The 72,089-nt window shown below is 40.3% G+C and overlaps 1 pseudogene; it reads left to right on the top strand.

Moving 5' to 3' along the window:
* The first annotated feature begins 38,237 nt into the window (after nt 1–38,237).
* Nucleotides 38,238–65,334, top strand: LOC148014079 (DNA (cytosine-5)-methyltransferase DRM1-like; annotated as a pseudogene).
* Nucleotides 65,335–72,089: the final 6,755 nt, after the last annotated feature.

Raw genomic sequence — 72,089 nt, 5'->3', positions numbered from 1 at the left:
AGTAATCCGAGATCCCCGACGTAGAGTTACGATGAAGTTAGCTGCTTATCTTGGGGTAGGATTCACTAACAATATGGTGGAGTATAAAGCCTTGATTATGGGACTGCATATTGCCAAACAAGGTGGTATTCAGGGGTTGTTAGTAAAAGGGGATTCCCAGTTGATCCTGAATTAGCTAGATGGGACATACACAGTGTGGAACCCCATCCTTTGTATGTATCATTGAACTACCATGACCCTACTTGAGGAGTTTGAGAGAGTGTCTTTTCAACTGATTCCACGTTACTCGAATCAGTTTGCGGATTCATTGGCAAATCTTGCTTATGAAGAAGACCTTTTCTTCAACTTTGGTCCTAGCTTGGATATTGCTATCAATCACGAGATAGGACCCGGTCGCTTGTGGGGAATGTTATCAGACCATGCAATATATGGTAGGAGATGGTTGATATGGGTGATGCAAAGAGTAGCTGAGACTAATCCACCATTGTTATCCTGGACCCATAGGCTGATTAGACAACATGTTATGCATACATCTCTTGCTATATGTGTAGGAGGGATGGGTCATAACCTTATGCATTTAGTTTAGGGCTGCGAGCCCTATTTATCCTACTTGGAAAGGAGCATATTATTGTATATCTGTACTATTTCAGGGAGGGATGTAGGTGCTATTCTGTTTTATCTCGTTAGGCCAAGAGGGCCCGTTTTGCGAGGTTTTAAATGTTTTATTTCATTAGGCCAAGAGGGCCGATCAGTTTTTGTAGTGAAGTGATTTATTTCATTAGGCCAAGCGAGCCTGTCGTCTGTTTAGTAGTACAGGTGCGGTTAATGGTTTCTTGTTTTAGTTCTGTGCTAGATAGGTTCAAAGAAGAGCTTGGAAGGAGCCTTTGTTGCGCGGAAGCTTATTGTGGCCCTATCCAGGTGATATCTCTCCTTTACGAGTACCATTATTTTTATGCTATATGTGTCTGTGTACTTGTAGGGGATTTTCTAGTCTTGTTGGGGATATGCGTCCAAGGCATGAAGTCCCAGGTTTAGGTTAGGTATGTCTAAGAGAGGTCTGAGTAGTTGTTGCCTCCTGTAAAGACATTGCCAAACATCAAAAGACCTGTTTTAGAAGGCGTTCTAGTGACCTTATTCTGCTAGCCTGCTAGGCAGCCGTTCTAGGAGTTCTTGCTTAGTTGTGAGGCAGTTAGAGAAGCCTGCCCGAATGAAGAAAAATGATGATGATAAAGAGGAAAGAAACTTTGAATATCTAAAAGAAAATAAATATATACAAAGGTGTGTAAAAAGGGGTTCTAACCCCTATAAAAATAGACAAGAAAAGATAGGAAAATTTATAAGCAGTTGATCATCGCCTTGTGGAGGCCTGGTAGGTTCCTGGGGACGAGTCAGACCCGGGGACGATGCCTTGTCTTCCTAGGGGTGGTGTCTCACTGGAAAAGAAGGAAGTAAGGAAGGTTGGAGCGAAAATAAAAGTGAGCGTTAGAAAAGGATTAAGTGTCTCCTTGCGAGGGCTTGGTAGGTTCTTGGGTACTGAGATAGGACCTGAGGCCGATGCCCTGTTCTCCTTGGGTCACTACGCTTAGCTCCCTCCTTTTTACATGCCCGAGTATGAAGCATAAAAACCTATAAAAAAAAGAAGAAATGTGCTGAAAGAAAATACTTCTTGATCAGGCTATAGGAGTCCTCGCCTAGTAGGAGCTCTTGGTTGTGTTGTCCTTAGTTAAGTAGGTAGTTCAGACCACCACTTAGAGCAACCTCTTTGATAGTTCTTTTCAATTTGGCCGTGTTGGAGCAGTTGTGACCAGACCTTCTATCAAATTATGCTAGGCCTACTCCTTGTGGATTTCATGCCTTGGTTTTGTCAGGGGGTAGGGTGAGATTTGTACTGTATTTTAAGTATGTATCTATTTTGTATTAGCTTAATGCTTCATTTAGTTGTTTTGTGCAGATCTATGGTGGGATTCGATAGGCTGAGTCACCCTATCCCATAGTCGCCAATGAGAGCAGAGTTTTGAGCCCGAGATGTGCCTAAAATTTGCCAAAAAATCCGGAATTTAGGAAAAAAATATTCAACATCGAAGGCGACGGCTCCAGCTAGGATGATTTTAAGCACCAAGTGAAAGACGACTCTTAAAAGGCGCCCGAGCGACACTTGTGGATTTTTTATGTTAAGCGGGATGTAAAGCGGGATGTGCAAAAATTTACAGCATTTGACGAATCGGAGCCCGGACGGGGAAGGAGCCAAGAATCAGTCAAGATATGAAAGGGTGGACACTTGGGAGGCCAAAAGTGGGCATGACCTTTGGGGATTGGGGGCATTTTATGCCATAGGAAATCGTGGTGGATGTAGGAGATGAAAAAACATGGAGAAGATGGCGCCTATTGATGCCCAAAAATTGCGCCCATTGTTGGGGGAGATGGAGATTGCAGCCTGCAAATAACCCACACAACCGATCATAACCCCGAACTACTCCTTCCGTGCTAATCACATCGCCATCCTTCGACCGTACAATGGTAGCCTGAATGAAGAATTCTGATTCTAGTCTTTCTCTCTCCTCCCTCTCTCTCCCTGAAGGGGTTGTTCTTGTGTGCAAGAGGAAAATGAAGAATGGTGAAGGAAAGCTTGTCCGGTTGAGACCAGATTACTTTCGGATCAATGTAGACATAAAGATTGCTGATTTTGAAGATACTGGACATTGAATGTGGGCTCACCCATAGTCTTGCACCAAAACCGAGATCCCAAGACACAAAGCCTAAGCGGTAATTCAATTTTTATGAAGAAAAAATGAGTTTTTATGCTATTTGTTTGATGAAACATTGTTCCCATGGGTTGATTATGCATTATAATGTTGTTTTCTATGAGTTTCAATAGTTTATGATCAGAAAATAAAAAAATCGTAAGTGATATGGCTGAAATTAATGGTATAAAACCCGTAAAACACGCATTTAAGGGGTAAAATGGGGTTTTTTGCAAAATAAATGGGAAATATGAGACATAATGCCAACAAAACCTGAAATTTTTATGTCAAGGAACCTAAGGGCCACAGCCCACAATCAATCTGAATTTCTAGTCATTTTTTATTGAAGAAAATAGAGGAAAAATACCAAAAAATGGTGAAAAATGGGTTTTAAATGGGAGAAAATTAGGAAACGGTAAAAGGAAAATTCCAAAAAATTACATGTATATTTGTGCAATGTATAATGAAGGTAGAGCATGAGGTTGGCCCTGATTTACCCTCGTTTCTATGTTTTCGTCCGTGTTTATTGCTTTCTTTATAAAGAAATACACATAAAATGACTCTTTCACCTATCAATGAATGCAAAACATTGAACGATAGGGTGAGAGGGGAGTTCAAACATCAAAATATAAACTAAAATCTGATTTATGTGTTGCATCATGCCTAAAGGTTGTTGTTTTAAAAAAAAGGGAAAGGTAGCATGAGCGTAAGGCTCGGTGTCTTTTCTCTTTGCAGTACATAAACGTTAGCATGGAAATCATGAAAAGATTGGTTTCGCACGATGCACAATGCTGATTTTCTTTTGTGTGTGTACTAAACCATTCACATTATGCACTATGCATAGTTCATGGTATCAAAGGAAAAGCTCCTGGACTGCATAGCAATTGTTTTCTTAGGAATTTGACCCACGATTGAGAGTATAAGGTTATCCCTTGCCGTAGGATAGAGGGTCGGTTTCCTAAGGGACTGTTAAGTAAGGACACATGGTATATCTCCTAGAAATATGAGAAATATAAAAGAGAGGAGTTTATGTTCGTTTGTATTATATGTTGAGTAGCGCATCAAGGGGCCAATCCCTATGATGTAGAAGAGCTGCAGTGGGGCCGCGGTGTTTTTCTACCGAGAGGTTGCCTCCATGTATGTGTTCATGGCATTGCCAATGTGTATGGGTTCTCCCTCTGAGGAGTCTAGAAAAAGGGAAACGTTGGACTACAAAATGATGAAACTATAAACGGATGAATTAGGCTTTAGGGTAGTTTGTCCTTCGATGCTCCTGGTCCGCGAGGCTGTGAGGGTGTGTTTGTCTGTCATGAGCATGAGGTCTGGCTAGTACCATAGCCAGTGCCGGCCCATTTCAGGTCCCATCACTTTGTAGCACCCAAGAATGAGCAAACTAAGGATCATATATCCTTTCTTTGTAGAAAGCCATGGCAGGATGTTGTAGTTAACAAGGACAACATGCCACACACTATAAGAAGTTGAGCAGAGACCAAATGGATTCACACGCCATCCTTAGCAAGATTGAGCTGAAGATTCATTAGCTCTAATGCAAAGCCTCGAAAGGTGGAGTCAATGTGGCTCGATGCCCATGAATCTACTAATATTCATTGGACTCCATCTATGGATCTATATTACTACATGCCACATTGTCAAGCTTGCTACACCTAGCATATGAAACATGTGATGTATACATGGTATAGGTAGAAAGTGTCTAAGAATCTTTTGAGGGATGGTTTTCCCTTACAAGTTGTGTTGATATCTGTGAGCACCACATTGTGAACATGTCTCGATAGTCTCATAGTCTCATCAAAACAGAACACACCCCTTGACACATGCATGAATGTTGTTGTAGTTCATACCAAGCTTTTGTAACACCAATCATGCATCATCATAGGACTCAATCATCGTTTTTTTAGGTGGTAATATATGATATTTTTGCAACTTCAAAAAAATTAGAAGACGCCTTGGAGCAAAAAAAATATAAAATATAATAGAGTTTAAAAAATCAACGGAGTGTAGAATATACCTAAGAAACTTGGTCACACTTGCATCGCTCCACTTGTACTTTTCTTGCAGACTTCGGAGTGCAAAAAGTGTCTTCAGGCAAGATACTCAACATCCATCATATAAATGTATACACACTTCAAGCGAGATACTCGGCATCCATATGCATTAATGCATCAATAATTTCCTTCATCTCAGGCTCCAAGGTTAGAGAAGGGTCTTGTTAATGGTCAGACGAACAAGGTGGAAAATCTGGAAAAGCTAAAGCAAAAGAAAAAGGCCAAGGAAAAGTGAAACGGGAGACAAAGGTGCACAAGGAAAATCTAGAAATAGAACAAGCGCAGAAAAGTCCCAAATAAGGGAGAAAGACGCACAAGGAAAAGCGCAAGTCAATACTTTTGTAAAAGAGCGCAAGTGCATCATGATTTAATTTAAGGAGCGTCGGGCTCTCACCCGTGCAATTTGTAAAGGTAGATGGGCGGTAGGAAGGAAGCTAGGAAGATAGGAGGACAATAGGAAAAAGGGCCTAGGCCACGGCCGGCCATGTAAAAAAGGAGATAAGGGGATGAACGCCCAAAAGGGATTTAGGGTTTTTATTTAAAGTTGAAAAGTGAATGAGAAGGTCATTCTTGTATGTGGCCAAAGCTTCTTCTTCTTCTTCTTCTCTTGTTTCTTGTCTTCTTGCTTATGCTTGAGTGAGGGATTGAGGGAGTGAGTGTGTAAGAGTGAGGGATCGTGGAGAAGAAGCTCCCCATATTCTCTCTTCATCTTCTTTTCTTCTCTTCTCTTCTCTTTTCTCGCACGACTATGGAGGATGGAGCTTGACGGAGGGGGCTTGAGGCTGCTTGAGCTTGCCGCAAGGATCGTGGAGCTATCGGAGTGCAAGAGAGAGGAGGGAACTCGATCGAGCATCAAGGTAAGCTCACTACACCCGTAAGGTAGGCATTGTGTGTCGACTATGTGAGAGGTAGCCATGGCCGCTCGGCTTGAAACGCTTGATCAATAAGTGGTCCCTAGGTCTCGGGGTAGAGCTTCGTAGCTCCCCTTCATTTTGGTTCCATTGTCCGGACCGACGGAACCAAGCCTTGAGCCTACTTGATGCGCCGCGCGTATCAAGTAGACATTGCACGTCGACTATGTGAGAGGTAGCCATGGCCGCTCGGCTTGAAACGCTTGATCAATAAGCGATCTGTAGGTCTCGGGGTAGAGCTCCGTAGCTCCCCTTCATTTTGGTTCTGTTGCCGGGACTGACGGAATTGAGCCTCGAGCGCCACGCGCATTGAATTGAGCATGGAAGTAGGGTTTGCAGCCCGAACCGATGCTCGAGATAGTTAGGAGATTTATGAGGTTTTAACCCTTGGAGAAAGTAAGTATTTTGATTTGTTGTTGAATATTAGAGTAGGACCATCTATCTCCATCTCTGTTTTTTATTTTTGTTGCATTAGGTTAATTTTAGGATAGGAAAAATAAGGAAAACAGAAAGGGTTCTACTGCTGCTAGAAACACGGAAATAGAGGTACAAATTCTGCAGTGCCGTTCGATTCGAGCACCACAGTGATTCCAGGCATGTCTGGCATTTGTAGTGTTTTGCACCTATCTGGAAGGCACTGGATGATTCCATGGAGTAGGCGCTGAGCTTGAGTCATCGTTCGCAACCCCCAGGCTGTCGTTTGCGCAGTCGAACCAAGTTGTCTGGGTCCGATTCCTAGAATTGGGCCACCCGATTTCTAGAGTCGGACCATCCGACTGCGAGAACCGGACCACTTGTAAGGATCGGACTACTCTTTCTAGTGTGAAAATTGGACCATTGGTTCTAGCGCCACAATCGTACCACTCGTCCTATCAAAGGAGTTGGACCCCCCTATTCGACTAGGGAAATCGGACCAAAGTAAAAATCAGACTGTCCGATTTTCACAATCAGACCATCCGATTTTCACAATCAGACCGGCCTGTCCGAGTCTCAAAATGGGACCAGTCTGTTCGATTCCCAAAATCAGACCACCCTGTCCAAGTCTCAAAATCGAACCAGCCTGTCCGAGTCCTAGAATCAGACCACTCAGTCCGAGTCCCAGAATCGGACCACTTCACCAGAACTTGAAATAGAGGGTTTTTGAACATGCCTGACAGCCCTAGACTACCCTGTTCACATCTCTGACCCCCTCCCGGACCCTCGCCGCCGCAGAGGGGGCTCCTCCGCACCTCCCCCAAGTAGGTTGGAGAGAAAACACGCATGGTGACAGGCCCTCCAAATTGGACCCTAGTGTAGTAATGGCTCTACACAAGCATGGATTCTCACTTGCAAAAGAGCAACCAAAAGCCCATACCCAAACAGAGAGAAATAGAGACCCTAGAACATCAATGGGCCAATCTAGCCAACAAGGGCAAAAAGATCACATTGCAAAAACACATACGTGTTGCATTCGGACTGCATCTAGTCAAAGCGGAAAGCAACAACATCAAGCTACAATAGCGAGAATGACTAGATATGACAGTCATGACGATAGATGCTCCTTGAATAGCACTGCACTGATGATCCAAGACATTAGTGGAGAATCCACATCTGGTCGTGCAGTTGGGGACTCAAGGGCATTTATCAAAAGACTTAAATTTATAAGGCAAGACCCAAAAGACGAATACATAGTACCACCTACTTATCTTAGGGTCAAGCTCACCGCGAAAAGAGAGCATACTATCGATGCTCTGATTGATGAAGGAGTAGATTTTAATAACTTGACCTATGAATCATGGACCCTACTAGGCCAATCAGAGCTCACACTGACTAATGCAACTCTTAGCCCTTACGGGGGATACCCCCACAAAGCACTCATAGGGAAGTGCAAAATCCTTGTGACAATTGAAACTGAAAGCTTGCCTATCCTATTTCATGTTCCTCCAAATAGTGCTAATTATGGGAAGGAAACCCTCCTAGGAAGATCCTTCAAAAGGGCAACCAAGTGTGAGGCCGACTATGTAGCAAAGAGGATACACTTGACACTACCGGGTGTGAGAATAATCACAACCTTTAGCAAGGGTGACCTCATTGAACCTCAAGGGAAAGGCAAGGAGGGTGCTGACATAATAGTCAAGCTTGCTAACGAGAGTAAGGACTTGTTGTAAGAGTTGATACAAACACACGTCGAACAATGAGAATGAGTGAGTGAGGCCATGCCTGAAATAGGAAGGTCAAGAGACAATGCCAAGGATGGGCTTTGGACTTACAAATATCGTAGAAGACCCCAAAAGAAGCCCAAGTCTTATAGACGAAGGCATCAATGGAGGGTCAACACAATGCCACGATGGGTATCCAAAGCATTGCTATGTGCTCAAGGGTATTACGTAGGTAATCGATGGATTTGGGTGCCAAAACCCCTTGCTAAACCTCCCTTATCAAGTGAAGGCTAGATCATATCAAGAGCAAAGAAGCGTAGGAGGAGATCTAAACAAAAAACCAAGTCTTGAGTCAACAATAGTGGAGTGACCGAGCCCCTCATGGTTGAAATCAAGAAACCAAACGACACCAATCAAAGGGTAGATCCTTTGCCTAGCGTGCTTGACAAGCAGACATCAGATGTAATCGTTGAGGATAAGCAAAAGCCACTAGTGCCCAAGGAGCCTTTGATTCCCCAAGAGGATAGCATGCATGATAGGCACAACATTGCTGATGGCAAGGTTAAATGCTCAACAAAGCAAATAGCAAAATCATCTAATAGCCACGAGCAAATCTCCTAGCCAGTGTCAAAGCCACTTAGAGGTCCCAAGTCTCCTACACCCTCTTCCCCTAAATGGACACAGCAACACAACAGCTGTCAAGTGCTGCTACTCAATCCCAATCTCTACCTACATCAGAGCTTCCAAATGTCCAAGAGGCAGGACATGACACCACCCTTAGCTCTCAACCTAAGGATATACCTGTGCAATCCACCGTGGCTAGCTCAACTGATACTCGATCTACGCAAGTGAATGCTCTAAGGGAAAAAAAAGATGCGACCACTTCCAATCGACCTAAGGGCTTGACACCGTAATCCACTAATAGTAGCAAGTCTACTGAACTAGGTGCTACTGCTTCCAATCAGGGATCATAGCAGTCACATCCCTTGGCCATGATAATGCCCCTTGCGGAACATGTCCTTAGTAGTTTACCTGTGGAGGAGGTATCGCAACCAACTTCATTGACAACTCCAGCACTTCCAAAGTGCCTAAAGTCTAGGCTAGAGGAGTTAAACAGAAGGGAAGAGCTAGACTCTCCAAAAAGGGAGGTAGTTCTACCCTCACAACCTAGCGAGGCTATTTAGCAGGCCATGGCTATGTCCCATAAGGACACACTAGAGAAAGAGAATGCTGAGGCCCAACCAAGCACATCAATGGTTGACCTAGTCCAAGGTCATGAGTTGTTGAGAGATGCACCTTCATTGACTAAGAAAAAGAGGAGAAAACAACAAAAACAACAGTAGTTATAGGTGGTTGTGGACCCCAAGAACATTGACACCAAGAGTGCTGGAGAGCTGAGGAATAAAGCATCGAGTCCATCCACCAATGACCCCATTGATGCCTCTCCTAATAGCGGTGAAACCTCAGACACATCCGTGTGCTCCGAAAAATCAAAGCAGTCGTTACCATCAACGATTGCTTGCAACACTCAATCCACTGACAACAAAACTCGCATTGACCAATCAAGAGTGGATACAACACTATCACAATAGGGTGACAAATTTATACCAGTCACATTCAACGAGAACCATAACACAATAACAAAGCCTCAAGAGAAACATGGAAACCCCAAGAGCATAAGAAATCTTAGCATTGACCAATCTTGCTCATCTAGGCCTGAGCCCCCAGCTATGCTAAAGCCTAGGCAAACTCCTAGAACGTTGCATGAGATAGCAACTGAGCAAGCCCTTGTTGAACATAGAAGTGTTGTAGAAGGCTTAACCGAGCTGGATGCTAAGCTCAAAGTGTTCGCACGTTTCTATGTCCTGGCAGACATGGGCGCATTCCCTAAAGAGCAGCTTGAAGAATACTTTCCATTTTCCTTATCCTGGGAAGAGCAAGAACATCTTGACAAGCACTATAACAGGCTCTTGCATGAACGCATGCAACTCACCTCTGATGAGGAAGTTGACGAACTACGCCTAGCTGTAACATTCAATGATGTGCTCTTCCAACCAAATCTCTTAGAGATAGAGAAACTAAAGCGATAATCAGAGGATTGAAGTCAATTTGAACAATGTTGGTTTGAAAACCGTGTTGCAATGGCCGAACTAGGAGCCCAGATCATGACAGTCTCAGAGAAGCGGTTGGCAATCTCAAAGAGACCCAACTTATGTGGCACCAACTTCCTTTCGAGTTCTGACTGCCATTCGAGGTACAGACTTAGCTGAAACTAGCCAAGAGAACTCTTTTTCTGATAAGGTTCTCATTGAGGAGGAGTTACATGTTGCCAATAGACTCATACAAGGTTCCGTGCTACTTGATGTTGTAAAATATCTATCGGTATTGAGTAAGCTACCACGAGTACTAGCTGCGTGTGCCACACTTTAGTACCATCCGGAGTTCTACAATTGACTTTTATCCTCATGAAGTGACATGGATTGGTAAGTATGTACATAAATAAACAATGAAATTTGTGCCCCTTTATAGATAATATAAATACACACAAGCAACGATAGTCAAGCGCATGGAGAAGAGTTGGGTTCAATAGGCTAAGCTCCTCAGGTCCTCCTCTCAAAACACATTTAGAAGTTGTGTGACCATTCGCGCGTCGAGATGGAGGGCATGCAACCCTCATTACCACCATAGGAAGCCCTGACCAACATCTCTGATGGTGTAGACAGGGTACCGTCCCTTTCTATACACCTTTCCCCCTTTCTGGTCTATCCTTCCGAGGATGAGACCTACCCCACTCCATGACAACCAGTCCACGCAACTTAGCATAAGCCAAGATCTGCTAATGGCTGGAGGCAGAACAAACATCATCATGGGGGCTATCCCTCTACAACAAACACTACATGCCTTACCTCTCCCCTCCTCATCATATGCACTTGATAGCCCATTGTATAATCCCATCCATGCGAATAGTTTTATCCTTCCTCAAGGCCTAATCCTTGGTTCCTACGGTATCCGACATGGAACACCCAATGCAGCTAGCTTGCAAGGACGCTATCCGCCGTCGAAGGGAGCATGTAGCATAAGCTCCTCTGTCGAAATGCTACATACCTACCCTTGAAAGGTATGCTAAGAAACGAGGCCCCAAGCAACACCGCCCTGGACGTAGGCCAAAAAATCCCAAGACCAGGGAAATAGAAGCTCAAGGAAGCACGTGGGGCATAACAACACCGGTCATGCAGGCTCCCACCAAACGCTTGGGCACCAGGTGCTCAAAAGAGGAGAGGGCAGCTCGAGACAATAAGGAATTTGACGCATTGTTTAAAAGCATTCTAGAGACAATTGCAGCCAGGGACTACACCATCCAGGTCCCAGCCAACATTTTTCCCACCCAGCGTCAAAGGAGCCCCTCACCAGCACAACCTCAATCGCTCGACCACCCAGACTCACCCCGCCTTGTACAAATAGAGTAGCCTCATCTTGTATAAAAGGTTTATCAAATGCTACCTGGCCATGACTTTTTGTCTTTAAATGGTTAAGTGCTAACATGTTCCCCAATTGTACCAACTTTTCATATCTGCATTTAATATATTTCACGTCTTTAGCAACCAAAAAAGCTAATCAAGCACAGGTGATAAGTATCTAAGTCAACACCATGGAATTCAGATAAGTGATGTCTCCTTGCGTTGCACTGGTTTATTATAGTTGCGGCATATGCCGTGCATGTACTCTCATGAAGTTACAAGTGGATGCAGGGTGACGTAGGTCTTTGTGCGAAAGTGTTCAATGCCCAAGTCACCGCAAGTCCACCGACCCCACAAAGAGCTACAACAAAGCCACACTGTCGAAAGTAAAGATCACCTGTGTGAGTGTCCACATCGCATGGCCCAAAGCGTGATCTTAACCACTTCCTCTTTGTGGGTTACACTCTACGTCGAGCACTCATGCCAGCTGTTACCCCAATTGTACCAACATCGCACGTTCCAAAGAGGGTTGCAATATCTCAAGTGTATCTCCCCATGTCAACAATTGCTTCTCTAACAACGAGGCTAGGACACAATCATCACTGTAATATCCATTTCTTGATCCTTCGAAGCTTGACATTTCCCAACCCTTTGAAAGGCTGATAGCCTCAACATATTGCAACGGTTGCACTCAGGCAGGTCCCAAAAAAAAGAAAAAAAAAAGAAAAGCACAAGAAAAGGAAACGAAAGAGAAAACGACAAAAAAAAAGAGAAGAAGAAAAAAAAAACTAAAAGATACAAAGCACCCATGATCACAACACAGCACCTAGGGGTCCTCAAATTAGGTACATCCAGTGACCTTCGAGGGCTGGCTCCATCCCTAGTTCCCTAGCCCCTTAGCATCACCCACAATTGTTCCGAGCACATCAAGGGCAGGACATACCTAGGGAGCTTGCCTCGCCTATGGTTAGACCTGTCACCCTGGCCCATTCACACGATTCCCTCTTGCACTAGGCCTTAATACCATTGCAATCAATTGTGGCAAGCACTGCATAAATGGCCATGAAAAGTACACCTTCCTCATCAAGCAATTCCAATAGCTCCTAGCTACCGAAAGTGCAGTGTCCGTGTGTTCAATTATGGAACGTCGTGCAGTCACAATGCAAAGGATTTCTTATACACCTTCACGTGTACTTCTTCTCAACATGGACAACTTTGCTTCATCCACACATTGTTACGAGAAACTAGCCCGTGCTCTTCTAACTACGTAATATCTAAGTATACACGAGCACTCACATAATATCTGCATCAAAATATATACACAGTTTGGGTCCTTAAGTGCAGGACAATACTCTCAGCTTGCTTCGAGTTCGACCTGTCTCCCAAACTAAGTGAACTATGACTTGTGTACGATAGAGAAGACTAGCACTACCCTTAGGGCGAGACCAACTATGATATGTTTTCAATTGTAGGTATTGAAGACTCCAACAAAAGTGTCATTCGCTCTTCATCGAAACCCAGTTCTGAATTCTTATCCTTTATCATCCTGCATGCTCACTAAGAATCGTCACGTGCAGAATCCCCAACAAACCAACACTTGTGCTGGCCATCAGTGCAATCCCCAACAAAGACATCCCTACCACCAACTCCAACCAGCATACCGCCAGCCACCTAGGCCACCAACATGCCCCCAACGACCTTCCTCCACACCACCACCAACCCTCTTTCCATGGCAACCATCGATGTCCCTTCCATCCACGTCTTCAGTGCAAGTCAAAGCTTGCTACCTACGACCGTGAGTGCCATGGGACTGGCACTCGTCTAGAAGGGGGTAATGTTAACCGTTAGACGAACAAGGTGGAAAATCTGGAAAAGCTAAAGCAAAAGAAAAAGGCTAAGGAAAAGTGAAACGGAAGACAAAGGCGCACAAGGAAAATCTAGAAACACAAGAAGCACATAAAAGTCCCAAATAAGGGAGAAAGACGCACAAGGAATAGCGCAAGTCAATACTTTTGTAAAAGAGCGCAAGCGCATCGTGATTTAATTTAAGGAGCGCCGGGATCTCACCCGTGCAATTTGTAAAGGTAGATGGGCGATAGGAAGGAAGCTAGGAAGATAGGAGGACAATGGGAAAAAGGGTCGACCATGTGAAAAAGGGGATAAGGGGATGACCACCCAAAAGGGATTTAGGGTTTTGTATATAAAGTTGAAAAGTGAATGAGAAGCTCATTCTTGTATGTGGCTAAAGTTTCTTCTTCTTCTTCTCTTGTTTCTTAACTTCTTGCTTGTGCTTGAGTTAGGGATTGAGGGAGTGTGAGGGAGTGAGTGTGTGAGCATGAGGGATCGTGGAGAAGAAGCTCCCCATCTTCTCTTTTCATCTTCTCTTCTTCTCTTCTCTTTTCTCGCGCGGCTATGGAGGATGGAGCTTGACGGAGAGGGCTTGAGGTTGCTTAAGCTTGCCCCAAGGATCATGGAGTTACCAGAGTGCAAGAGAGAGGAGGGAACTCGATCGAGCATCAAGGTAAGCTCACTACACTCGTCAGGTAGGCATTGCGCGTCGGCTATGTGAGAGATAGCCATGGGCACTCGGCTTGAAATGCTTGATCAATAAGCAGTCTGTAGGTCTCGGGGTAGAGCTCCATAGCCCCCTTCAGGTCTCAAAGGTCCATTGTCTCATTTGGTATCAAGGTTGTAATCTATGATGTGCCCTCTAATTATTGTATCGGCTCAGGCACTCCATCCATCACACATCCACCAATACTTCTAACGGGTCGCAATAGGTATATTCCTCCTTGGGATAAAGCATCTCCTCTCTATACAAATTTCACAAGCACATTAATAATTTTTTATATGATATTGAATTACTTTGCGAATGTAAAGCACGATTGATATACACTTTTCTTACCGTTCACTCAAAGTCTGAGATCACAAGGTTAATGATCTCTGATTGAAATTGGCCAAAGCGTCGTACATGTTTTATGGACAAGCAATGTTTTCATCTAATTGCTAGCTTGCATTGAGTGCAAGGATAGGAAACATGATGATTAAGATACACCTCATGATCAATGACATCATGGCCATCATCGTTTTCCATTTGATCTATGTTAGGGCAAACAATAGACTTCTATTTCCCTCATTAGTGATCTTCCTCCATTTTAATCTCTATTCCTCTTTCTCTCTCTTTCCCTTTATTTGTTTGCCTCCCTCCATCTTTCTTTGTCCATTCCTTTTCTCTCCATGTCTCTTTGTCTTTATCTATCCCCCTCTCTATTTCTCTCCCCACCCCTCTTTCTCTCTCTCTTTCCCTTTTTCTTTTTTGCCTCCCTTCATCTTTCTTTGTTTCTCTCCCCCCTCCCCCCTCTCTCTCTCAATGTTTCTTTCTCTCCCCCATCTTTTCTCCCCACTCTTACTTATTCTCTTTTTTTCTTTCGCTCCCTTCTTCTCTCTATTTCTCTCTCTTTTCATCTCCATTGTCACTCAAGGCATCTCATTACAATCAAAATCAAAGATAGAAAATTTAAAACTTATAAAACAAGGCCATTGAAATACCATGTCTCCTCACCTCTCATTGTGTCTCTATTTCCCCTCTCCCTTTATTTTTCTATCATTCCATTCTCTCTAATTCTCTCATTGCTTTCATTTTTCTCTTTCACTCTCTATTTTTTGTTCTCTCTATCTCTCTTTTTTTCCCTCTTTCCATCCCTTTTTCTACCCCCCTCTCTCTCTTTTCTTTTCACTCTCATTTCTCTCTTTACCTCACTCTTTTTTTCCACCTTGTCCTTCACTCTCCATTTCTCTTTCTCTACCCCTCTTTTTCTCTCTTTCTACTTCTTTGTTGCATATCTTTGTTCATCTCTCCCCTCGTTGTTTCTCTCACTCGTTCTCCTCTCTCCCTCCATTCATATCTCATTTGTCTCTTCCTCTCTCCCTTTGTTAGCTTCCCCCCTTTCTCTCTCTCTTTCTCTCCCTTCCTTCATATCTTGATTCTCTCTTCCTCTCTTTCTATGTTACCTTTCCTCTTTTTCTCTCTCATTCTCTCTTCCTCTTCCTTCTTTCTTCTCCCTCTCTCCCTTCCTCTCTTTCTCTCTCTCTTTCAATGCATCTCATGAAAAACAAAAGAAAGAAAACAAGAAAACACAAAAGTAAAGCAAAAAGAGGAAATGTACCTACCACAATGGCTCCAGGACGAATTATTTTCTACCTCCTCTTCATGACGTCCCTTCTTTCTCCCTTGCACACTTCTCCCTCTTCCTTGTGTATGACGGTGGCAGTGGAAGCACTGAAGAGCCCTCCTTCTCTCTCTTTTCCTCTTTCTCTCCCTCTCTCTCTCAAGGTGATGATCTCTCTCACTCTCTCTAAAAAATGTTTGCAGAAAATGTTGTGCTCAAGTTCTGGACCTTTTTTTTCTCAAACCGGCATCGCTATTTGCATTGCAATTAGTGTCGCTAAGAATCCCTATTTGTGTTGCTAAAATAGCAATGTTATTTGCAATGCAAATACCGATGCTCATAGCATCGTCACTATTGTGCGTTGCAAAGCACTATCGCTACCTCCCCATTTCCTTGTAGTGATTGGATCCAAAATATCCATATAATCCTCATAATAGTATTACATCTCTCTTTAATATCATTGAGTTGAAGCTCGTACAATCTTCAAAATTTCCTATATGTCTAATCACTTATGCCAGAACCTACAGGATGAACAAAGAAAATACTTTGTATATAAAATGGGAGACTTTTCCAATGATTGATTATATCATCCAATATCATCCAATTTCAAAAAAATAATTCCAAAAAAATACACTCTGTGAGTTGATGAGAAATACAAGGAAATCACAATCTTCTTCTTACCAACAAAGCCTCCTTTGGCAATTTGACTTTTTCCTCCTTAATCACTTGTACTTTTCCTTTCATATGAACAATACCATGATCTTTAATGCAATCATGATATAAAGATAACAACATTGGCTATCAATTTTCCACCCCCAATCACCATATACAATGGCTTTCAAACATGAAATCAATTTGCTATCATCTCCCTTGAATAAAAACAATGACAATCCCCCCTAAAAAATTTGCCAACCAACCTATTATAAGAATTCCCACTATTGCACTCTTGGGCAACCACCTTGCACAAACTATTCTCATTCCTTCTTCTAAATGAGCTAGTAATACCTCAACTCTCATTTTATAAGAGTCCTGAATGATAAATTTTTATGCTTTGACATGTTGGCTTCCTAGACATGATTTGTGCTACAACTTCACAAGCCAAAAAAAACATGCATATCCCCAACTTGTCATGGTCACCCCAAATTTACATAAACAAAAACCTTTAGGTTAGCAAGTTGAATCGAACTACAACTTGCAATAGTGACCACCACCTCAAACATTGAAGATCAACAAGTGTACTCTTAGCCACATACAGACTATACATTGGATCCACATGGCAAGCACCCCATACATGCTGATGAGAAATTCATGGATAAAGCCTGCATTAATACAACCCCCCTTAAAATCATGGTGCTCCATGCCCACATAATATGACAAATCGATGACCAACTGCTTGGAATGCCATTATAGATTATGAGGATAGATTATTGTTGATAGCAATTCCTCATAATGACTGGCTTGTCCATGATCTCACATAGTTGGTTTTCTCCAATCCCCCCCTTTGACGAAGCATATTGAGCCATGTATATATGTTCACCCTCCTATATTCTTCTAAAGCTTTCAAAGCTTTTTTATCAGGCTTACAAGCATTAGCATTAGATGCTTTGCTTTTTCACTTTTTACATCCCCTATACTACACCTCAACAAAGGCTCAATATCAATTCTCAAAGCTTACAACAACTTTTAGTTACAATATATTTTTTAAAACTTTCAAAAAAAAAAAACCCGAGCATGGGTATACACTCATGCCCAACCATCTCAAAGATGTTAGATTAATATATCCTCGAGGAAGTTACTATATGTATGCCCTCTACATCACATGCATTCAAGGCCTATTTATAAATATCCTTATTTGTGAATTTTTCTTGAATAAAAGATAGCCCTTTTCTATTCAATCTATAAATAACCCCTTTATATTGCACCCTTGCATATGTAAAAAACTGTATAAAAATGGTATTTTAAAAAAACCTTATTTTGAACGCACGTGATGCACACACATATTCATGAGTAACTTACCCGAGAATATATCTATGTTAGAATCATCCCCATAGAATTCATTTATTGTCCAACATTCAATGCCTTCTAAATTGTGACCACCATCTTTCAAAATCATTCTAGTGCTTACTAAAGCTCTCTAGCAATGCCATTGTAACCTTGAACCGTTCACTATGGGATTTTAAGTTGAATTGAGTTTTACAAAAACACTTGACAATGCATTATGCATGCTTAGGCTCCCCACACACATGCACCTACCATATGCTACACACGCATTCCACCTACACACATAACACATTCAAGGTTCTTATGGTTGCTTGGCTTTTGACTCACCCCTAGTGCAACCCTGTTTTTACATGAGAGAATTCAAGGGGAGGGAGGAGGGAGTAAAGTGGCATGCGAACCATACATTTATCACCTCAGAGACAAAATAAGCCCAACATAGATGCACATCATGTGTATGATTGTATTCCACTCATAACTAACTTTCAACCTATTGGGAAGGCTGATTGTAGCAAGCTGAAAAGGGAGGAAGAAACCCTATGTTTTGCATTGTGCACACCAGTATGTGCAACTGACTACACATAATGCATCCATAACATACATAAGTGCACATAGTGCATCCACTTCTAGTGTATAGGGCTTTCGTGTGCATGTGACTATGCACATGTTATCCACCTACCTTGAGGTACATCCATCAACACTCACACACCCACTATTCCGTCCATATATCCACGTGTGTATTCGTTCATTTGTAGTTTGCATCACATGTCAGTGCATTCATGTGTACATCGGACTGCATATGTGTGTATTCATGTGCATTCAATTGCACACACTACATCATCCAAGTGCATCTAGTGACACAGTGCATTTGTACACCATGCATCCATGTGTACATCCATACATCCATAGCGTGCATCATATGTGCATATCTACTCATCCTAGTGCATATGTACATGTATGTGACTACACACATATTCTTCCACGTGTGTCTAACCATACACAATGCATCCATGTGCACACAAGTGTGCATCCATAGATGCACATATGCACACATACCTCTGTATGCACCCATTCACATGTGCGGCACATATACTCAGGTACCCACACTACACATGAAGAAAATGTTCCACAAGGAACTTTTAATCATTCCCTACATAGGAAAAAAAAGGGAATTCCCTAGTTAAAAATACACATAAGTATGGAAAGTAAATGATAGGGGAAATGGAACATTTCCTAGTTAGAGAAACTAGTGAATCACGTAGGAAATTTCCTACATAGGAAAATTTTCCTATGTAGAGATTTCTCTAGAGAATTACATAAGAAATTTCCTACATAGGGAAATTTCCCTACGTAGGAATTTTCCTACATATGGAATTTTCTCTATGCATGAATTTTCTCTAACTGGGAAATGTTCCATTTTCCCTCTCTTTTACTTTCCCTACCTATGTGTATTCTTAACTAGGGAATTGATAGGGAATTTCTTTTTTTTTTCTTATGTAGGAAATGATTAAAACTTCCTTATTGTGTTCATGCACATATGCCCACTACACCCTACACAAATTTGCACATCCTAGTCTCACATACCCTTATCATATCTACATCTAAACACCTAGTCTCGCCCACACTACTTTTAGCACACCTTCTCACACTAAGAACCCATTCACACACATGTAGTGTGCTTGCATACCAACCACACCTAGTGTATTGTTACACTAGACCCCTATATATAAACACCTCATGCTTAAGAACCTTATTCCCCCACCACACACACACTTAAAGGTATCACACATGAGTATATATAGGATAGACACCAACTTTTCTGCATCAACAATTCGGGGCACTTTTAGTACTCACAATGCACTTTTGGACTCTCCACACACATATGCTGAGAGCATGCACCATCATCTACCCACCACACATTTCAAGATCATGCTCTTTCTTTTGGTAAAGATCAAGATGATCTTGACACTAGGTAGGGTCAAGTGTATTCGTAGTGTGTGATACCCTATAGTGCACTTAGTTGCATGTTTGAAAGGTCTGTCAAGTGGGATTTCCTTCTCGATATCGTTTTGATCAAGAAGAATGTAAACCATAGCTAGCAAGCTTTTTGTTTCTAAGGAAATTAAGATTTTGCATTTGTCTAGAAGAAAGTACAACAATCCTTCATAAAGGAGTGATTTTAGGCATATTTTGGACACTAGTTGAAGTTGTCTTACACAACTCCAAGAGTTATAGGTGAGTATATTGTAATCATCTCTTTTTCCAATGAGAGCTTTAGCAATGTGCTCTCATTTTGCAATTAATTTAACCCTAAGATTGGTAGGTGGAATTAGCTTATAATCTTCATAGTCAATGATGATAGCCTTTATCATGCAAATACAAATTTTAGGGCTAAAAAGTAAAGGGAAAGTTGCTATTGGATATTGCGTGTTTTGGATATTCATTATGCATGAAGGTAAACCCAATGTGTTGAGAGTCCTTAGCATTAGTTTGTGGCTTTGGGCAGTAGCACGTTGTCGTACTGTTGTGCATCCGAGGTATGAAATCCACCAAAATGTTGTGTGTGTGAAATTTGATACTTTGTACATATTTAGTCGTTGTGTTTGCATTTGTTTTGCGTGGGCAGTATAGTGAAGAGGGTTTGGAGCAAGAGGAACTTATCTGTAATGCTCTAGTGGGCATGTATTGCCAAGTGGTTAGTCAACCTAGACGAGGAGGTTTTGATCAACAGCTCACAGGAGCTTTGGGAGATGTGGCTGAGACTAGCACAGAGACTCTGAGATTGGTTATGTATATGGTGCTTTGATATTCGTAGGTGTGGTTGGTGGAGTTCTTTGTGAAGCTCAATATTTTCAGAATGTCATGCATGTTAGCTTCCGCATTAGATCTTCTATGACTGCTGCTGTATTCCGTAAAACATTGCGGTTGAATCATGAAGGAAAGAATTTTAGGCTTCAATTTGTGAAAGGTGTTGAATGCATCTTGGTACATGCCAAATGAGAAAAGGGATCTTTTCAAGAATACAAGGTTTCTGATATTCCAGGTGCTCTCTTCTTTGATGTTGATGGAGTTGTAGATCCCACCTTCAATTTGCCCACATGTTACCATCACAGTCAGCTTTTTCTGCTGCTATATCTTCTCTAGGCATCTACAATAGTGGTGCCTTGGTTGTATATGATGAGGAAGGAATAGAGGAGCCGAAAGAAAAAGCAAGAAGGGAATGACTATTTTCAAATGGGGGCTTTTTGGAGGGAGCAAAGGAATGATGACGCCCTGTGAGCATGGGAAATTCGGAGACGTGCACTGCACAGCGATCATGCCAAAAGGAAAGGGGGAAGCATTAGTCACGACGAAGCGACAATGAGGAGAGGAGAAAGCTGTGAAAGTCGAATTCTATGTGTGGATGCTGTTGTAGAGGGGATCGAACAGAAGACCTGCTGTCGAAGAAGAGGAATGTGGCTTCTGCAGAAGATGAGGTCCTAAAAGGTGAACGTGGAAGATGACGATATCGGTATGATGGATGATATTGCTGAAGACAACGAAGTCGGAATGTTGCATACGACGTAGCTAACAAAGGGGAAGGAGCACAATCGAGAAAAAGCATCAGCGTTCACTATAACAGAGGAGAATCGAGGGACTTCGGCAAGCTCAGAAAAGACGAAGGAGGAGTGTTGCGTGGTCCTGAAGCTGAATTGACGTTAGTCAATCGGCGGACTGAAAGGATGAATGTGGGGGGGACCTCGTAATGTCTGCACATCCAAGATAGCCTCATGGATAGCCATGCCCTTTTCTCGCTCACCAGAAAACATCTGTACTGGCAGTTGCTCTCCAGGATCGTCCTCAATGATGGCCGTCTGGCTTATTGGGTCGATCGAAATGCATGTGAAGGATGCTTTTGGCTACCCGCCAGAGCATTGTCCATAGTTTGGATTGAGGATCTGCGTTATTGGAAGTGGGAACCTATTGCAAATTCATGGTTTTAAGAGGGTGCTTACCTGAAAACTGTATGCTGGTTTGAAGTGCGGGGACAATTAGAGATGCTTTTCCAGCCTGGACTTTATACAGTGTCATTCAGCGCCACCTACACAGCAAGATGATCCCGCAAATGTGCATGTTGCAGCCTAGGAAATGCAGGGAGCTTTAACCTCGGGAAGTCTGGATGAAACAGAATGCATTCGTGCTGTACTGGATCAATTTCAGAAAGCTGTGGAGGACCTCCGGATGTTTACATTGAAAAAGCCTTAAGTTGGTGTTACAACAATTCGATGACTATTCAAGCAGTGCTGAAAGATGAAACATTGAAGACTATTCTTTACACAAGCTCTGAGGGTGAAGAATTCTGTCAGACTGGATGCTTCAAAAGAGATTCACCACATCCAAGAAGTATCACCTTTGATAACAGATTGGAAGAGTTGTAGACTGATGGATCTAGTGCTATTCTAGAAGCCAATAAAGCAGATCATCTTGCAAGTGAAATCCCTATTCTATATGCTAAAGTTGGAGATTTACATATTGAAGACAGTGAATCACTTCTCAATGATTATAAAGAATTAGATTTTGAAGTATTATGCTCTTTGTAGAATAGTGAAGAGTTTAACACAAGTGAAGCATGCCAGTGACAGCCCTTGCTGGAAATCTTATATGTATCTTTTGGTGTTAGAAAGCTTGTTAGAGTCAAACCTAACCTTCTACAGAATTATAGAATCCAGCAATAAAGCATTGCCATAGAGTATGTTAAACTCGCGTAGGGTTTAATAATTGCTGATCAGAAACTGGTCTTTGATTACTGGAACCGGTGGTGTCTGGATTCAATAGCTCTTCAGGCTGTGAACAGCAAGTTTATTGAACATATGCATGTTAAATCAGCAATCTTTGCATTCACTATGAAGAGTCTGGAGTTTACTATGGCATAGCCTGATCTCACTTGTTTAATCTTCTATCTTGGAATTTCTTAAGAACCTCTGTGGTTGCGACTTTACTTTCGAAACCCTTTGACAACGTCCCATGGCCTAATTGATGGCAATTCAAACAAGCTTTAGGCTTGTGAGGTTGGGTGGTAATTGAAGTATGGGGTGGGTCATCAGATGACTCCATGGTAGTTAGATTTTATCTCATTATGGCACATATAATTTACATTTTATCTTGAAGTTGGTTGGTTGTGTTGTGGAGCTAAAGAAGAAGTTTGGCTTTTGTATATAGCAACCAATCCTATTGCTTCCAAGTGGTAGCTAGCTAATTTTTCCCTTGGGCATTCAACTCAATAGCTATTGGAATCTCATTGAAATGCATGGACTCTGTAGTGTGTTGTAAAGGATCCATGATCGTTGTCTTATCCAAGACTTCCAACCCGCACTAGGGTTTTGGATGTGTGATGAAGGTCAAGAGTTGGATAGAAGAAGAAAGTTACAAGGTATATACTCATTTTTTATATGTAAGTGCTCTTGGATTCTCTTTCAATGTTCCGAGCCCTTATGTTTGTATTGATTCTAATTCCCTCAATCATGTGTTGACTACCATGAATGCAAAATTGCAAATTTACTTGATTTTAATTTTTTGCAAGTTTGTGGTGCACAAGTAGACTTTCTTTTCTTTTCAAACACACGTGGAACTTGCAGCACCTGAAATGTGAATCATAGTTCAGTAATGATTGTAGGGATTGTGGTACTTATTGCTTGTGTTGGCTCTTGAACTTTCGGCTTTTGTTGGCTTTGCACGTGATGTAATTGTTGTATTATTTAGCTCATCATAACTCAAGTCTAGCTTGCTCAACTCCTTGTGGGTTTTCTTTGAGTCTAATAGCTATGCCTCAAGATTTACCGAACAACAAAGTTTTATACGTGCAGTGATGTGTGGGTTAGTAAGTGTGTATGTGAATGTACTCTTATATATGCGTACCCTAGAAGTTTGTGAACTATGTGTGACTATGTGTAAATTTACCTAATTTATGATGCACATGCATTTGTGTATATCTTATTTTCACTAATGCAGGGATGTATGGTAGGGAAACATGGTGCTTAAGCATGAAGTGTTCCTATGCGGGGGTGTAGTAAGACAATGCACTTGGCATGAATTGGTTCTTCATGCAAGGTGTGCTAGGGTATTGAATGCACTCAAATGTACTAGCTTGTGTATGCATGTGCCTAGAAGTAGTGTGGTGTGTGAGACTTGGTGTTTAGATGTGTCTAAAATAAGCAAGTGTGCACAAGGTGTGGTAGGCATACATGCATGTACAATGCACTATGGAGTGCAATGAGGGTGAACAGATCCTTAAGGTGTACTATGTGCACCTAGGGTGTTAGGAGTATCTCCACAGATGTGAATGGGTGCATATGAGGGTGTGAATGCATATGCAAATCTCTGGATGCATGTGGTAGACAGATGCACACTTTATGTGGGTGAATGCATTGTATGCAAATAGATACCCACAGATGCACATGGGTACATGATGATGCACACATGAATGCACTATGGTGAACAAATATACATGGATACCTATAATACAAGTGTGATATATGTTATGGACATACACATGCATATGTGAATACATGGCGCATGAATGTGTTATGTGTAGTCAAAAGCACTGCGTGTGGTTCAATGCACATAGATGTACTTATATACAATGGTACGCACTATGTGTGTAGGTGGGTGTACTATGATGAATACCCTAGTTGTGTGAAAGCACACAAATGCACATGTGTGTGATCGAAGGCACATGTGGGTGCACCAAGAATGTGATCCAAATTACAGATACACATGAATGCATGAATGCACAAATGCATGATGTGAGGGTATAGACGCACAAGTGACTATGTGAGTATGAATGAGTGTAATACAACATAGGCAAATGCACATCCATGTAGTTAGATGCTCATGGATGCACACGTGTGTAGTCACATACACATAAATGTACATGTGTAGGGTTGAATGCATCGATAGATGCATGGCTACACACGTATGCATGTGGATGCACTATGGTATATGGGTCTATCCTAAGGTGATGGATGCAAGGTGCATGGTGCTTTGCATGTAGCATTTACTCCTTCCACCCTCCCCTTGACTCCCCTCATGTGAACATGGTAGCTCTAGGGCTGAGATTGATGCCCAACGGCCATACGCACCGAGAAATGGTATGCGTAAGTTGCAATGTGTCTACCTAGTGCCACTAGTGTGTGTGATGTGTGTATGCATGTGTGTTAAGGGTGTGTGTGTGTGTGCAGGTAGGGGTGTAAATTGGAGGGTGCATGTGTATCTAGTGTGTATGGAGGTATGTGAGTCTAGGTGTTTGTCACTATGTGCATATATGAGTGTGAATATCTAGTGTATCTTGTGCATTTTTATGTGGATGTAGGGTGATATAATGTGTATAGGGGGTGTGTGTGGCATGTGTGCATGTTTAGTGCTCCTTTTGGGTGAGGTGTGTGCTATGGGTCATTTGGAATGGATATTGTGGGTGATGTGTGTATTTGTGGATATGTGTGCCAATGGAGAGGTGTGTATAGGTGCATGTTACGAGCATGTGTGTGTGTGTCTATTGTGTGGCATGTGTGTAGTACATGTGTGTGTGTGTGTGAAATCAATGTGTTATGCACATGGAATGCATGTGTAGATGTTTTGTGTGTGTGTGTGTGCGTGGTAAGATTCATGTGGTATGGCTTGCATTCACTTTCTTTGTGGCCATAAATTATAATAGGAAAAAAATCCATAAATTTAGTAAAATAGAAGGAGTCATATTATGGCCTTATAGCATATAAAGAAAGGATATTTCCTGTGCCCTTTCAACACATGTTATATGGATGATTTCTTATGCGTCACCCTCCAAGGGTGGGAGCACAAGTCACGCACTAGGTGAGAGAGTAGTGGAAGAAAAACAACTAGGTGACTATGAATTATTTGAGAGTGGCTATAAGGTAGGTAGCAACTACTTCGGGCTTGGGGATGTGTAAATCGACTAAGAGGTAGGAGATGTAATTATCAAGAGCCTTGACAAGCTAGGTGGCACAGTGGCAGTGGGCATGGCGACAAAGGGCCTAGCATCATGGAGCCAAGGGAGGGAGGTGGCGTGAGAAAGAGAGAAGGAGGTGGAGATGAAGAACGGGTTGGGCGCAACAAACAATAGCAGGCCTATAACCAAAAAATGTAAAATCCTAATCCCTTTTTTCTTTTTGTGGAATTGGGCAGGTGAACAATGGACACCCCCCCCACCTTTTTTCCTATCTTCCACATTTTCTTTTTCTTCTCTTTCTCATCCTTCCTTCCTTTTTTTTTCATTTTTCACTTCTTTTCTTTATATTCTTCTTTCCTTCTTCCTCTTTTTGGTTCTTCTTCTCCTTTTCTTAGTTCTCCTTCTCTTTCATCTATTTCATCTTCTTGTACTCCTTTTTTTAATTATTTTCCTCTCTTTCATATTTTGTCTTTTCTTATACCTCTTTCTAGTTCTTTCTTCTCTCCCCTTTCTTTTGTTAAAGAAAACAAAAAAAAAATCTCCTTCTTTTCTTTATCTTTTTTTTTCTAGCCTAACTACATGCACCAACCATGATTCCATGACTAATGATTATTGTCGATTTTTAAGAAACATAAAACCATGCAAGCACAATCATCAAGGGAAGAATGGATTTCTCTTATTTCAAATAATAGAGGAGTGGTTAGAACGACAATTTCAACAAAAGAATGAGGAAATTGAATGGATGATAGATGTTGCATCGTTTTATGAAAGCAACTGCTGCACATGAATGTTTGCAAACTAGGGGGAGGGCTAAATATATCAAGTGTTTTTCTGAAAACTGAAAACCCCTAGTCAAATTGTTGTTAGGTTTGATTTTTGCTAGCTTAGTTGTTTGTGTGACAGTTTGTTTTGTTGTTTCGTAGTTGGATTTCTTGTGTTTGTTTAAGCCTGGGATTTTCTTCTGTCATTTTGTTTGAATTGTTGAGTGTAGAACTTGATAGCCTTGGTCGAGCTTGGTATTTTTTTGAACAAGATGAAGCTTGTGTTTGTCAATAGCTACCGAACATTTTGAACAAGGTATGTTTTCTTGTCAAGACTTTTGCACATCACAGGGGATAATGGGTTCACGAGCACTTCACGTTGCACTTGTTGATGCACTGCACTCGGGGGTCGTTTCCTGTTCTTATCAAATACTTCAATGCCATGGGTTGGGATTATGCACATTTTGCACCATCAATGAGCACTAGCACGGCATGAGGTCCGTTGCAACTATATGCAGCAAATTTTAGATGCACGCACACATGAGAGAGCACCTGTCATTGAGCACGCACATTTCTTGCACGCACCATTTGGGATGTTCATCACAAAGTTAGGAACCTCTGGTTGAGAGTGTAAGGTAGTTGGGTGAGTTAGAGGGTCATGAAGGATGCCATCAATTGTGAGAAGGGTTGTTCATATTTGGTCAACATCTTGAGGACCATCATTTTCTAGAGTGATTGTGGGATTTTGGATGGGTGGAGCGGAGTATATCATATCTTTTTTATGAGAGTTGAGAGGTGAGGATAAGGAATTTAAAATTAACAAGGAATTTTGTTTGCATCTTGCATGACTCACAATCACCTCTAGATAGGCTAGGCACAAATATCTTCAGTGCATCTATATTTTTTTTGTGAGCATTGTTTGAATGGTAGCATGTCATGGATTCGATTAATTGCATGCTTTATCAAATCATGTATGGTTGTGCACGAAGTCCCTTTTCAAATCATATTCCTACTAGGGCACATTGCATGAAAATACAAAATTCCAAGAACGATTTCGCTCCTAGCATTCTGAAGGATACCAAGTTCATGGTCAGCACTGAGAGAAAAAGCCAGCAACTAATGAAATTTGGATAATGTCCTCTAAACAAGGTTTCAGAGCTTATAACAAGAGAAGAATGTGTTGATTTTTTCACCAAATAGTCGCTCATCTGCATCAGGCAGTAGTCTAGCTGGCCCAAAAGAATTTTTGAAGAGACTAGCCGACGCTGAGACTTTTAGCACAAAGCTGCTCCGTTGGCTTGAAACCAACTTGTCAGCTCAAGATGATGGACACTCCTTGATTGAGAAACCTTTTCAGCTAGATGAACTACAGCAGTTTGACTTTGCACTGGAGGTTGTGCAGTTCCAGCAGTTGCTTAGAATGCCCTCTATCCAGTCATCTGCATCTGTGGAAGCTGAAATGTGTCTTGCAGTTGAGCATTCTTTACATGCAAGTGTTCAAGGCTTGTGGGAAACTTTCTGGAGTGTGGATGAACCCTCCCCATTTTTTTTTACTGGTTCTCATGGCTTTGGCTCAAAGAATGCATATAGAGAAAAACATTCCTCAAGAAAGGTGAAGGGGCCTCATTGTGCCGCTCTTGTAAGAAAGAGTAACAGTGGTGCTTTTGCTTTGTGGGAGCACATATTAGAGTTTGTCTTGCTGAAAACTGAGCTTAAAAGCTCATCCCAGCTAAATGGGCTTGTTCTTATACCTTCCCTGGTGGGACCTAATGTAAGGGAGGATGTAAAAAACTATAAAAGGAGAGGAGAGTGGAGAGTTAGGGGCCCCCTTCCCTTGTATCTTCTTGTCATCTGGTGAGAGATGTGAGAGGAGGGTCACATGTGAGAGAATGTTTTTGGATGTGCTATTGTCGAAGAGGAAGAAGTTAGACTTTGTGGTGTCAAGCTTCGGATCAAGGCTATTAAGATATGAGAATATAGTTTACTTTGTTGTTGTCAAAATTTTTGATACTTTCATTGTGAGTTGTCTTGTGTGGTTTGTGGGTTTCGTCGAATATTTTAATTTTCCAAGTTGTGTTGTGCATTCGACAAAGTCAATTACCCTAACCGGCACTCCTTTATATCTCGTTATTAGGTTGTGAGTGAGGCTTGTTCTCGATTACCACTCGCGTAACAATGCATGCCAAGGAGGCACTACGGAGACAAGAGCAGGGGCGCCCTGGATATGGCCAACCACCCAATTGCCACTGCAGGGAGTGGAAAGAGGCCAAGAAGAGAGCAGCAGAAATGGGATCGTCGCATTATGGATCGGGTGGCAGGGAGTCATGAGAGGCTGAGTTTGTAAGTATTATTTGATTTATTTTTTAAAATTAAATTTTGTAATTTGTTTCAATTCATTATGTAGTGTGTTCTAATACGTTGTATGTTAAAATTGTTTTGTAGTATCATATCGTTGGTAGGATGCCTACTCCTAGAGAGGTAGGCTACCATCAAGGTCATAATCGAGTGTCCACTTGGCAGCATTTCTACGAGGAGGGACTGATCACAGAGGAGCAATATAATCATGCCATGAGGATTCCACAACCAGAAGAGGTATGTTTTATTTTTTACATGAAAAGTATAGGTAACTCTAATTTATTGTTTATAATGGTATTTATATACCTTAATCCTTTTTGTAGGTGAACCGTGATGCAGTTGAGGATAGCGAAGGGGGGACTAGTAGTAGCGGTGGTGGCAGCAGCACCGGCACTGGCAGTGGTGGTGGTAGCAACGATGATGCCTCTTCTGAGGAGATGTAGAGGAGCCCCATGCATGTATGCCTCCCCTTGGCTTGTAGTTTTCATTTTTGATATGTATTACTTTTAGCTAGTGCTTGCGACCATGACCATGCTTAAGGTCACAAGCACTAGAACTCGTCATGTAAAAACGTTTCATCTATATATATGAAATTTCGTGTTCTACATTCATTATTTTTTTTCAGTACAAAAATCTTTGAAATATGTACAAATGCTTCAACACAGTACGCTCATAATGTGTTATTATCAATATATGGACTTTGGCTCTCCACATTCTTTTGCTTTCAGTATAATAATCTTTCTGTATTTTCCCTAAGCATACAATTTGATGTTGATGGGGGAAAAAAAACCAGAGAGCATGTGGCTTGCAAAGGCCTCTTGCAAAGCCACATGCTCTTTGGTTTTTTGTCTCATACCTCTGTTTTGCGCATCTATCCATGCATCTAAATTGAAGGAAAAATACACGTCTATCATCGTCAAACAATTACAGAGTGCACACTTTTTTAGACGCGTAGTTACACGCATGTATAGATGTAGAATATGAATATATCTACTTTTTTATAAATATGATTATATATTTACGGAGCACGTCAATAGGCGCGTCTATATGCGCGTGTAATTTTCACTATAAGCGTGCTTGTTGACGCGAAATTTTAGATGCGCTAGTAAACGCGGTAATAAACGCACTTGAGATTTTTAAACATAGTTCAAATATTGCGTCTACAAGCGCGTCTATGGAGCCTTTTTGTTGTAGTGAGAGATACTACCTCCATAGGTATGCTAGATGTACAGAGGTTTCCTAGCTATGCACAAGAGCATGGTCACAGGTTGGAAAGGCCACACCTTAGACATACTCCCATAGGATACAGATACCTCATAGATGACAAGACGGGCTATGACCATGATTGATGAGGGGAGGAGGGTGATGTCTCACATGAGAGAGGTGTGCCAACAAGTATTTAGGTAAAATGTTATAGACCATTGGAAGAATATAATAGAGGGGAGCAAGGACTATGTAGTGGCATCTTTGTATGAGGAGTTTTCCGTACCTACGATGATAGAGAATTTTTCCACTGGGTGGATGATGGAGTGTATGTGTGGATATATATTATATAGATGATCAAACACATACAAGGCAATCAAGAGTGACATCTCAAAGTTCAACTGACTAGATGTAGAGGATTAGTAGAGACATAGGGAGGAGGCCACAAATTTTCTAGGATGATGGTGGTAGCAAGCAGAGTGGGAAGCCCTGACAGCACGATTGGAGGCATGGATCGTACATCATTTGGAAATCAGTGATGACCACATGGCTTATTTGGAGGACTTTGTAATTTTCATTTTGGTAAATTTTGCTTTCTTATTTGGAATATCACTTGTACTAATAGCTTTGTTTCTAACAATCCTATTCTGTTTTGTTTGCAGCATTCCATCACAAATTGCAATCTTCAGGGAGTCCACCTTAGAGAACATGTAAAATACCACGTGAGTTCAAAAGAAAATGTATTATATTTAGTAAAAGTTATACGATTATATTTACAAAAGGGGTTTCTTAATTACAATTTGAAAAAAAAAAGTAAGTTTAGTAAAGTAAAAGGGGTCATTTTAAGGCCCTATAGGATGTAAAGAAAGGGTATTTTTTAGTGTCCTTTGAACGCATGTTATATAGATGATTTCTCATAGATGGACTCCTTCGGCTATGAACCCATAGGTCTAGAGACTTAATATGCAGAGAGACACAGTCTCACTGCACTTATCAATAGATTGTATGTGCATCATGGCCCAGTAAGTCAATCCTCTTTCTTTGCATGTAGTCTTTTTTTATTTTTTGTCATTTATTATTTTCTTTTTTGGTCCATACATGCCTCTTCTATTGGTTTTTGGCCAATTGTAGTAGCTACAGTGGATCATTCAGGCTCAAAATTTATAACGAGATATCTTAGACCCAAGGCTTGAAATGCTCTCTAGTAGCAAGTTGGCCGTGTCACGCATAGGGAGATAAGCTATACAATTATTGATAGGCATAGAATGAGAAGTGAGGTCGATTTCTTGCAATGCTGGGCTATAAGAAAGGTAATGTTGAGCCTCTGAACTGGTACAAAGAAGCTTTGGGAGTTCAAACACTTTTCTAGAGGACACACTAAAATATTTTTCCGATGGAGAAAGATATGATAGCTCAAAGTGTTGTAGGACCAATCAAGCTATGGCAAACATAAAGGTTATAAAGTGGAGATGGAGGTGAGAAATGAGCTCATTAGCTAGACTTGAGCTGAGCACAATGATAAAGAGGAGCTGAGCTAAGCCATGCTCACCATGGTTCTCATAGAATGTTGAGATGCATGGATCTAGAGCATGGCTATGGTGGATGAAATATTGTAGACAAGACTCATGAAGACATAGAGATTACAAATGACTAGTTACACAAGTGAATTAGGTTCCAAGATTGAAGCTTGAACTCATAAATACAATCTTGTCTATGTAGACAATGAGGAAGACACTTAAGTGAAAGGACAAAAGTACTATGGCATCACATTCAAATGAAAGGCAAGTATAATACTTTATAGCTTCACGAAAAGGTAAAAGCTTTGGGACTTATGGTTGATAGAGCTATAGTTGTTGTGGATAGCACCTTAATTGATGACTCAAGTGAGTAGAAGACCGGACTCTCTACTGTCGATGTAGATTGTTGCATAGATAGCATGAGTGAAGTTTTCATCGACGACAAAGAATTCATGTTTCTCCATGATATGGAGAAATTTTGTGGAGTGCGAGAGGATGAAGCATTGTCAATGCTAGCAATCAACAATGAATTTCCCCTAATGTCTAATGATCTACTTGTGGACTACAACAACCCAAAGCTAGAGGACATAGTCAATGCACATATATCTCTTGGAAATACAAATACCATGGATTTAGCAGAGAATTCCACAGTTGGCACACCTAATTCTCAACAATCTTTTTCACTCGCATCCTCCTCATTACTATTTATTCTCCATTGGCTTTCTTATAGCCATGTTAAAATTTTTCTAAGCAAGCCACATCAATCATAGATCCTTATGACTCCTTTCTCCTATTCTTGTGTAGCTCTAATTTTTCTAAGCGCCATGGTCTTCCTAATATTTAAAAAAATGCTCATAGCTCAAATGGCATTAGAAAATAGTTTCTTTTCATTGGCACATAATAAGACTTGACATCTAGATCATGTATTATGTATAAACATTTCATCCAAGCATAGTTAGCCAATTCTAAGAAAAATCTAAATCTTTCCATCATTTGAATACAGAACTCCTCCATACAATATTTGTTATCACACATACTTATTCTCCCTTGTCTATATAGGTCTCTCTGATATTCGTGTCCTTAGATTGTGCATTTACAATTGGACATAGTTAATAAAGTTCTTCCATAATCAAAATCCTCATTATCCCTCTGTTATTTTCATTACCCTTGGATTTTACCAACATATTTCACTCTTTTCTCATATTCAAACAAAGCTCCATAAGCTAGGCAAAATAAAGTTATATATACTATGAAAATGAAACATAAAAAGAGATCTGATCTCTTAGTTTATTAAGAGATTGAGGTTTATTGGATTATCAAAACATGAAAATAACAACCACATGTCTACATGATCCCAAGCCCTAAATACATAATGCTCACTTAGGGGTTCTTCTACTTTTGAAAAAGTATATTACAACTTGAATAAATCCCATCTCAAGGAAATTAATCACCTTAAAGTGGTTTTGTACTTGATTAATTTTTAGCTTTCCTAAATAAACATATAAATACCATATTAGAGAATTTGGGAATCTTCCAAGTTCCAATTTTAAATAAGGAGTAAAGATTTGACAAAGTAGCTAAATATTAACCCCATATTTGAGAGTGGGACTTGGGGGGATTACTTGTATTGTATCTAGGAAAAATTTCACCTTAAAATAAGGGGATAAGATTTGATTGTGTGTCCAAATATTAATCATGCTAGGAGATTTTCCAAAATGTCCTTAATTCTTGAATATATGGCTTATACAAGAAAATAAAAAATCCGACTACCTTGCATGGAGTCTTAGAACCAAATTAGCACTATTTTTGGGGACTAGAGTATGATCATGCAAAGGTAGAGGAGTCTATGCTTATCTCCTCCTCATTTCTCAGTCAACTTAAACCAAGTGCAATACTATTTTCCCTCTTTTGGATTGCTTGTAAAGTGATCACTTTCGAATGGATGCTAGATTGTTAATAAAGACCAAGATCTAATAACAATCTTAACTTTATCCCTGAGGGAGTCCACCTATAAGAAATCATCTATATAACGTGCATTAAAGGATATTAAGAAATACCCTTTTGTTACATGCTACAAGGCCTTAAAAATGTACTAAACTTATGCATTTTTTTCGAATTGTAATTAAAAACTCATTTTGTAAATATAATCCTATAAATTTTACTAAATATAACTCCCTTTCTTTTGAATCATGGATTGAGATTACAATATTTCAATATATTTCATAATGAGGTAGAACTAAAGACTATTGAAGTACCTAAATTTGTGATCTCTAAGGAATTCAAAGGGTGTTAACTAGGACTGGACCCTAATAGAGAACTAAGCATTACCCCATGCTAGCTCACCAAGTAGATATGTTTCACATATTTGAACTACTAAAGATTCTTGGATTATTAAGATAAATTAAATGATAAGAAAACTTTAAGAAATAAGATTGTTTTGAGTAATAGTGGGAAATGGAAAAATTTCATTGTCTAATGGGAAGTAAGTATATCTCATTTGAAAAAAGAAGATGAAGCATGTATGAGCATCAAGGTAATCTTGGATTGTGAAACATAATGCTAAAGAGAGTGTTATAATTGGAACTCATCCTTGAGATTTACCAAGTTGAAAACACTCTCAATTTTAAAACTCATTTTGAGACTTGAATGATTGTAGTGTTGGAATATAAGCGCAAAATATATCATTACAATATGCAGAAGTTAGATTACGGTTCTTGCTTGGGTGCCAGACACAATTGTATAAACACACATAGATTTCTTCAATTCCTAGTTGAAAATATAGATATGATAGTAAGCTTGAGGTTGTTTAGCATTTACTAATTATACAAATATGAGACATAAAAACCACATCTAGTACCAAAAGAAACAAAAATATGCATTCAAGATACTCTACTAGCTTCAAATCTCCAAATTGTCTTAATAATGCTCCCACTTGAAACCCACTTTTGGATTGAAGACATCCAAAAGCATCATCTTAAGCTTATTTTTTAAAATCATTTTTTTAGATTGGTATTTGTCATGACTAACTTTCATATATGTATTGTCATTTTTTGAAATCTAAAAGTGAATCATATACTTGCAAATATGTAATTGAGAATGAATCCAATAGAGCTAGCGTTGATGATCAAAGAATTAAAAACAATAGAAAGATGCATTGCAAGGAGATATCTTATAGAAATATAGCTCATGTTCTAAGTTTCTCGAGAATGAGTGAGTGGGCTTTAGACATCCTCAAGAGCAATTTTGAGGGTTATGTTTTAGACCATCCCAATATATAGACTCCAAGATCATGGTACAATGCCTTGCATTTGAGGCCATAAAAGGTATAATTTCTAAATTGGAACTTTGGAAGACTCTATCACTACAAATGATGGATGGTGTATCAATGAAATAAAAGATTAAAGTAGATGCACATTTCTTTTGAAATGTTAGCCCCCATAATGAGTATTAGCATTGATATTAGCTACAATGCAAGTCATGGAGGGTACACCTATAAGAAATCATCTATATAATGTGCATTCAAAGGATATTGAGAAATACTCTTTCTTTATATGCTATAAGGCCATAAAAGGGTCCATTTTACTTTACTAAGTTTACGGGTTTTTGTACATTATACTTAAAAATCCATTTTGTAAATATAATACTATAAATTTTACCAAATAAAATACATTTTCCTTTGAACTCACGTGGTAGCTTACATGTTCTATAAAGTAGAATCCCCAAGATGCTAGTATCCCAATATAGACATCCATATAAGCGATGGTTTTAGTGTCACAATAATCATTGCTAATAATTCTAACATTTAATCTGAAGACACTGCTTGCACTCCTAAGTGTGTAGGAAAAATAGGGGTGGAGCGATGCGAGTGTGACCGAGTTGTTCAGGTACCTTGTACGTACGCTTTGTTGATTTCTTTTCGGCAGTATTATTAAAAACATTTGTGCTTTTTCAAGGTGTTTTAAGATTCTTTTTATGTTATTGAGATATCATATATTACCACCTGTAAATACCATGCCTGAGTCTCGTGATGATGCACGACATGTTTTACAAAAGCTTGGCATGGACTACAATAGCATCCATGCATATATCAACGATTGCATACTATTTCGAGGAGAATATGAGACTATGGAGACATGTCCAAACTGTGGTGCTCATAGGTATCGACAGGACTTGCAAGGGCAAACCATCCCTCAAAAAGTTCTCAGACACTTTTCGCTTATCCCCCGCATAAACCACATGTTTTGTACGTTCCATATGGCGAGCTTGACAACGTGGCATGCGCAAAATAGGTCCACAGATGGAGTTCAACGAATATCAGCGGATTCACATGCATGGAGCCACATTGACTCTACCTTCCCAGGCTTTGCCCGAGAGCCAAGGAATCTTTGGCTCGGTCTTGCAATGGATGGCGTGAACCCATTCGGTCTGTCCTGAACTTCTTACAGTGTGTGGCCTATAGTCCTTGTCAAATACAATATCCCTCCATGGCTTTCTACGAATAAATGATATCTCATCCTTAGCTTACTCGTCTTTAGCTTAGTCGTCCCCGGCCGCTACAAAGTCCAAAATATGGACGTGTATCTTCATCCATTAGTCGATGAGCTTAAGATTTTGTGGGAGGAGGGGGTCATTGTGCAAGATATGAGCAAGCACGATGGTCAACGGTCTGCCAATATTCGAGCCATTCTCATGTGGACGATGCATGACTTTCTGGGATCGGAGAGTGCTTAGGTAAATAGGATTTCGTTCTCATTGATAATATCTATATTTTATCTTGTTCAAGTTTGTATTCACTGGGTCATGGCATTGGAACAGGTTTGGTTACCTCAGATTATCATGCATGTCCATTGTGCGGTAGACTCCCGAAGGTCACGAACCATGAAGAAGATGGTATATCAAGGACATGCCGCTTTCTTGCCAGAGGGTCATGAACTCAAGAAGATTTTCTTGGATGACCTCCAACACGCATGAATGCCGCAAGCTGGTATGAGCTGAAAATGGTCCACGTGGAGTCACATCCAAATGGAATGTGGCGATTCTCTCAGTTTTGTAGGAGTTGCCATATTGGACCCAGTTACAGGTCAACCACTTGTTGGATCCCATGCATATTTTCAACAATGTGGGCAGCTTGCTATGGGACTACATCATAGGAAAGAAAGACACTATAGGGACACGAATGGATTTGAAGAAGGTAGGTAAGATGGAGGCGCTTTGGCCGCAGTCGCATGCAGCTACCTCATGCTCCTTGGGTTTTGTCCACTAAAGAAGAGTGCATTGTGAAGCAAGTAGTCAAGTCTATCCACACTCCGACGGGTATGATGCGTTCTCTCAAGTCTGCATTTTCTAAAGACAACCAATTATCAAGGCTAAAATCCCATGACTGGCATAAGATATGTCAGGTTTGTACTACGAATGGATTGTAATTGGCATGCACATTTTGCTATTTGGAGTGTAGCCATTGTTTATAATGCTTTCTCATTTGTGGCAGTTTGTACTACCGATCGTGATCGCAGGATGCTTTACTCTAGAAATACGCGGGGCCATTTACAGGTTGTCGACTTTGGTGCAATGGATCTCACAAAAGGAGATTAAGACATCCTCTATTGAATCTGTGAGGCGGGGAGCAGTGGAGACGGTCTGTCTCTTTGAGAAATACTTGCCTACCAGCATGCTCACGATACAAATCCACCTTCTTGTACATCTTGTAGATCAAGTGGAGATTGCTGGACCTGTCCATACGCGATGGATGCTCTTGTTGGAGCACTTCATGAAAACCCTAAAAGGCTTTGTGCGACAACGAGCTCGGCCATAAGGTAGCATGGCTGAAAGTTGGTTGGTGTCTGAGGCGCTAGTGCATATTTTACAATGGCTACCAGCGGTGGATCCAAACAACAAAATGCTATGGTCGCTGAAGGACAATGATAGACTGACCGAAGCTGTGGTGGTTGGAAATGGGGTAGAAAAAAAAATGGATGCTGCAATGGAGGAGAAGGTGAATCGCTTTTGTATGTTGCAACATGCCTCTATGGAGACATGGCTCGCCAAGTACCAGATCGCTAGGCAAGATCGAGAGGAAGTGCGATCTGAATTTCGACATAGTACGCGCCATCGACTGACTCAATATCCCGAGGGCATGGAGGAGATGCCGCAATTCATGACAATGCGATCATTGCATGGAGCTTTGACCGCAACATCTCGCGAAGGGGTGGAGGTCTCACACTACAACAGAAACAAGGCATAGACGCGCATGTTAGACGCGCAAAGTCGGGAGCATCTATCATAGCGTCTATAAGTGCGTGTAAACGTGCGTGTAAATAGACGCGAATTGTGTGTCTATATATCCGCGCAAATAGTCGCTAATATAGACGCGCCAGCAGACACACAATTATTTAACCACCTAAAATTGCAATTCACATAATTAAAAAACCAAAGTTAATAATTATTTAACCACCTAAAATTGATTCTTGAGCATGTGCGTGTGCGTATGATAAAAACCATAGAATTAAGAATACACATTGAATCATTGAATTAAAAAAATAGAGTTAATAATTACTCGAAGTACCATTGGCATCCTCGAAGTGAGCAAGGACACCACAATCTTGGGTATTTCTCTTTTCATCTATACGTTGAGTTCAAAGATGTTTACCCTCACACTAAAGTGCATTGAATAATGTGCATTAGTCGTAAAAGATAAAAGATCAAACTAGACATGCTGGACCCTCACGAGGTGTTCAAATAACTAGACATGATGGACCCTCACGAGGTGTCTGTAGCAAAATATACTGGGTAGATGAAAGAGCCCTTAAGCTATGGTACACTTACTTGGGCCTTAAAACAAAGATCAGCATTACTCCTACTCTAGACTTGGTTAAAAGTGCCAGTGAAGACTCGAGTGTTTTATGGCTCGAGACTCAATCTATAAATGGAAAAACATCACGTCCACATCTAGGTCCTATCCCACCCTTCAAGTTCAAAAAGGGCATGGGGTTTGGAATTCTTGGCTTTTTTAAAGGCAAGCCAAAACCATTGAATAGTTTGATGGAAGGCCCTCCCTTTTTCTATTTTGAAAATGTTGAGAACGTTCCCAATTCAGAGTGGAGACCATCAAACAGCATTTTAATGGCATAGATCCAGAGTTCACAGACTCTAGATATTTTTCAGCATGCTTTAGACTGAGGTGGTTATGTTTATAACCTTCCAGTAGATGGAAGAAGGTTGATCCTTCCCCCTGCTCCCATGACAATATTTGAGGTGCTTCCGAAAACAAAGAAGTATTGGCCCCCATGGGATCCGAGAGAGAAGCTGAATTGCATAAACACACGGGGTGCCCCTAGCACTATATGTGGATTGATCAGAAAAATATTTTCTTTCCACAAAGAAAGCAAGATACCTTCTTATCTTCAACATGAGATTGTCCTGGCATGAAAAATATGGAACTTGGTTTGGGTCAGCCCAGGCCAAGCTGCCCCACTTGAACCCCATGAGATTGAGTTGGTGCTTGGATATGATCGTGACCACACTTGAGGCTGCTCTACCCTTTTAGATCGGTATGATGCATTGGGCAACTCATATCAGGTCAATACTATTGCGTACAGTCTTTCACCACTGAAAGAATTATATCCGCAAGGTTTAACAGTTCTGTCCTTATTCTCGAGCCTTGGTGGGAAAGAAGTGGCATTGCACAAATTGGGTATAATTTTGAAGGCTGTTGTTATTGTGGAGATCAATGATAAATGTAAAAACATAATAGCCAACTAGTGGAACAAAACCTTACAAACAGGCCGATTTCAAATGGAGGATGATGTTAGAGATCTTACTGATGATAAGTTGGCTGAGATTGTGGATGCAGTGGGAAAGATTGACCTCATAATTGGGGGGAGCCCCTACAGGAATATCTCAGGAAACAATAGATTAAGCAGGGTAGGCTTGGGTGGCAAAGAATCCTATCTTTTCTTTAAATTTCCCAAGATTCTGAGTAGTTTAAAACATATTCTACTTCAAGGTTATAGGAACTTGCAGAAGTCAATGGAGCATCCTAAAAATGATGATACTTTAATTACTATATCAAGTCACTTCATGTACATATCTTTGATTGATTGATGGATAATAAGCCTTTCTCTATCTCTTTCGTGTATACCTTCATTGCATTATCTTTCTCTAGCTAAAAACCATTCTGCTTTATCCACCTATTGATACGTAAGTGGGATAATATGCAATTGTAAGTGGGATGGTCTAGTAAGTCACTACATATATATGTGCCAATTGACTTGCCAATGTGTTATCTCTTATTCTCAAGCTTTGTTATATATGTCACAGCATAGGTCAATGGATTCCCTAAATGCATGCATTGATTCCTTAAATGTTCCTGCGCGTCTGTAAGTGCGTGTAACAGGAATTATCTGCGCATATACACGCGCTGACAGACGCGCCACACAAGTATAGAAAAATTAAAAAAAAGTTGTGGCTTTCTTTTCAAACCTATGCTTTCCTGTGTTTTTTGCGCGTTTTCTGCAGTTCGAGCTCGACATCACTACTCGTGTCTATCTATCACTTTATGAAGACAATGAGGCAAGGAAATAAGAGTAAAAAGAGGACAAGAGGAAAGAAGAGCCAAAGAGTAAAGAACAAGAGCCAAACAACAAGGAAGAGAACAATATTGAAGCAACTTACCAAGGGAAGGGAGAAGGAGGACAAGGAGCTTGCAACCTAGCCATTGCCACCCATTGGAACAAGCAAAGAAGGTGAGTTCTTCTTCTCTCTCTCAATCTTGTTTGCTTTCTCTGTTTGTTTGTCTCTCTCTTCTCTCTCTTCACATGCTGGATCTTGTCATCTATGGAGGTTTTTTAGCTTTGTTTTTTAAGCAAGTTTGAGAAGAAATGGTACGACTGTGCGCTTCGGTCAGCGCATCCAGATGACATGTAGACGCAGCTATAGACACGGAAATAGACGCGCTGACAGACGCCCACAGAGACGCGCTGACAGACGCTCATAGAGACGCAGGTGTAGACGCGCACAGAGACGCAGGTATAGACGCTGTATGTAATATGTTTTATCTACACAGGGTAATATGATTTTTCTTGTGTAGATGTGGAATCCTGGATCCTCCAACACCCCATTCAACAAGGAGCAATTCATGGGGGAGATGACCAATTATCTTGGTCGCCCTCCCACTGCAGATGAGGTTTTCAGTGTGATGTCTGGGACACCTATCACATCTTTGCCTACACAAGGATCAGCTGAGGTACATGGATCGGCCGAAGCACGTGCATCTGCAGAAGCACGTGTATCGAGTGAGGTAGAGGGTAGTGCACGTCGAGGGAGGAGGGAGAGTGGTGCGGGAGGACGAGGAGGTCGAGGGCTTTGTGGGGGTTGCCTAGGTGGTGGCTCTTGATCACCCTCACCGGAAAATGAGAGAGGTGAGCCTCCACAAATGTAAAGATTGCATGATTCCCTTCAAGCACCAAAAAAATGGTTTGTGGCAAGAGGTGCTCTAGGCAATACATAAAAGATTCCCTAATCCTGAGAATTCACGATTCTCAGATGATTGGGGACGGTCAAAGATGAGAGACACACTTTATAACAAGAGGTCTCACCTTATGACGCGCGCCAAGGAGTCATTGCGGAGACAAGAGCAGAGGCGCCCTGGATATGGCCAACCACCCAATTGCCACCGCAAGGAGTGGAAAGAGGCCAAGAAGAGAGCAGCGGAGAAAATGACAAGTCGCCAGCATGCAGAGGCGCGACGTATCCAGATGGCAACCATGGGATCGTCGCATTATGGATCGGGTGGCAGGAAGTCATGGGAGGCTGAGTTTGTAAGTACTATTTGATTTTTTTTAAAAATTAAATTTTGTAATTTGTTTCACTTCATTATGTAGTGTGTTTTAATACGTTGTATGTTCAAATTGTTTTGTAATATCATATCGTTGGTAGGATGCCTACTCCTAGAGAGGTAGGCTACAATCGAGGTCATAACCGGGCAGCATTTCTACGAGGAGGGACTCATCACGGAGGAGCAATATAATCACGCCATGAGGATTCCACTACCAGAAGAGGCATGTTTTATTTTTTACATGAAAAGTATAGATAACTCTAATTTATTGTTTGTAATGGTATTTATATACCTTAATCCTTTGTGTAGGCCAACCCTGATGCAGTTGAGGATAGCTAAGGGGGGACTAGTAGTAGCGGTGGCGGCAACGATAGCGGCACAAGCAGCGGTGGTGGTAGTGATGATGATGCCTCTTCTGAGGAGATATAGAGGAGCCCCATGCATGCATACCTCCCCTTGGCTTGTAATTTTCATTTTTGATATGTATTACTTTCAGCTAGTGCTTGCGACCATGACGTCACAAGCACTAGAACTCATAATGTAAAAACGTTTCATCTATATATATGAAATTTCGTGTGCTACATACATTATTTTGTTTTCAGTATCCAATCTTCGAAATATTCTTTCTCTGTTTTCCCTAACCATACAATTTGATGTTGATGGGGGGAAAAAAACTAGAGAGTACTCTTTGGTTTTTTTTTCATACCTCTGTTTTGCGTATCTATCAGCGCGTCTAAATTGCAGGATAAATGCGCATCTATTCTCGTCAAAAACTTTCAGAGTAAACGCGGTTTTAGACACGCAGATACACGCTTGTATAGACGCACAATATGAATATGTCCACTTTTTTATAAATATGATTATATATTTACGTAGCACGTTTATACGCGCGTCTATAGGCGTGTCTAAGTGTGCATGTAACTCTGATCATAAGCGCGCTTTTAGACGCGATTTTGTAGATGCGCAAATAGACGCGTTAATAAACACGCCCGATATTTTTTTTCACAATTCAAATATTGCGTCTACAAGCGTGTCTATGAACCCTTTTTGTTGTAGTGTTAATGGAGAAGTGGGAATTTTCGAGGGGATGTAGTCCAAAGGTGATGACGTGTTTAGGATTTGTCCTATATATATTTTATATGCGATAACTAATTTGAGTGTTTCAATGTAAAGTACAAAATATGTAGTGCAGTGTGGTTGCACGGACGGCATTTTTGCGTGGAGCATATTGACAAAATGCGCTCCACAATGGACTGTGATATCATGGCAAGGTTCGAGCAGGAGAGCCGACAACGAGCAACATATCCAAACACGGTTATAGATGAGATGGAGTATTTTGGAAACTTGCAAAGTATTGTTATGGTGGATTACCATAGCTTCTCCATGATACTATTCGATGTGCAGTAGTTCAAAGTGGTACTTGAAGGAGCTGGAGCAATAGCTCGACGAGGTCCATCTGGATTTCTCGAAATAGATTCCGAAAAAAATGGACAGATTTGCGCGACACCTTTGTGTTACCGGCCCATTGTGAAAAGGTGCATGAACTCATTTGTTTGTTAATTGTATTACGACATGGTAAATGTCACAATAGTTTAATGTCTCTTGTACATATTTGTGAACAGGTAATCTTCTATCCAAACCCTCGACAACCTCGATGGTGGTATATTATACCTTCGAAAGCTCCCTGAAGTACCAGAGTATATGATCAAAGCGATGTTCCGAGCATAGATGAGAACAATAGGCAAATAGAGGGCTCAATATTGCAAGGGGTGGAGGCCACCGAAAGCTTGGAGCATGTAGAGGAGCCAGCATCGGCTAACAATGATTGAAATACAAGAGTCCAAGAATTCTTTGAGAATGAGGTGGACTCATCTTTTTGTGGTGATATGTCTAGCGACCTTCCAGTGTATGTGGAGTTGTGTCAGGAGATTGACATGGAACCATAGAATACTTCATACTTGGAGCATCCACTTACTCAATTTGTTGACTAATCGCTTATAAGGATACCTAAGATATACATTTTAAGTGAGATCATTTTTTTAGGATCTATATTAATATGCTTTGTATGATTTAAATTGATTATGCTAACATCATTTTTTATCTGTGCATGTGATATTTAAGATAAGTCGAGGGATGAGCGATAAGGAGTTGCAGGATATCTTCACACACATGTCTCCAGACCAGATCGTGAGATTTAGAAACATGGTAGACTAGGAGCTATCTCAAACATCGTCATGCCGCTCTACTAGATGTACTTCAGTGCGATCAGATGATTCAGCTTCGAGCAGACAAGGTCGATGCTCCAGACTTGGGCCAGAGGAAGGGAGTGCCTCAGGGTCAGGGGGATGTTGTAGAGATACGGAGGCAGTGAGCTTGCAGTCGGCATGGGATATAGGTGCAAATCCTCCCTCTCCTAGTGGTTCCAGGGAGCGTGGCTCGGGTGGATGCTATGGAGGCATGGATGCGGTGTCTCCGTCTCGTCGTTCTGCTGGAGTTGCGCCATCTCTAGGATTTGTCATACCTGTGGGGACGTCTACTCCAGTTACTCTGACTTTTGCTGACCCTTCTGCAGGTGGTACCCCTATGGGTGCTACTTCGATAGATATTACCCCAGTCGGTACACCGGATGTACAGGGGTCTCCTGGATATGCCCAGGAGCATGGACGCAGGTGGGAGAGGACCCATCTTAGGCATACCCCAGGGGGATATTCCTATCTTGTCGATGATAGGTCAGAAGCCATCATCATGAATGATGAGGGGAGGAGGGTGATGGCTTGCATGAGAGAGTTGTGCCAATAAGTTTTTCGGCACAACGTCTTATATCATTGGAAGAAAATACGAGAGGGGAGCAAGGACTACATAGTAGCATCCTTGCATGAGGACTTTCCTGTTTCAGCCTTAGCAGATAGATTTTCTACGAAACGAGCTGGATGATGGACTGCATGCATGCATATATGTCACATAGACGATCGGACGCACGCAAGGCACTCAAGAGTGGGGCTACAAAGCCCAAGTGGTTAGACATGGACGACTGGCGCCGACTGAGGGAGGAGGCTACAGATTCTCAAGGATGTTGGAGTCAGCAGTGCAAGGCAGCAAGGGCACGACTAGAGATCAGAGTGGCCCATCATCTTGGGAGTGGCGGCCATAGGACATATCTATAGGACTTTGTAAGTTTTTCTTTTGTTTTGCTTGCTTATTTTTTTGCAATATCCTTTGTACTGAGAATCATGTTTCTAACAGTTAGTATTTTTGTTTTCTTTGCAGCACTCCATTACAAATCGTGATCTGACCGGCCTTGAGACTCGATATGCAGAGAGGCACAGTCTCACTACATTGATTGACCGATTGTATAGACACAGCGGCCATGTAAGTCACTCGTCTTTCTTGTCCATAGTTACCATGTTTAATTAGAATGCATTATTGTATGGTCGAGTAATGTGTTGTTGTTTCTTTTTTTTCAGAGTCCATCCGATGCTCCTTTGCAGCGAGACGAGCTTTCGGATGGCAAGGATATGTAGCTCGCCCTTGGATCCCTGGAGTTCACACACCCTTCTTTTTTGGTCGCTTGATTTGTGTAGATATTTTCTATATAGTAGCGATATCTTGTCATGATTTTACTAGTCGCTTTCATTATGCAATCATGTACTTATTTCAGTACACTTTATTTTTGTTTACACAAGCATTGTACATAGTGTAGAAACTATTTTGTATGGCCCAAATAAAGCACAAAGTGCTATAGCTGCCTTGCCACAAATTTTTTTTTCCCCTGTTACGTTGCTATTAGCATGGCAAATTTACCTGCACGCGTCGTTATTGGCATCGTTATTAGCATCGTAGAGCGTCGGTATCATCGTCATTATTTGCGTCGGTATCAACGATGCAAATACCGATTGTTCTATGGCATCGCCAATAACGACGCTTTTTGTGACGATGGGGATAAATTTTGTTATTTACATTTTCGTCGCTTTTAACGTCGATATAAGGCCTATATCTTGTAGTGTATGTACTAGCATGTGCTTTTAAATTAGGTTAAAATATGTTATGGTGAATATTTTAATTGCATAAAAAAGAGTGCCGTAAAATAAATTCTAATTTGCGTTAAAAATTTTGGTCAATATTTCTGGCACCTTTTCCAATGTAAATAGAGACATAACAAAATTTACCTTATGTTTTCAAAAATTACCATCAATATACCATCCATCGCTTATAGTGTATCGATGGCTCAATGATTGATAGCTGCATTGGTTATTCTCTATTGTTAAGTGCTCCCATCAATTTTGAAACTTGTTTTCTCTTAGTCGATTTCAGAATCTTTATCCATTTTGGAAATCATTGGATATGTCCTAACCAATATTCTCCTCCCTCTCTAGCAGTGTGCATCGTCCTCCTCTCTCTCCATCACCACAATCAAACAAAACCCTACAATTATTCATGACACCCTACATCTTCAACCTCCACCCTTGTATAGATGACTGTCTTATGGCTAGACATTTGAATGCATGCATGCTAGTTTATTCCTATCTTTTAGTGCACGGGCATCCACCTTGAGTATGTGTGCCACCTTCCAAATATCCATATCAATTCCAAAGAAGGCCATCAAATTCACTACAACAGAAGGCCTCTTAGATGCACTTTTAGACGTGATTTTTGAATTGAGAGAAAATCTTACATGTGCGTCTATAAGCCCGTCTATTTGTGCATCTACCATTTCGTGTCTATAGTCGCATGTATAAAGATTAAATCCACACGCACCAATAGACACGCTTTAGATGCGCATATACACGCATGAATACAAGCGTATATGAAAACCAAAATTGTTATTTATTTAATTTCTTTTGTGCGCCTACAAGCGCGTCTACATGGAAAATTAGACGGGCACATAGACATGTTCATAGACGCGCTTTTACATGCGCCAGTAGACGCGAATGCAAAACCAAAAATCTCATTTTTTTAAAAATATATTTAATTTCTTTTTATTAATTTGAATTATATAGTGCGTGTATGGGCGCATGTATTCTGCATTTTAGATGCGAGTATAGACGTGCGTTTTCTACAATTTAGATGCACAAATAGACACAAAGCACAGAATTGGAAAAAAAAATCCCCCCTCCCATACATCAAATTGTGCATTTGGAAAAAACACAATGGATCTAAAGGAATGAGAATTGAAAACAAAAATCCATGTATTCATTATATTTAAAACACATTTACATGGGGAGTTTAAGTGCTTGTGACCTAAAGCGTGGCCGCAAGCAGTAGGCTCAAAGATGGATAATAGATATACAAGGAAACAAGGCCATAGAGGAGGTATGGTGCTCCTCTACGAATCTAAAGATGAAACATCTTCGCTAGTACCACCATCGCTACTAGCGTCGCTATTCCCCTCCTCGCTATGCTCCACATCGGGGTTCGCCTACACACACACAAAAGATCAAGGTTGCTTACGTACAATTGCAAAAAAAAAGTTATAATTAGCTATACTTCTAATAGGAAAGTAAGAAAAACATACCTCTTGGATGTCAAATCCTCATAGCCTAGTTGTGTTGCTCCTCAGTGATGAGACCATCCTCATAGAAGTGAAGCCATGTGGCTGCGCGGTTATGGCCTCGATGGTAACCTACCTCTCTAGGAGTAGGTATCCTACCAATGATAGTAGTTTGCAAAACAATTATGATATATACAAACAATTATGAGATATAATGTATTAGAAAAAATTATATAAAGAATTGAAAAAAATATAAATTTTAAAAAACTAGAAATCAAAATATATTTATAAACTCTACCTCCCACGACTCTCTGTCGCCTGATCCGTAATGCGACGATCCCATGGTTTTCATTTGGATGCGTCGTGCCTCTGCGTGCTGGTGAACTCTTCACTTTCTCTGCTGCTTTCTTCCACTCTATGCGGTGGCACATAGGTGGTTGGCTATAGGCTCCACGCCCCTCCTCTTGTCTCCGTAGTGACTCCTTGGCACGTGTCATGAAGTGGAATCTTTTGTTGTGAAGCAAATCCCTCACTTTTGTGCATCCCCAATCATCCGAGAATCGTTGACTCTCAGGATCTGGGTACCTCCTATGGACTGCCCTCAACACCTCTTGCCACAAAGCTACTTTTCTGATTCTTGAAGTAAACGAGACAATCTTTATACATTGCATGCACGACGCTCCTCATGTACGCCATTATATCCCTTCCTTCATCATCATGGAAGATGCCACCAGTATCTCTAACTCTATAGTACTGGCCTACAGGATCCTCTACGTGATCTTTTGGTGAGGGTGATCGCTCGCCACCTCCTAGGAAACACCCACACAAGCCTCCTCCTCCCTCTGGACTCTCCCTCCTCCCTCTCTACTACCCTCTACCTCACTGGATGCACGTGCTTCTACAAATGCACGTGCGTCGGTTACGCTTGTGCTTCAGCTGATGCATGTACAGGTGTTCCACGTGGAGTACCTGCAATTGGAGTTTGGACATTTGGTGTTTGGGAAGCATTGCCAGGGAAAGATGTCAGAGGTGTTCCAGACATGACGCTAAACACCTCGTCTGCTGTGGGAGAGCGGCCAAGGTGTCTAGTCATCTCTCCCATGAAGTTTTCCTTACTAGAAAAACCTCCAAAAAAAGCATTGACCCCTGTGCTGAACAAGCCCAATGTATCATTCATGCGGTCCAAATCTGGGTCATTGCTAGATGAACCAGGATGCAACATCTGCAAACAAAACACATGAATAAGACAAATTTGCTAAACTGCAATATTGTGTAAACTATACTATTGTGTAACATATTCATATAATTATAGAAATAAAAAATTATTTTTTTATCAGAGTTGGCACGTGTATAATCGCGTCTGAGATGCAAAATAGCCACGCTCTCAGACGCTTTCCTGAAGTCAATCCTTCTGGTTAGAGCTTGTATATATTCGTATTTGAGATGTAGAATAGACATGCTCTCAGACGCGTCGCAGAACTCAAAGCTTCTAGGTGAGCTCATGTATATTCGCATTTGAGATACATAATAGACTCACTCTCAAACGCGTCTCTAAAGTCAAAGCTTTTGGGCAGAGCATGTGTATTCTCGCGTCTGAGATATAGAATAGACACGCTTGGAGACGGGACTACAGATGTGGTGACAGCAAACATAGCTACGCATCTATGTCTGCGTCTGCACTGGAATCTACACGCGCTGTCAAACACACTAAGTCGGCTGCTCTCAATCTGACAACCGCCATCCATGATTTATTTGTGATATAAGAACTTCAATCATAGATCCTAATACAGAAAGAGAGAGAGAGAGAGAGAGAGAGAGAGAGGACTCACCTTGGGTCTTTGGTGTGGACGGGTGGTGGTGCTACTTCCTTCCCCTTCTTCCTCTCCTTGGTGAGTTGTTCTCCCTTGATGCTTGCTACTTGTTGTCTCCTCTCTGTGCCTCTTGTTCCTCTTTTTCTCCTCTCTTTTATTCTCTCTTTCTTCCTCTCCTTGGCTTTCTTCTTTTCCCTCTTGTCTCTTTGAAGTGAAAGAAGAGGTGAGTCATGGAGGTGAGTCATGAAGAGACTAGTGGAGGTAGAGTGCATGTCCGCTGAACTCGAGCTTCAGAATGCACAAAAAACGCAGGAAAGACACAGTTTGAAAAGAAATGATTCAAGTATCTTTTGAATTTTGACTTTTGCATCTATTTTTGCATGTATATGCGCGTCTAATTTTACGTAAATGCGCTTATAGATGCGGATTTAGATGTGCATATAGACGCATATTTAGACGCGTAGTTAGACGTAGGTATAGACACGCATTTAGCATGCTTGCATTTTTATCATAAGTTTTTGTATTTAAGATAAGTTTTGATTGTATGATAAGTTTTGTCTATTTAAAATTGAGATCTTAGAATAATTAATGCGCCTTGAAGTTTTTATGTAAACATATTAATAACAAATTTGATGTTGTCATGAATTAGGTTTAATCATGTCATCATGGTCACCTAGTGTGGTGCATGCTTATGAGTCAATGAGCACATCCTCAAGTGAGAATGAAACATTACGTCTTCATAATCGAGATGCATGGCTACGATGAAAAATTAAATGCATGTGTGATCGTTGCCGAGGGTGTATTTTTTGAGCATGTCGAGTTGCAATGTCACACCTCAACATGTATGGAGAATGGGACCAAGAAAAATCACTGGTATTCATTGTTTTTAACACTAAGATTGCTAGTCTATATTACTCAATATATATCAACGTACATGTAACTCCCTTTTGTGGTTGAGCAGGATGTAGTGCCACATCCTCAAATGCTCCCTCCCGGGCGTCGAGAGGCTGCAAAACATCGACGCGAGGAGGCAGAGTCTTCAAGAAGAGTGGAGACTGACGACCATGATAGTAGCCCTCATGAAATGCCCCATCAAGTTGTAGAGGATGAGATTTTCGACAACATGATACACGATCTATTTTCGCAACCGGTTGGGGGAAAAGGTCACTCTACGAAGACAAATCACCCACTATATGTAGTGTCATCTACTCCGTTGTATGAAGGTTGTACGTACTCCATTCTTCGTGCGTCCCTCGAGATACTTAACTTGCAAACAATTTATCGATGGAGTAATGTCAGTTTGAATGCGTTATTGAAGTAGGTATCAATTCAGTTTGGCTTATGAATCATAATAATAACTGATCTATTTTGAAATCGGACACAAATATATGTTGGTGGTTTTTTAACTCACTTAAAAAAATATATGTAGGTTATTATCACAAATGCTTCCAAAAGGAAACAAATTGCCAACTAAGAGAGAGCAAGCAAGACATTACTTGACATCTCTCGGAGGCCTCGATTATGTCAAGATCCATGCATGTGTCAATGATTGTGTCTTATTTTGTGGGATTCATGAGTTCGCACGAGAGTGTCTTGTTTGTGGTGAATCAAGATACGAAGTGGGGATGAAGTCAATGGATGTGCCTCATAATGTTTTGCGACATTTTTTTATTGTTCCACGTATTCAACTTATGTTCAAGTATAAGTCTATTGGTAAGCTCATGTCATGGCATACTAGTCATTGTTCAAGTGATGGAAAATGGAGGATCCCTGCAGACACACCGGCATGGCAACATATAGACAATTTGTGGCTTGTTTTTAAAGAAGAGCCAAGAAATTTGAGATTTGGTTTAGGTATGGATGGAATCAATGCATTTGGCATCAAAAGCACATCATACAGTGTATGGCCAGTGGTATTGGTGAGCTATAATATTCCTCCATCCATGGCAATTAAAAAGGGACATGTAATGTTGTCCCTTTTGATTCCTAGAAAGCACAAGGTAAAAAACATGGACATTTACTTAGAGCCTTTGATTGAAGAGTTAGAAATGTTATGGGAAGGTATTGAGGTGCAAGATACAAGCGCATCTACATCCTCTAGAGATTTCACATTGAAGGCCATGTTATTGTGGACCATGCATGACTTTCTAGGATATGGAGAGTGCTCAAGTACATGTATATAACTCTATATTTGAAATTCAAGACTTGAATCGATTACATGTTATTAATTCACTTGTTTGTTCAAGTTTAACCACATCAGGATATCATGCATGTCCTATTTGCAGTCCCTCTCTAGTTTCCTCTAGGCCGGCATGTTTAAAGAAGGTTATCTAGGACAATCATCATCGATTTCTTCCTATTGACCATCCCAAATATGTTCTCCTTACTAATGGAATGACTCCACAATCTCTAACCATTCGAGATTGGAAGGAGAGATGGATTAATGCCGATAGCCACCCTCCACTCGACATGAGTCAGTAAGAAGTATATTTCTCTCGATTGACTTTAAAGTATTTAGCATGATGAATTGTTTACATAATATATTGTTTGTTTGTTAGATTCTCTATATTTTTTCGTCTTTCGTATTGGACTGAACTCAATATCAATTGGACCCCATGCACATATTCAAAAATATTGTATCTACATTATGGGATCACTTGATAGTGGCTCGTGATTCAGTCAATGTAAGGGATGATTTATGTAACATTGGTTGCATGAGACGAGCTTGGCCATGCATTGGACCCAGAGGAAAGATTGAGCTACCCCATGCACCTTGGATGTTGTCAAAGAACGAGGAAAAAATAGCGAAGGAACAAATATGTAGCTTTTGAACACCCACAAGATGTATGAGATGTCTCAAGGAAGCCTTCATAAAGAAAAAGAAAAGAGGTGTGGAGCAACTATCTGGTTTGAAGTCCCACGATTGGCACAAAATGATTCAAGTAAGGGTATCTCTAACCATGAATATAGTAATTAGTAGAGTAACTATGTGTAAACTTTGGGGTATGATGACTTTTTTCTCAACTAATCATTTGATCTATGAATATTATTTACATTCAGTTCGTACTTCCTACTAGCATATCCCATTGTGTATCCAAATATGTATGTGATATCATTAACAAGATGGGAGAGCTTGTGAGGTGTGTATACATTGTATTTTTTCATTATATATTGCATACATCATGTAGTGAACCTCTTTGAATTTCTACACAAAAATAAACAATTGTCAAATACATCCTGACAGATACGTGAGCTCGAAGAAAATTGATCCAAACACATTGCAAGATGCTCGCGTATTATCTGTTGAGGTGGTTTGTTTAGTGGAGGAAATTTTTCCTCGCTCCATTTTGACTACTCAATTACATTTACTCGTACATTTGATTGATGAGATCGCACTTTGTGGGGCAGTTCATGCAAGGTGGATGTTTTTTCTTGAGCGCTTCATGAAAACCTTGAAAGATTTTGTGAGGCAAAAAGCACAGCCTGAGGGAAGCATGGCTGAGGATTGGTTAGTGCAATCATCCCTTGTTTATATCTCTGAATATCTTGCTGAAGTGGACCGCTCTCAACCACGACTATGGAAAGACAATGAAGACTTGAGGATGACCTCTATAATACCTCAAGGAAAAGGAATGAGTAAAGTGCTAACAAAAGAAGAACTTTGTAAGTTAAATAGTTTTTGTGTGCTCAATAGTGATGTAATGAGCAAATGGGTGACACTATTAAATGAAGCAAGGACAAGAAGAAAAAGCGAAAGATAAGCATTTCGCACCACGTATGGACATAATGTCTCATTTCCACACTACAAGAGAAAGGCCCTATAGACGTGCACTATACACGTGAAAAAGCGGGCGCGTTTATAAGCGCATGTATCAAGGCATCTATTTATGCTAGTCTATAGAACGCGTCTATATATCCGTGTTTATAAACGCGCCTATAGATGCAAAAATAAACCTCTTAACAGCTAGTATTTGTTTGAATACATTACCAACTTTACTTCTTTCTGAGTATTACAAATATACATCCAATCATTCAAAGCTAATTATATATATGTGATTTAAGATCAAAGGTTAGTTGGTGATTTAAGAGAGTATCCTAACTTTTTAGGGTAGTCCCTTGACTCTCATTAGTCTCAACAAATATGCAGCACAATCAATACAATCAAAGCAAAAGCAAGACATGCATGCCAATTCATAGCGTGAGTAGAATGATGCAAATAAATTGACTTGTGCATGTGCAATAGAGAGAGAGAGAGAGAGAGAGAGACAGAGAGAGAGAGAGAGAGAGAGAGAGAGAGAGAGAAGTGATCGATACATGCACATGTCACATATATTGTGCACTTAACCTAGCCATGGCTAAAACTTATAGATCAAAGGTTGACTTGTGCATGTGCAATATTTAAAAAAAAATATATATATATATATATATATATATATATAGAGAGAGAGAGAGAGAGAGAGAACTGATCAATGCACTCACATGTCTCATTTGTTGTGCATTTAACCTAGCCATGTATAAACTTATAGATCAAAGCTTAATCAGTGATTCAAGGGAGTACCCTCACTTTTTAGGGTAGTCCCTTGATTCTCATTATTCTCGAGGAATATACATCACAATCAATACAATCAAAGCAAAAGCAAGACATGCATGCCAATTCATAGCATGAGAAGATTGATGTAAATTAGTTGGCTTGTGCATGTGCAAGCTATTCCAATCATGTCAAGGTGCACTTATAGCTCACATATAATTTTAGATAAGGTGGACCACATGTAGCCAATGTGCACATGTCCTCTTTTCATCATCTTTAGCTACATGTGGTCCACCTTATGGGAACTTGCTGAAGTCAATGGAGCATCCTAAAAATGACGATATTCTAATTAGAGTGATCTAACATATAATTTTAGATAAGGATCACTGTTATGGGAACTTGCTGAAGTCAATGGAGCATCCTAAAAATGACGATATTCTAATTACTATATCAAGTCACTTCATGTACATATCTTTGATTGATTGATGGATAATATACCTTTCTCTATCTCTTTCGTATACACCTTCATTGCATTATCTCTCTCTAGCTAAAAACCATTTGTGCTTTATCCACCTATTGATACTTGCATGCAATTGCAAGTGGGATGGTCTAGTAAGTCACCACATATGTGCCAATTGACTTGCCAATGTGTTATCTCTTATCCTCAAGCTTTGTTATATATGTCACCACATAGGTCAATTGATTTGCTAGACCATCTCTTATCTCAAGATTTTCTATATATTTCACCAGTATTCTCAATCAAAAACATCATATCAAGCATATCTTGCATTAATCAAGCAGATTGGCCAACCCAACATAGATGAAATTGTATGAATAGCAATGTAGATAAAGATCTTAGCTTAAATATTCATAAAAAACATTCCCCATGTCATCACACTAAAAGCATCAGTATATACTTCTCTACAAATCAATCACTATTAGCATTGCAACAAGTAGCTGCGTTTTTTTATGCATATATTGACATGGATAGCAATGTGTGTAGTAAAATAGTGATGCTAAACTTCTAGCATCATGTGCTAAATAATGTTCCATAAAGCAATTATATATTGAATACACAATTGTCATTGAGATACAAGTGCATCATGAGATGCTAGAAAAAAAGAATTATTGATTCAATATTCAAATAAGTACAAGATAGATGATGACAACTCATAAAACTATATGGAACAATAGAAAGGAGACTCTAAAATAAATATTGAAATGTATCTATAAATATTGCAAAACGCAAGTCCATACAAAGAATGAGAAATATGTCTAATGAATACTACATGGAAAGAGCCTACATGAATCACGGGGCTAAAAAAAATGATGTGCACTTCATGAATCCAAGTGACTACTATAGCTCCTTGCCATCAGAGAGCTCATCCCAATATAATGGAGTGTCAAACAAACTCAGCAATATAAACTATTAGAGTTTAACTAAAATATATAATGCGTGCAAATAAGAAAGAGGCTTGATTTGTTGGACCACTATGCACATACAATCTCTCAATGAGTGTAGTGAGACCATGTCTCTCTGTACATCGAGTCTCCAAATCTATAGGATCACGGTTTGTGATGGAGTGCTATAAAGAAAACAAAGTAGCATTGTTAGAAATAAGATTATTAGGACAAGTGATATTCCAAATAAGAAAATAAGAACTAAAAAAAAAACATAAAAAATCCTCCAAATAAGTTCTATGGCCACCTTTCCCAAAGTGATGCATGACCCTTACCTTCTCCAATCATGCCCTCGCTGCCTCCCATTGCTACTACTACCATCGTCCTAAGAGAGTATGTGGCCTCCTCCATGAGTCTCCACCAATTCTCTTTGTCGAACCACTCCAACTTCAAGGTTCCAGTCCTGATTGCCTTGCGTGCATCTAATCATCTATGTGATATGTATGCATGTATAGGGCATGATTGGATGTATATTTGTATGCATGTATAGGGCATGATTGGATGTATATAGGACATAATTACACCTGGATCATAAGGAAAAATATGATTTCATTTGGTATATATGTCATATTCCCTTAATGCATGCATTGATACTTACAACATGGAGACAAACATTTTGATATTGAAAGACTAGGAAAGTCATGTGATGTTGATCCAAAAACAACCAAAAGCTAGCATCTAATCAGTCTAATTGTTACTGCGCATCTATCAATGCGTATAATAAGTATTATCTGCGCATATACACACGCTTACAGATGCGCTACGCAAATATAAAAAATAAATAAAAAATTTTGTGGCTTTCTTTTCAAACCAGTGCTTTCCTGCGTTTTTTGCGCGTCTTCTGCAGTTTGAGCTTGACATCACTAATCATGTCTATCTATCACTTCATGAAGACAATGAGAGAAGGAAATAAGAGTAAAAAGAGGACAGGAGGAAGGAAGAGCCAAAGAGTAAAGAACAAGAGCCAAAAAGAAAGGAAGAGAAGAAGATTCAAGCAACTTACCAAGGGAAGGGAGAAGGAGAACAAGGAGCTTGCAACCTAGCCGCCACCCATCGGAACAAGCAAAGAAGGTGAGTTCTTCTTCTCTCTCTCAATCTTGTTTGCTTTCTCTATTTGTTGATCTTTCTCTCTCTCTCTTTACATGCTATAGACTATCATCTATGGAGGTTTTTTTGCGCGTTTTTAAACCTAGTTTGAAAAAAATGGTCTGACTGTGCGCGTCTGTCAGCGCGTCCAGATGATAGTGTGGACACATGTATAGATGCGGAAATAGACGCGCTGACAGATGCACACAGAGACGCAGATATAGACGAAGCATGTAATATGTTTTATCTGCATAGGGCAATATGATTTTTCTTGTATAGATGTGGAATCCTGGATCTTCCAGCACTGATCCTGAGATGGAACGCATGAACAACACCTTAGCGGAGTTTTCTAGAGGTGTTAGTAGCTTTTTTGGAGGTTTTCCAAACAAGGAGCAATTCATGGGGGAGATGACCAATTATCTTGGTCGCCCTCCCATTGCAGAGGAGGTTTAATTCAGTGTGATATCTAGGACACCTATCACATCTTTGCCTAGCACTGCCGCACAAACACCAAACCTTGGCACACCTCTATTAACAGGTACTCCATGCACTATGTATACACACAGATCAGCTAATGCACAGGGATCAGCTGAAGTACATGGATCGGCCAAAGCACGTGCATCTGCAGAAGCACGTGCATCTGCAAAAGCACGTGCATCGAGTGAGGTAGAGGATAGTGCCCATCGAGGAAGGAGGGAGAGTCGTGCGGGAGGACGAGGAGGTCGAGTGCTTTGTGGGGGTTGCCTAGGAGGTGGCTCTCGATCACCCTCACCGAGAAATGAGAGAGGTGAGCCTACACAAATGTACTACTCTGTCATCACTGATGTTGGTGGTATCTTGCATGACTTTGAGGGGAGGAAAGTGATAGCCTACTTGAGGAGTGTTGTGCATGCCACATACAAAGATTCTATGATTCTCTTCAAGCACCAAAAAAATGGTTTGTGGCAAGAGGTGTTGCGGGCAGTACATAGAAGGTACCCTAATCCCGAGAATTCACGATTCTCAGATGATTGGGGACGGTCAAAGGTGAGAGATGCACTTCATAACAAGAGGTCTCACCTTATGATGCACGCCAAGGAGTCACTGCGGAGACAAGAGCAGGGGCGCCCTGGATATGGCCAACCACCCAATTCCCACTGCAGGGAGTGGAAAGAGGCCAAGAAGAGAGCAGCAGAGAAAATGACAAGTCGCCAGTATGCAGAGGCGTGACGTATCCAGATGGCAACCATGGGATCGTCGCATTATGGATCGGGTGGCAGGGAGTCATGGGAGGCTCAGTTTGTAAGTATTATTTGATTTCTTTTTTTAAATTAAATTTTGTGATTTTTTTCACTTCATTATGTAGTGTGTTCTAATACGTTGCATGTTCAAATTGCTTTGTAGTATCATATCGTTGGTAGGATGCCTACTCCTAGAGAGGTAGGCTACCATCGAGGTCATAACCGGGCATCCACTTGGCAACATTTCTACGAGGAGGGACTCATCACGAAGGAGCAATAAAATCGTGTCATGAGGATTCTACAACCAGAAGAGATATGTTTTATTTTTTACATGAAAAGTATAGGTAACTCTAATTTATTTTTTGTAATGGTATTTATATACCTTAATCCTTTGTGTAGGCGAACCCTGATACAGTTGAGGATAGCGAAGGGGGGGGACTAGCAATAGCGGTGGTGACAACGGCAGCGGCACAGGCAGCGGTGGTGGTAGCGATGATGATGGCTCTTCTGAGGAGATGTAGAGGAGCCCCATGCATGCATGCCTCCCCTTGGCTTGTAGTTTTCATTTTTGATATGTATTACTTTCAGCTAGTGCTTGCGACCATGACCATGCTTGAGGTCACAAGCACTAAAACTCATCATGTAAAAACGTTTCATCTATATATATGAAATTTCATGTTCTACATACATTGTTTTGTTTTCAGTACAAAAATCTTCAAAATAATCTTTCTCTGTTTTCACTAAACATAAAATTTGATGTTGATGGGGGGAAAAAAACTAGACAGCATGTGGCTTGCAAAGCCACATGCTCTCTAGTTTTTTTTTCACACCTCTGTTTTGCGCGTCTATCAGCGCGTCTAAATTGCAGGATAAATGCACGTCTATTCTCGTCAAAAACTTGCAAAGTAAACTCTTTTTTAGACACGCAGATACACGTGTGTATAGATGCATAATATGAATATATCCACTTTTTTATAAATATGATTATATATTTGCGTAGCGCATCAATACGCGCGTCTATATGCGCGTCTATATGGGCATGTAACTCTGACGATAAGTGCACTTTTAGACGTGAAATTTTAGATGCAGCAGTATACGCGGTAATAAAAGCGCCTGACATTTTTTTAACATAGTTCAAATATTGCGTCTACAAGCGCATCTATGGAGCCTTTTTGTTGTAGTGCCAGATCATCTAAATGCGCTCCCATGTCATATTGATATAGATTGGTTACATGAGGAAATGGAGAGAATGGAAAAAGAGGAGGAAATTAATATATCTCAAGAAGAGTGGGAATACGCACGAGGTTGCTTATCAAAGGTGAGACATACTATCAATTAATTTGTTTCTAGTTATATTTTATATAATAAATTGACATGTTTGATCTTAATCTTTTACTACTAGTGCACATTATTCAATGCTATTTGGTGTGACGGTAAACATCTTTAAACTCAATGTATAGATGAAAACAGAAATACCCAAGATTGTGGTGTCCTTGCTCACTTTGAGGATGCCAATGGTACCATGGAAGGTTATTATGGCTTGATCCAAGATATTCCGAAGCTTGACTTCAGACGATTCTTTATATATGTACTAGATGTGAAGTGGTAACAAATGGTGAGCATTGCACAATCAGACGTCATCCAAGTGGTTTTGTAATCATTGACTCTACAAAATTTCACCAAAACAAGAATGACACATTAGTACTACCTCAACAATGCGAGCAGGTATATATGTAAAAGCTAAATTTTTTATATGTATACATGTGATACATATAGACAATATAATAATTATTTAAGTTTCTTGCTTTTGTTTTTCAAATACAGATTGTGTATTGTCCAATGGTAAACAATAACCGATGGTGGTATGTCATCCCTATATCTAATCGTTCAAAATCAACATATGGTAATATTACCGACATAGAGATAGTAGATGACAATCCAACAATTAATTATGATGTACATGATGACACCATAATGGATGATATGCGTGATATAGTACAAGATGAACCTCATGAGGATATTCAAGGAAACGCAGAAGAGGACAATAATGTGGTTGATGATGATGAAGTTATTGAGCAATATAGCAACACATCTGATAGTGGGATAGACTTATTTGTTTCGTTACCTCTTGGTAACATAGACCTAGAAGTAGATAGTTTAGCAAGGACTGATCTCATTGACGATGAGATGGATCATTCACTGTAACATACTTAATTCGCTTAATGATTCAATGTGTATTCTTAATTCTATGGAAAATATCATATACACATGTGCATACTCAAGAATCAATAGTCAAGTTTAAAGCTAAATTGAATTTTCCATAATAAAAATGAATTATTTTTTATCATCTTCAAGTAAAGAAATTACGAGATACATGCAATGCTTGCTACTAATTGTATAATAAGGTTTGTGTCACTTGCCACTAATTACTTATATCAGGCTTATCAACTAGAGGAACTGCCATTCATTAGAGAGCAATGCAAAAATAATTATTAACTCTAGTTTTTTTATTATATTAAGTCCAATTTCAGGTGGTTAAATAATTACGCATCTACAAACACGTCTATATTTGCGTCTATCTGCGCAGATATATAGACACAAAATTCGTGTATGTTTACACGCTATTTTACACACGTATATAGACGCAATGATAGACACGCCCGACTTTGCGCATCTAACATGCGCGTCTATGCCTCGTTTTTGTTGTGGTGAAAGGTGAGACCAGCAGTGGAGAAAATACTTAGATTGTAGTCCCCCAAGAAGGTGTCTACATGAGGATAGTATATGTAGCATCAAGAAAGTAAATGGAAACCTCAATCATGGTGGATGGACAAGCTCCTAACTAGCAAGGAGACCTAGTCACCCGCCATGCATTAGGCCCTAAGAAGCGTGCTGCACCTCGTCCACTCATAGATCCATGACGACTGTATGTCTAAGATCTTTGACTTGGGCCTATTGTACATGCAAGAGGATGAGATGGTCCATATTCTCAATATTGTGTTTGGTGGAGCGCCCCAATAGTACTAGCTCTTGATCCATGCTGCAGTGGTCCATATGCTAGGAAAGTTTCATGAGTTCGACAACCCCTCTAGCTCCTGCGGCTACACCGATATCTCCTCGACCCATTGTTTTGATCATCATTGCATTTATTCTCCTTTGGCATAGCCAACAACCACCATTCAAAGTAATTGAGACTTCTCATGTGAGCATTCTCAGCCTCAAAGATTGACCAACTTGTGTTAGATCATGCGGGGACCTTTGGAATTATAGACATCTTAGATTGGACAATGAACTTTTAATAATTTACTATATATGATATATTGTGAAATGTATGAAAATTTCCAAAAATTATTATGTACCTATGCAAATATTCCCTATACATAACTAGGGAATAACATTCCCTACATCTAATAGTAAGGAAACCCTCTACAAAAGAGTACTAGAATTTCCTACTTGTAATAGTAGGCAATTTTAGGTCACCATAGAGAATTCCTACATTCTTGTAAAGCTCCCTAAATAAAAGAATGTAAGTTTATCATTCCCCATTTTTTATAGGCGGGAATTGTAAATACATATAGAGAATTGCCAATGTTCTTTGCAAATTATATATGTTGGACAATTCAAGAAATTCAAGCTTGGATTTGGATACTTAGGATGTTTCTTCTGAACATAAATCATATGAAGATGAACTCAAATTATTTAAGAACACACACCCCCACCCTTGCACACACACACACACACACACACACACACATGCTTTTAAATGGCCATATCTAGATATAGTTGTGGACATGTTTTTCCAAGCAGCAAATGTTAGAAAGGGCCACTATATTGTACAAATGGAAGGTCTCAAACTAGGTACTTAGTCAATCCTATGCTAATTACATGGGTCTTTTCTATTTATTGATGCCATTTGGCAGAACATTGCTTCTTACTTTTTGTTTGGTTTTTGAAAGTTTATTCTTCATACCTCTTTCGAGCATCTAGCCATATGAAGGTAACCTATGACTAGCCAATAACTAAATGTTAACCATCTTTTGACATAGTTTAGTGGCTCTATTACTTCCTCTATGTATGAAGCTTATGCACTAGAAAGTATGCACCCATTCTTGCATGTTTGTATGTTTGCAATCTTAGATATTGTTATCATGATATTTGCAAAGTGTTAAGTGATATGATCATATCATATGGCAAGGGAGAAACACAACTATATGTTGTTTCTAAAGAGAATGGCAAGCTCTTTGTTGAAGCTAAGAATCTTTCTAAAATATTTAACGAGTTGTTCTTAAGGAAGGTGTTGGTATTGTGATGGTTAGGAGAATTGATCGATTAAGGAGTACGAAGGCAAAGGAAGCCACTTGAGATATTTAATTTTATGCTCACATGGTTCTTGAGACAGAAACTCGTTTGTTCTTTCAACATCATATCATGGAACATCAAGGGACCTACTCAACTACATGGTAAGAAATCATAAATCTTGAATTTGATCCTCTAGTCTACCCTTTGCTTTTATTCTTCATGAAAATATGCTAGTGTTGAAAATTAGTTTTCTCACTTCAACAGTATAATACCAAATTTAAAAACTAGTAGAAATAAAAACATGGAAAAAAATTCACATCTATACTCATAATATTCAATTGTACAAAAAACATAATAATGCAACTAGTGTGTCAGGTACATTTTACCTTTTTTTAAAAAAAATTGCACTTGCACCACCAAGCCAGAATGAAAGGTTGAATGTACATGCATGCAAATGGTGCAAGCAATACTCCTTATAATGAGGGCTAGGCACTCTATGCTTGGTCTGAGAGAGAAAGAGAAATTAGTATTATAATTTCAAAAAGGGAAATGAGTAGTACTCAATAGCACAATCACAACATGCACTCAGATGTGGAGCTCGAACCCTTCTGACCACCCTCAAGTGTAGATCATGTACATGAAATAGATTGTAATCTCACTCTCATTCACAATCTCAATCGCAATCAATTTATATTCAGAATCTCAGATTTTTGGAGGGAGATGCGCGCACAAAATTTGACGCAATCTTTCCAAATCAACACTCGTATGCAAACTTACCCAAAACGAAAAGAAAGTATAAATTCCCTATGACATTTTGAAAAAAAAAAGAGGCTTGTATCTCCAAAACAGTGAGGAATTGGACCAAGCCTATGACATAGCCACCCCCGTGGCATGATTGCATGCCTTCTCCTCCACATGCTTTCAAGCCAAGAGAGAGGATGTATAACATGCACAATCCCTCCTTCCTCATTGAACTCAATAGGAATACTAGTCAAAACTCATTGAAAATGTTGGTAATAGACCTTAAATTCCCACGTAAAGGATCCATCTTGCCACTCAATAATCTAATACCCTTTGCTCCACTAGCTCATTTGATCTTGTTGGTAACATTTTCTCAAGGTAAGGATGCTCCAAATAGGGAATGATGCATCCCATCCCCTCATCTTGGTATCTACTACAAGTTAAAGTTGAACCCTGAAGAACATGCACAAGCACCAAGCTCATTAGCCTTTACACATAGTAAGGCTTCATCTTATTAAAGTTAACTTTAGTCTTAAACTCTGCCCTTGCAAATGTAATAGAAGGGCTGTAGAGCCATTCTTTCCTAAACGTACAATCTTGTATGGTCCATCCCATTTGGGTTCTAATTTTCCTGGAAAGATCTCCTGATGAGCATCATAATAAAACACTAACTAACCTTTCACAAATTTATACTTTTTAGTTGGAAGATCATGAAGGGCTTTCATTCTCCTTTTCCTTACTTCTTGATGTAGTAAAGCTTGCAATCAAATCTCATCAAGATGTGCCAAAGAAGTATACCATTCCTATAATGCTTCTCCCTCTCTCCCAATGAATGATTGAGAGCAAAACACACAGTGGGGAGCTATATTTGTAATGGAAAAATGCACTCCTCCCCATACAAAATCTTGAATGGGGTGTGTCCTATAGCTCTCTTGAATGTCATGTTGTATTCCCATACTACCACATATAATTTCTTATCCCAATCGCACTTACTTTTCGATACTATCTTGGATAAAATTCCTACCAGTTGTTTATTTGTACTCTCAACGTGGCTCTTTGCTTGAGGATTATATAGGGTAGACTTGTTGTGCTTAATCTTCAGAGCTTCCATCATGGCTACTATAACCTTGTTCAAGAAGTGTCCCTTGATTAGACACAATCTCCTTTGGTGGTGCAGCGAAGCGGCGAACAATTTGCTCCATAATGAAATTGTCCGTCTCCTTAGTATTGTCCTTCACCATTGCTCGATCTTCAAACCACTTTGTAAAGTAGTCCATTGCTCCAATAATATACCATTTTCATGTAGATGATGAAGGGTATTTAGTCCCACAAAATCAAAACCCCATTTTTCAAAAGGTAATGTAACCAATATGGGATTAAGAGGTCACCTAGGATTATCTCTCATATCGTGTCTTTGACAGACATCACATTGCTTAACATAACTAAAAGCATCTTGGAAAATCAATGGCCACCAATATCGAGCACGGAGAGATTTTTGGGAGGTAAGCCGGCTAGCAAAATTTCCCTGTAAGAGATGGGAATGCACGGGATACACGGGGGATTAGAATATAGGGGAAAATACCGACTACACTAGCCAGGTATAAAAGGTGCGGGGACTTGATTTTTCATTAACAGATTTTAATACAAGTCTCCTTTCATCTTCATCTCGTTCTCCAAGCTCTCATGGCTTATTTCTCTCTCTTTCTCTTCTCTCTACAGTTCTTCTCTCTCTTCCTGCACCTCTTCTCTCTCTTCTACAGTCCCTCTCTCTCTTTTTTCTCTCTCTCCTAGGGATGCACGGGATACATGGGGGATTAAAATATAGGGGAAAATATAGGCTACACTGGAAAGGTATAAAAGGTGCGGGGACTTGATTTTTCATTAACAGATTTTAATACAAGTCTCCTTTCATCTTCATCTCCTTCTCCAAGCTCTCATGGCTTCTTTCTCTCTCTTCCTGTAGTCTTTCTCTCTCTTCTGTAGTCCCTTTCTCTTTTCTTTCTCTCTCTCTTGTCCTCTCTCTTACAAGTGGTATCAAAGATCGATGGAATTAGCAATTGATACCTCATTACAACACTGATCAGTCACACAATAGCTGCTGATTTTATTCTTCCAAAGTCTCTAGTTGAGTTTGAGCATTATCTGCAGGTAACGAGGTCTCATTCAAGGTCCTATAGAGTGCCAATTGACATAAATGCAAACCTGAGTATGGAGATGCATGTGGGTTGGGTAAAGAACCATCACAAATAGCATCACGATGTAGATTGTTCACAACTGCAGTAAATGCATGCGCTTGTGGTTGTATGGTCACTAGTGAAGCAAAATAAGTAAATGCATTGATCTGCTATTGACTTGATGTGGTTGTAGCTCATTTGTGATTGTGGTTGCAACTGTGAATGCATTGTGATGATGGTGCAGCAACAGGAGCTGCAATAGACAATGCATTAACATTGTGCCGAGCTGAGCAATAGTAACAAATGGACTGGAAGCCGTCCCACAGCTGATAATCATTTTCAGGAAGCATTGTTTGGGAAACAGTCCATAGTTGACAATGGCAATGCATTCTCAAGATCTTAGAGCAATGACTCATAATGGCCAAGGACCATTGAGAATGATCAGATGCTTGAGGAGCTCAGCCAACTCTACAACACCTTGCACGAGCATGAGACATGGTGCTCTAGCAGACCCAAGCAATTGAAGGTGGAAGCCAAGAAAATGCTCATTAAATTGATATCCATGGTCAATGCAGAGGCTCAAGGAGATCTCGTGGAATCTTTGAGAACCTTGTGTAGCAATGGTATTAATCTTTGGCAATCTCTTCGAGGAAGAAAGGGAGTTTGGTTGCTCACATCATTATTAGGACGGCTATCTAAGCAACAACAACAGCAAGATGAATCCATTGCAACACTACTCTCCATTCTTAATGCAGAGGTTAATGCCAGCAAATGGGCATGGATAATTGCGAGTGCAAGTGGCCTCCCTCCATTGGTCAGTATACTTGAAACAGGTTCTACTAAGGCCAAGGAAGATGTTGCTATTATACTTGTTAATCTTTGTACTCAAAGAGGTTCGAGATTGTGTGGAGTTTGCTGAAACTCATTTGCTAAAGAATGCTAGATTAAAAAGGCAAATGCTAGCATTAAATCGATTTGGTGCAGTCATAAGGGGCAACTTCAGCCATCTTTACAAGATGCGAGCATTTCATTGGAGCATCATGATGTGGAGATCCTTCAGTCCAAATGCAACAAGGCAGCCGATGCAGAGAATGAAAAAGATATTGCTGAAGGTAATCTTTATGAGAGTCAAATGAAAGAAGAACTCCAGCTCAAGGAAGAAGATTGTGGGCAGATTGTTGATCAAATTGAGCAAGTTACTAATCATACTGCCCCAACCACAGTAAATACAAAGGATGATGCAATGAATATTTTAGCATATGCAGCCTTGTATGCTTTTGAGTGCATCACGAGAGAATCAAAGACTCACTTTATGATGATGGTTGAGGATTACATCCATAAGACATCGATTGACTTAGCCCTGTTTGCTTATGGTGTTGGGGATGGTGACCCAATGGATGGTACTGATCTCACTTTTCCTTTTGATCCTGGAGTTTAAAGGATCACTTTTGAAAAGGAAAAGCTCTGTTTAGACTTATGCTTGTCATAGAGTAGAGAGTCTATAATCTTTTCTAAACAGAGAAGTACTCTACCTCTATAGTGGCCATAGAAGCAGCTCTTCTGAAAACTCTTCGGAACCATGCCTTGATGCTGGCACAGGCACACCAAAGCATAGAACCAAAAGTAAAAATGCAAGCAAATTCATGGTCCTGTCTAATTGCCAGAGCTAGAAAACGGTGGATTTATCCATTACTCTCCCCGGGCGGGGCGTATGTCTGTAGATGTAGAAAAGAGACCAAAGATCGCTGCAAAGAGAAAATGCTATGAGTGCCACTGAGGCTCATTTTGGAAGTGATGATAGAAAATTTCATTCAGTGGCTTGTTCCATTCTTCACGTCCTGACTGCACAACTTAACCATGCCATGTCTCCCATGCTCTGATTTGAGCAGCACTTCATGTTAGGAACACCATGACTGGTACAAAAGGACATCAACTACTCATATGGCCGGGTGAGAGAAGATGAGCTCTGCATGCCTTTCTGATGCCGCACCAGGCAATCGATTTGGTGTACCGCTGTTGAATGTTGCAGTAATCAACCAGATTCCACCAGACCTGGAGCACCAAATCAATGAGGCACTGCATTACGAATAACTTGGGCTTCAACTTCATGTCCTAACAGTTGATGCCTATGTAACCGCTCACACTTGATTCATCTACAATATATGTTTTCAGGCTGCCTGTGGGTTACATGCATGTGTCGATATTTGTATATATGTCATACGAAGAGCCACAAATACACTGATCTTGTTATCAACAACCAAACAAATGCAAAGAGTACAATCTGAATGGCTTTTGCATGAGCAGACATATGTCTGAATTGAAGGGGGCAACTGCCAGTGAAAACTAAACATCTAGAGTACAAGACCATTATAAATCCCTTTATGTACTTCTTGCTTGGACAACACTGTGCTAGGAAGAGAACTATGGGGTGATCATCGCAGGAAAATCCAATACAACAGTAGTGAAGGTCCTACTGGTTCTAGCCCTTTTGACAAGAGTGGTCTGCTCCTTGTCCTTCATAGTTGGGAGAAAAGCATTTCTTTCAGATAGTGCTAAGTAGCAAGTGTAGATAAAGCAAAGCATGCACCTATCTTGGCAAGCAGTTAAGTGATCAACAGTGAACTTCTCACTACAGTAATTAGTACAGTTGCTGAATACTACTGCATAAAATAGGACCAACTCAACCCTTGTTACGGAGGATCACTCATTCATTCAGTAGCAAGCATGGCAATGGAAATACATGCAAGGTATCCAGACCATTATGGCTATTACAAGCCTCTAAGAGCACCTTGTTATAGCAATGTGGTTATGTCAGTATGACTGGCAGCCATGCATCACCTGTTGGAAGCCATGCAGAAATGATAACTGAGTTACACCAAGGCCGTGCAGAATTGGTAACGGAGATGCGCCAGCTGAGAGCCACCATGGACAACTTTGCTCTTCAATTTTCGCAATGGCTGCAGTTTCAAATGAATGGGCAAGCAGATCATGGGCAGTATGTTAAAGATCAAGAAGATCATGCGCACCTTGTAAATCATGATGAGCATGAAGCAAATCATGGACAACATGTTGAGGATCATGGGGATCATGTGCATCTTGCAAATCATGACCAGTAGGAAGATGATCCACCTGAAGTTTATGAAGAGGACAATGAGGCATCTGAGGGACCCCTAGCTGGTGAAGACCCATATGGACCACTTTTGGCAGAATATGAACATGCTGAATCTGACATTTTGGATGTCATGTATCCCTTTAATGATGATCTTACTGAGGCTATGCATCAGTTCATGCTCCTTGAAGACTCATACCTGTCAAGTGTAGAGTAGTTTACTCCATTTGATGCAGATGCCTATGATGAGGATGCATATGGAGCCATTGATGGCTATGAACCCATATATAATTGCTATGACTTGGGGCAAGAGTTTGGGGATGCCTCTTCATACCCCTTTGATCCAGGTGGCTCGGAATGCCTATTTGATGACAATCCTTCCCCCTTGGACAGTCATTATGGTGGATATCCCTTTGACCAGGAGGGTGACGAATCACTGAAAATGGGTATATATTGTAATTACTCCTTCCCAAACACATACGCATATCTCATACCATACATATGATCCCACTGTTTGAACAGTGTGCGAGGGAGACGAGGAACGGAGGAAGAGAGAGAAGAAGAGAGACACGAGACACCGGAAATGGAACCCCTGAAGTGCATCAAGCGAGCACACATAGTTGGAATATATAGAGGACCCCAAGGATGCTATATATAGACAAACTATATATAGCTAATACCCTCGCTCACCCACTACACACACTTCACCCGTATGACTCAATGAATAACCCCTTGAGATCATGCAGCTGAGTAGTACTCAAGCCTGCCATCCCTACTCTGTCACAGTTGCCCATTTTGTTTTTGAGGGCAAAAACCTTCAGGTGGTGATGGAATGTAAGAGATGGGGATGCACGGGATACACGAGGGATTAAAAAAGGTGCGGGGACTTGATTTTTCGTTGACAAATTTTAATACAAGTCTCCTTTCATCTTCATCTCCTTCTCCAAGCTCTCATGGCTTCTTTCTCTCTCTTCCTACAGTCTTTCTCTCTCTACTGCACCTTCTCTCTCTCCTCTCCTTCTCCCTCTCTCCTGCCTCCTTCATTACAATCCCCCACATGCTGAATCATGACACTCCTCAAGAATAAATGGTACCTCATCGGGTACTACAAAATGCCAATAGATATCATCTACTCCTCTCCAATACAAGAAACCTTCTATAATCGAAAAGTGTAATGCTTGTTGCTTGTAGATAAATAATGTTTTATAGCTACATACCAAGAAGGGATGGAAGCTATATCGATTTTGAATAGACCTTCAATATCACTTCCCTCAGCCAAAATTTCCATTGGCTCCCCAAAATCCACAAGACATTTTATAATATCATGCTGCTTCGGTGGCTTGCTCCTAAACTCATAATTGAACCCCTGCAAAGTGATTAACCACTTTTCTTAACAATCAGATGGCTGCAACTTGTTCAGCAAGCATCTTAGTCCTACCACCTTCATAGAGAATACTATCTTCTCATAGAGAATATAATGCCTAAATTTCTTCATCTCAAAGACCATTTGGAGGCACAATTTCTCCATGTACTTATTGCTAACTTTAGATATCCCCAAATTCCAATTAGCAAAGGCAATTGGATGATACTATTTCTCCTCCTAAATTTAAGCTAACAACAGTTGATACTATGCATTGTAACTACCAAAAATATATAGAAATCTTAACTCTTCTAAGTGCTTTTAGGATTGGCGCTTTTGCTAATTCTAGCTTCACATCCTCAAAGGATACTTGACAGGCCTCATGCCACTCAAACATACAGCTAGAAGATAGGAGGTTCGTCAATGGCAATGCTCTTTTTTCTAGTGCATTGATGAACCTTTGATAATATCCCACTAATTGAAGAAATATGTGCACTCCTTTTGGAGTACGCGGTGGGCTCATAGAGACTATAACCTTTATCTTTTTAGGGTCATTTTCAATACTAGTTATACTAACCATGCGGCCAAGTAATAACCCATTGGGCATTCTAAATACACACTTTCTAGGGTTAAGAGCAATGCAAAACTATCTACAACGCTCAAAATGTTTCCTTAGAAAAATCAGTTGTCCCTCGCTTATAGTGGCTACCCCTAGATCATCAATAAACAATTTTAACTCCTTTGGGAAAATATCATCAAAGGTATTATTAGTTGTTCATTGTCAAGACCCAAGCACATTGCATAGACCAAAGGCCATTACATGATATCCAAAGGTGTCGAAGATAGTAATAAAGGTCTTTTTCAATTTATCTTCATCTGCAATAGCCATGTGGTTATATCCAACAAAGAAATCCATGAATGAATAAATTTCCCTACCTACTAATTGATCCAAAATCTGATCAATGAATGGAAACAAGTAGTAATCCTTAAACATCAGCTTATTTAGCTCTCTCAAATCTATGCAAAGACAAATCTGATTGTTCTTTTTTTTTTGTGATAACAACTGGTAAACACCATTCTATGTGTTGAAATGAAAATATCAGGCTACTCTTTTGTAGCTTTGTCAGTTCTTTGAATATCCCTTCCCTTAATTCAAAAGGTATATGCCTTACCTTCTATCGCATAGGGTAGCTACCTTGTTTCAAAGGAATTGTATGAACAGGCAGGCTAGGAGGACCCTAATTTAATTGGCAGTGAATCCTTAATCATATCAAGGTCAATCTCAATTACATTTGCATCCCTTATCCTCTCCTGAGCCTCTATTGACTCATTCAAAGTTACTTAGTAGATATCTTCTATAGTGGACCCCTCATTGGATTCATTACTTGATGACATTTTACTAGCAAATGTAGCATCTAGTGCATCAAACTCTGACAAAGATAAAGGAACTCTCTCACCCTGAGGAGATTCAAGATAAGTATCTACTACTACATGTCTAGCACCTCGACCAAAGATCAATCACCCACCAACGAGTATATCAACCTGACACTCTACTTGTAAGATCCATAGCCTACCTAACAATACTTCATATCTAGGTCACCTTGCAAACCTAATGATCCTAAAGTCCAGAATGCATTCTACATTGGCAACGGTCACATGGACTTTAGTAATGCAACCTTTCGATTGTCTTAAACAGTCATCAACCATTTTGAGGATCGTGGAGGCATTTTCTTTCATTTCTAATCCCACTCTCTTCATCAATTCCGAACTCATAATGTTGATAGAGGATCCTATGTCCACAATAGCATGGTCTAATAACATTCCATCAACATATGCTCCTACCCTTGGACAATGCTTTTCAGTATGCTCAAACCAATCATCTCTTACTTGCGCTATTCCCAAGGGCTAAATGATATACCTAGTGCATAGAATCATCTTAAATTCTTTAGGCACTCCTCGATAGAACTTAATTAACTATAGAAGATTTACATCTAGCTTAACTTCGCAAAGAGAACTCACTCGATCAAATTTATGACAACTAGCAAGAGTTGACTTTTCTCACCAAACTATTCTTTCCTTTGGTCTTTGAAGTGGCCTTAGTGCTTCTTTCTTGGAGAATCTCTCAAGGCTATAGATGGTAAAGCCAACCCCTAGAAGGATAAGGAGCCACCAAAGAAGAAGGAAAAAGCCAACAAAAAAAGAACCAAAGGTAGTTCAAAGACCAAAGGAGAGAATGGTCTAGCGAGAAAAGCGATCTCTCCAAGAGTACATAAGGTATTCAAGAAGATTCTATGCATTGGGTATATCATTGAGCCCTTGGGAATAGCGTGAGTAGGAGACGACTGGTTTGAGTATGCTGAAAAGTATTGTTTGAGAGTAGGAGCATACGTTGATGGAATATTAATGGGCCATGCTATTGTGGACAAAGGATCCTCTTTCAACATTATGAGTTCAGAATTGATGGAGGGTTTGGGTTTATAAATAAAAAAAGATGCTTCCACGATCCTTCAAATGGTGATGACTATTTAAGACAACCCCAAGGTTGCATTACTAAATTCCATGTGACCATTGCCAATGTAGAATGCATTCTGGACTTTAGGGTCATTAGGTTTGCAGGGCAACCTAGCTATCAAGTACTGTTAGGTAGGCCATGGATCTTACAAGCAGACTATCAGGTTGATATGCGTGCTGGGCAATTGATCTTTGGTCGAGGTGCTAGACAAGTAGTAGTAGATGCCTATATTGAATCTCTGTAGAGTGAGAGAGTTAGTTTATCTTTGCTAGAGTTTGATATGCTAGATGCTCAACCTACTAGTGAGATGTCATCAAGTGACAATTCTAATGAGGGGTCTACTATAGAGGATATCTATCAAGTGTCTTTGAATGAGCCAATAGAGGCTCAGGAAAGGATAAGGAATGTGGATGTAATTGAGCTTGACCTTGGTACGATGAATGACTCACGGCTATTTAAATTAGGGTCCATGCTTAGTTCCAAATAAAGGAAGGACTATATGTCCTTGATTTAATAATTCTGTGATATCTTTGCTTGGATTTGGCAGCTCATATGATTGCTTTGAAGAAGGGAAGCCACTTTGTGTGACAAAAAGTAAGGCATACACCTTTCGAATTAAGGGACGTGCTATTCGAAGAGTTGACAAAGCTATGAAAGGATTGTCTAATATTTCCAGTTCAACACACGGAATGGTGTCCACCAGTTGTTATCACGAAGAAGAAGAACAATAAGACTCGACTTTGCGTAGATTTCAGAGAGCTTAAAAGGAGAACAGATAAGGATTACTACCCATTGCCATTCATTGACAAGATTTTGGATCAGTTAGTGAGTAGGAAAATCTATTCATTTATGGATTGCTTTGTTAGATATAACTAGATGGCTATCGCAAAAGAAGACAAATTGAAAATGACATTTATTACTGTCTTCCATACCTTTGCATATCATGTGATGGCCTTTTGACTATGAAATGTGCCTCGGTCTTGGCAACGAACAACTGATATAACCTTTGGTGATATCTCCCTAGAGGAGTTAAAAGTATTTATTGATGATCTAGGGGCAGCCACCATGAGGGAGCGACAACTATTTTTTCTGAGGCAATGTTTTGAACATTCTAGACATATCTACATTGCTCTTAACCCTAGAAAGTGCATATTTGGAGTGCACTATGGGTTGTTACTCAATCATGTGGTTAGTTTAGCTTATATTGCAAAT

This window comes from Lygodium microphyllum, chromosome 25 (genome assembly GCF_053477565.2).
Source record: "Lygodium microphyllum isolate KBCC chromosome 25, Lygodium_microphyllum_v1.1.10, whole genome shotgun sequence".
Taxonomy (NCBI): domain Eukaryota; kingdom Viridiplantae; phylum Streptophyta; class Polypodiopsida; order Schizaeales; family Lygodiaceae; genus Lygodium; species Lygodium microphyllum.
The sequence above is the reverse complement of the archived record's forward strand: the minus strand, read 5'-3'. Positions and strand labels throughout refer to the sequence as shown.